At 41.8% G+C, this 72089-nt stretch overlaps 4 protein-coding genes and 2 long non-coding RNA genes across 6 annotated transcripts in view; all 6 read right to left on the bottom strand.

Annotated features, from left to right (window-relative positions):
• Nucleotides 1–2680, bottom strand: part of LOC135543337 (rho GTPase-activating protein 20-like) — a 16386-nt gene extending 13706 nt beyond the window's left edge. Inside the window, exon 1 of the mRNA XM_064970519.1 lies at nt 2252–2680. Within this exon, the coding sequence (XP_064826591.1) occupies nt 2252–2347 (96 nt within the window). The 5' untranslated portion in view covers nt 2348–2680. The remainder of the gene's footprint in view (nt 1–2251) is intronic.
• A 4082-nt stretch (nt 2681–6762) lies between these two features.
• On the bottom strand, nt 6763–9693 carry LOC135543335 (uncharacterized). The gene is made up of 2 exons (XR_010456202.1): nt 9429–9693; nt 6763–7955 (listed from the first exon to the last, which is right to left on the bottom strand). It is a non-coding gene; the product is annotated as an uncharacterized LOC135543335 (long non-coding RNA).
• Nucleotides 9694–16710: 7017 nt separating this feature from the next.
• Nucleotides 16711–23576, bottom strand: LOC135543336 (uncharacterized). Its single transcript, XR_010456203.1, has 2 exons — nt 23111–23576; nt 16711–18919 (listed from the first exon to the last, which is right to left on the bottom strand). It is a non-coding gene; the product is annotated as an uncharacterized LOC135543336 (long non-coding RNA).
• Nucleotides 23577–25664: 2088 nt separating this feature from the next.
• On the bottom strand, nt 25665–34633 carry LOC135543333 (zinc finger protein 420-like). The gene is made up of 2 exons (XM_064970517.1): nt 34347–34633; nt 25665–27863 (listed from the first exon to the last, which is right to left on the bottom strand). Exons 1-2 carry the CDS (start codon nt 34534–34536, stop codon nt 27034–27036), a joined length of 1020 nt encoding a protein of 339 aa, XP_064826589.1. The 5' UTR covers nt 34537–34633; the 3' UTR covers nt 25665–27033.
• A 7484-nt stretch (nt 34634–42117) lies between these two features.
• Nucleotides 42118–46382, bottom strand: LOC135543334 (zinc finger protein 566-like). The gene is made up of 2 exons (XM_064970518.1): nt 46051–46382; nt 42118–44480 (listed from the first exon to the last, which is right to left on the bottom strand). The coding sequence occupies exons 1-2, from the start codon at nt 46238–46240 to the stop codon at nt 43720–43722; spliced, it is 951 nt and encodes a 316-aa protein (XP_064826590.1). The 5' UTR covers nt 46241–46382; the 3' UTR covers nt 42118–43719.
• Nucleotides 46383–55014: 8632 nt separating this feature from the next.
• LOC135543332 (zinc finger and SCAN domain-containing protein 12-like) lies at nt 55015–63246 on the bottom strand. Its single transcript, XM_064970516.1, has 2 exons — nt 62886–63246; nt 55015–56898 (listed from the first exon to the last, which is right to left on the bottom strand). Exons 1-2 carry the CDS (start codon nt 63076–63078, stop codon nt 56066–56068), a joined length of 1026 nt encoding a protein of 341 aa, XP_064826588.1. The 5' UTR covers nt 63079–63246; the 3' UTR covers nt 55015–56065.
• Nucleotides 63247–72089: the final 8843 nt, after the last annotated feature.

Below are 72089 nucleotides of genomic sequence, written 5' to 3'. Positions count from 1 at the left end.
ATTATGTTACAGCCTTATTCTAAATTGATGAAATTATTTGTTCCCTCCTCATCTAAACACAATATCCCATAATGACAAAGAGAAAACAGGTTTTAGAATTTTTTGCAAAAACAGAAATACCTTATTTACTTAAGTATTCAGACCCTTTGATAGGAGACTCGAAATTGAGCTCAGATGCAGATCATTCATAAGATGTTTCTACAACTTGATTAGAGTCCAACTGTGGTAAATTCAATTGAATGGACATGATTTGGAAAGGCACACACCTGTTAATATAAGGTCCCACAAACCAAGCCATGAGGTCGAAGGAATTGTCCGTAGAGCTCCGAGACAGGATTGTGTCGAGGCTCAGATCTGGGGAAGGGTACCAAAACATTTCTGTAGCTTTGAAGGTCCCCAAGAACACAGTGGCCTCCATCATTCTTAAATGGAAGAAGTTGGGAACCATCAAGACTCATTCTAGAGCTGGCCGCCCCGCCAAACTGAGCAATCGGGGGAGAAGGGCCGTGGTCAGGGAGGTGACCAAAAACCTGATGGTCACTCTGACAGAGCTCCTCTGTGGAGATGGGAGAACCTTCCAGAAGGACAACTATCTCTGCAGCACTCCGCCAATCAGGCCTTTATGGTAGAGTAGCCAGACGGATGCCACTCCTCAGCAAAAGGCACATGACAGCCCACTTGGAGTTTGCCAAAAGGCACCTAAAGACACTCAGACCATGAGAAACAAGATTCTTTGGTCTAATGAAACCAATATTGAACTCTTTGGCCTGAATGCCAAGCGTCACGTCTGGAGGAAACCTGGCGCCATCCCTACCGTAAGGGTGGCAGAATCATGCTGTGGGGATGTGTTTCAGCAGCAGGGACTGGGAGACTAGTCAGGATCGAGGGAGAGATGAATGGAGTAAATACAGAATAGATCCTTGGTGAAAACCTGCTCCAAAGTGCTCAGGACTTCAGACTGGGCGAAGGTTCACATTCCAACAGCACAACGACCCTAAGCACACAGCCAAGACAACGCAAGAGTGGCTTCGGGACAAGTCTCTGAATGTCCTTGAGTGGCCAGCCAGAGTCCGGACTTGAACCCAATCTAGCATTTCTGGAGAGACCTGAAAATATCTGTGCAGCAACGCTCCCCATCCAACCTGACAGAGCTTGACAGGATCTCCAGAGAAGAATGGGAGAAAGTCCTCAAATACAGGTGTACCAAGCTTGTATTGTCATACCCAAGAAGACTGGAGGATGTAATCACTGCCAAAGTGGCTTGAATAAACTACTGAGTCAAGGGTCTGAATACTTCTGTAAAGGTCATATCTCCGGTTTATATTTTTTATACATTTGCAAACATTTCTAAAAACCTGTTTTTGGTTTGTCATTATGGGGAATTTTGTGTAGAGTGATGAGGGGGAAAAAACAAAACAATTTATTCAATTTTAGAATAAGGCTGTAACGTAACAAAACGTGGAAAAAGTCAAGGGGTCTGAATACTTTCTGAATGCACTGTAGGTCTTGTGACTGGACAGATAGTTTTAATAACTATAAATTACTGAAGCAGTCACTGTATTAATGGCAGGCTTGCGTATAGCTGCTATTTCCACACAAAGCAGAGCAGTGGGTAAAGCCTATTGCAAAGGGCTGCCAGTCCCCACGCAGCCAGACACTATAGTGGTGCCAGAGACTGGAATACCCAGCTACAGATCACCACAGGTTTTACACAAACACCACAACTACTGATTCAGAAGACTGCGGAGGGGGAATCTATACATTCCAACTGTTGAGCATTGTCCTATAATAACCTACAGTTCGCTATATGATAAAAGCCTAAGGTTTCAAACGAAGGTGTCATATTTGATATACTGCATAAGATCTATGGTTTCAGAGCATTGCAACGCTTTTGAAATGTCACCAATTCACATATACGCATGGATATGCAACAAGTAGTGCTGTTTTCAGAAAATAACTGAGTTGCATGGGCCTAATTCCTGGATCTGTCTATGGATATTCAGATTAGTATCTACAACCGGGGTTCGGTTTAACGGCGATTTACTCCCTCCTCTTGCGAACACCGAGTCCGAACATAGCACCGGCAATCCCCGTGTGAGTCAGTGCGCTACGGGGCACAGAGCGCGCAACAACACAATTGCAATAAGCTACTTTACCAAAAAAAGTATTTTCACTGTTTTGAAACGCATAACAAATCACACACATGATGAGTGCGTAAAAACACATGATTTGGCCTATCACGTTAATTTACCCTCTTGTGTTCATGTTGCGTGCTGGTCTTGGACTCGCCGGTGAGTGACGTCCTGCGGCTCAGCTCGTTCTGTTGCTGTGGTGACATGGTTTCCATCCAGGTGGAGTTCCGCGGGACAAGGGGAGCTGCAACCGCGCTCTACTGTCCCAAAGCTATCCAAAGACGAAGTAAAGAAAGAAACTCCATAAAAGTCCTTATTCGTTAGAAGCATTCCACCCATGCGTCGCTGTGCATGTGCGAAAGAAAGGTAAATTCTCCTGTCGACACCTTGCAGTCCAACCAAAGTCGTATAAACTACGCACAGGAACTGTATACGGTATTATGCCCGTCGTGGTTGAAAATGAGAGTTCAGTTGCCTGGTGTTGAAAACGAACTGTCTAAGCCATGCACATCTTCACAATTTATAGGTCCTCTAAGCACGCACCTCACTCAGGCTCTCCACACACTGAAACAAATTGGCTGTGTCAATTCTTTACACACGAGCTCGTGAGCCCTGTGGAGTCGGCGCCTCGGTGGCCCCTGGGTCCTACTGCAGACCGCGTCTGGTAGAGAAGAGTTATTTTTAAGAAAAATATCTCAGGGAAAATGGACAAGGTAACATTTCAATGAGAGTGGGACTATGTTACAAGCTTGATAAAAAAAATCGTATGTGCTTGTTATATTCCTCCAAGACTTGAGGTGAGCTTTGAAGTTTAGACTTGTTAGACTTGAAAAACGCTATTCTTATTATCATGATCAGCAGGAATTAGACATGATAGACATTCATTAACAGGTGGTCAGTGTAATAGACAAGAGGGCGCTGTGCCCACTGTCATAATAAGAGTAGGAGATAAGAAATGGGACCCAAAACTTTGTAGAACTTGGAACTCGGTTTCAAAAAAAGAAAGAATGTAATAAAATCCATTTTACTGCAGCATCAGACAGAAGTGGAGCACAAACTGGGCTAAAGTGAGAAGAACCAGGGCAGTGTGTGCTCCCCAAACCAATCACAATCATAGCCCCATTTAAAGTGGTTCAGAAAATCAGATGATTAGATGAATGAGGGTGATAATGAAATGCCTTGGGCTGTTGGGCAGACAGAACATTGAGAAAGTACAACATACCCTCATTATTGTCTCTCTGAAACTTCAACTTTCTCCTTTAATCTTGAGGGCCGGTTTCCTGGAACCTAATTAGTCCTCATTAAAAATACGTTTGAAATTGAAAAGAGAAAAAGTAACATCCCTCCTAACTTCTCTTGACATCCCCTATTTTTCAGGCACACACAGACACATTATGTTATTTCATTAGATAGAGGATTTGAGTGGCTTTTCGCCTGTGCTCTGTAGGGTTCCATTAGAAAGGAACGTCTGGTCTCCCTGCACAGCCAAAACATGTGGCGAAGAGCCCTCAGAGCCTCCAACTACAATCACTAACACTACATTCCTATATTTCTCTCCCACTCTGCCTATCCCTCTCTCCCTCAACTCCCCACACTCTTTCTGTTCATGCCTCTTTCCCTTCTGCAAACAGCCCTTTACTTCCCCATCCGTCCCTCCACCTCTTTCTGTGTTTCTCTTCCTTCATCTCCTCCTCCCTCTCTCCATGTTCATCCCAGCACAGCATTTCTCCCTCCAGTGGTTGGCCCGACCCTCGTCCCATCGATTTAATCAGCTTCCCGAATGAGCCAATGTTCCAGACAGAAAAAGGCAGAGAGGTGTGTGTCTGTTCGCTATGCAAGGTCCTGAGGACATCACCTCTCCTCTTCACCTGCAGCAACTAGCAACACAGGGTCACGTAAAACATGGCTGAAAACTGAGAACTACAATTGACTGAATATTACAAATGCAAAAAGTTGGCGCCATCCAATTACATTAAGTACTATATTCTCATTGTCATATTCGCTCTTCCAAACCAATGTAACAAACATGGTTAGAATACATCTACAGTTACTCCTATCACTGGATGTGCCTTCCTGCCCTCCGTAGCCTGTATGAGCTGCAGACGTCAGAGGCAGGAGATGTTTATTGCCAATAAATGAGAGACTGATGTGTGAGATAAATATTTATGAAGTGTGTAGATTCCCTCCCTTCAGTCCAACAGTAGACAAACTCTCTCTCTCTCTCTCTCTCTCTCTCTCTCTCTCTCTCTCTCTCTCTCTCTCTCTCTCTCTCTCTCTCTCTCTCTCTCTCTCTCTCTCTCTCACACACACACACACACACACACATCTGTTTCTGGAAAGATTCCTCTGCTGTGTCAGCGCTGTAAAGGCAATACATTGTCTGTACAGATAATATACAGAGTGAAGTTGTTTGGACTTGGGGACTGGGCCAGAGATGTGAGCTGAATGACTTCGGTTTGAGCTCTGTTCTGGTTCTGGTTTAGAGTGGGTTCATAGAGATGTGATCAGATACGATCACATACAGTCTGTCCTTTGGTATCCACTCTGTTTGTCCCGTGGCAGCGATCGCCATCCTGATAGCCATAATCTAGTGGCTCACGTCTCTCTTTATAGCTGCCCAAGAATGGCCTGAAAAAGCTGTGGATACCCTCCATCATAGTCAGAGGACCCTGAACCGACCAATTGACCATTGTTCTACTGACAGTATTCCTCAATTGCCATTGATGCTGAAAGACTGTCAGATAAAACTGAGACATTGAATTGTCATCAGGATCGTGTTTCAATACATCCACAAAGGTTCATTCTCATCAGGACTAAGACTTTTTATGGCAACTTTTGATTACGTTTGTTGTATGCAACAATTGTAGTACTTTTTTCTGTAGTGTTTCAGATAGGTCTACATGTTATTCCTTTGTAATGTGTATCACGTCTGCTAGCTATATTTGTATGATCACCCTCCTAGTGATCATATCTAGGGTCTATTGTTTTCTGCTAGCAGGCCTATGTCATCTATTACAGTCTCTGGCCCCTTTGAAAACTAGATGATAGACCTCAGGGAATTTTTCTCCTACATATTTCCACTCTGAAAACTAGTAATAAAAGAGTCCTATACCCTCCAGCACCTCTCTCTGTTTTCTTGACCCATTTCTCTCTGAAATTAATCTGACATTTCCACCATTGGCACACGAACAATGCCGGCTTACATAAATCTAATTTAAAACAATGTTTCTGGCCACAACGTTCAGAGGCCTTCCTTTCCGTTGGACTTCATTTCGGTTGGCCTTCCTTTCAGACACCTTCATTTAGTTTGTACTGGTGGGAGCCTGAGGAGCGATTATCACAGCCTATGATAACAAACACAGACCCAGATCTGCCCTGGAAACACAGGGAACAGAGGAAACTACCGGTCCTGACAAAAGTCACCCAGACAAATGTTAAGCGGCAAGTACTAGTTCAAATTCATTTCTTATTGATTGATAAATGACTGGAGATTATTAGGAGGCATTGACCAAATAGGGCCAAATCAAACCACCCCACAGCTGGTCGAGGATTAGTTTAGAAGTGGGACTACCCATTTGTTATCCTCAGAAATATTTTCATTATATTTCATGATTCGTCAACTTTGTGGTTGATTCTTTATTGTTTTTGTAAGACGGGCGGGCGGCAGCGACACTGTCCCCCTAATCCTACAGGCAAATATTTGGGTACATTTTTGTGGATCTAGTAATATCTATCCGAATAAATCGCTACAACATTCTTTTGCCAAGTGTTGAGACAGTCGTCTTGGTGTCAGGTCAGCAGCAGTTCAAGTTTGCCATTGTAGTGGAATTACTGACAGTCACTACCACAGGAGGAATAACCACAACCCCAAAATGTGTTGCGAGCCCTGCAAGTAGAGAGCAGTATGCACAGGCAAAAAGTATCATTGTAGCTATCCTGCTATCATCTACCTGACTTTTTACTCCAGTTACTTTAGTCAACGGAGAACCCTTCTCTCACAAAACAACGACCTGCAGAAGAATTGCAAAGGAGTGGAAAAAGGAGAAGTCAAAGGAGTGGAAAAGGGGAGGGGTCAGACTTATGACTACTGAGATGTACCCAAACACTCAGTTAAAGCTGGGCCTGATTCTCACAACAATGTTCTTCAGGGCCCTCTGGGGTCAGGCTCGGGGATGGGGGAAGGAGACACAGTTGTGGAGGGCGTGGTCAGGTCAGTTGGAATGTTGAGGATTCTCCATGACGCTGGTGTTCCTTAGGAATGTGGCCTGTCAAATATCACACTGACATTTAAACACTCACAGTTTTCACAGGAAGCCACTGTCAGTATAAGGTAATGGTTCCCAAAGTCCTTTACAGCCTGACCTTTACCCAACAAAGGTCTTTGTGACCCAATAATTAAACAAAGGCACAGATTTACTTTCAGCCATGTCCTACGAGACACCAGTCAGGAGGTAAAATTGACACAGGGCCTGTATGGACAAAGCGTCTGAGAGTTTAGGAATGCTGTTCCAGGATAGGGTTGGGGGTAAGAGGCAAGGAATAGAGCTAATAGAGGATGTATTAAACCTTCCTGATATGAACCAGCACAAAAATCATGTTCAACAGTGAAAAATAAGGTTTCACAATGACATCCATTGAAAAAAACAACTTTATTAAAACAAAGTTTATTTGCTGTATTGAGTCAATACAGATGTGATGGGCTACTTCAATATTCTAACATGCAGCCATCAGTACAGATAGAAGATATCCTGTATGTCATTGTTAAACAATTGAATAATAACTCCTGTTGTTTAGAAATCCAAGTGTGTGCTCTGTGCTAGATACAGTGGTGAGGACTTCCTGAAGCCAGCAGTGTCCTGGGGGGTAGGTCCCTGAAAGTGAGAGCTAGATTCAACTTAAAAAGCTGACACTGAGTGATGCTTCCCCCTCCATACACACAACTCAATTTGCTTTTTTGTCTAGTGCCAGAAAATAGAACATTAATTTAAAGTTGGATGTAACAAGAAATCCACAATGATAAAGTATAATTTGTTGTTCTCACTTGAGATTCACTTGCTGCACTCATTGCAGTGATATTATGTATCCCTTTTGTTTGAGTGTTCATATGCAACTTCAAGCTTCCTTTATAACTAAAGCATTTGTCACATTCTTTGCAAGGATGAAGTTTCTCCCCTGTGTGAACGCTCTGATGATGTCTTAAATGGCTTAATTCCATGTAACTTTTCCTGCAATCAGGACAGCTGTATGGTCTCTGTCCTCTATGAACTCTCATATGCAATGTCAATTCTATTTTCTGGTTGAAAGCTTTGACACTGTCTTCACACTGAAAAGATCTCTCCCCTGTGTGTATCCTTGTATGTCTGTCCAAGTCACCTTTCTGGATGAAGCTTTTGCCACATTGTTTGCACAGATAAGATTTCTCTCCTGTGTGTATCCTTGAATGGATGGTCAAGTGTCCCTTACGTGTGAAGCTGTTGCCACATTGTTTACACTGATATAGTTTCTCCACTGCAGCAGAGCAGTCTGGATGAACTGAGTGGGGCTGATCACTGGTTGGTTGTGGTACTCTGTAGTTCTCTCCATCAGGATCTGTTTTGATCTCTTCAGTTATGATGATAGGTAGAGCGCTCCTCTCTCCATCATCCACAGTTTGGTTTTGGTAAAGATGTGAGGGCTGAGGTGGGTCCTCCTGACTGAATCTGAGCTCCTATTGTTCCTCTTTAATCTGTGTGGGTACTGGGTCCTCCTGCCCCAGACTGGGGCTCCACTCCTGCTCACAGTTCTGCTGCTCAGGGGGAACGGCTGGAGTGAGTTGCTGGAAGTCTGGAGGGAAACATATATATTCAATCAATATTTTGAATGACTAAAAATAGTGATTTTGTTTGAAGGCCTCTTTGTGCTTAAAAACAAGATGATTTGTTGAATGGTCTTCTACACTAGCTACAGCAAGAGAGCAATGTTGGCCAACTAAAGTTATGTTCAGGGTGCGCTATCCCAATATTAGACTTGTCATTCATTATTTCATGAATTAGTGACGAGGTCTTTGGGCATTTCATAGTGACATTCGAGATAACTCATGGTCCAATGACCACTAGCAGCATGTGTCCCAAGTCCAAAGCTACAGTGCCTTCAGAAAGTATTCGCACTCCTTGACAGATTTTGTTGTGTTACAGCCTGAATTTATAATAGATTAAATTGAGATTGTGTCATTGGTCTACACAATGCCCATAATGTCAAAGTGGAATTATGTTTTGAGAAAAATGTACAACCTAAATAAAAATGAAAAACTGAAATGTTTTGAGTCAATTAGTATTCAACCTCTTTGTTACGGCAAGGCTAAATAAGTTCAAGAGTGAAATTTGCTAAACTGTTATATGGAATTGTTTTAAGATGGTCAAACTATATGGATCATTTAGCGATTTGATTTTTAATTTTAGAACCGCTTTAGGTATCAAAAAAATATATACAATTATTTGATAAAATATTGATTTTGGCCTTTACTACTAAAGCCCATTGAAACGTATTGAATAACAGAAATTGCAGAAACAGAATCGCCGTTTGCGTCGCTGACCAATGAACAAAGAACTATTAAATCCAGTTTTTATATGCTACTTCCCTCCCCAAATCAAAATCTAATATGGACGCCAATGTTTTTCGCTTTGTCATTATGGGGTATTGTGTGTAGATCGATGAGGACTAAGAATAATGTTAGAATAAGGCAAAAACATAACAACATGTGGAAAACGTCAAGGGGTCTGAATACTTCCAGAATGCACTGTAAATGTGTTTAGCTAATCGGGACTAGAGTGTAGATAGCTTCAGACGAGGGACAAATGGCTCTAATCGGGACTAGGATGTCGATAGCTTCAGACTCGGGACACGTGGGTCTACTACAGGTACAGTCATTGGACCATGAGTTATCTAATGCAGTAGTTATGGAATACCCTCCAGACCTCAACCAGCATATCCAACCCACTTGTTTACAGCTGCAGTAGGGTTGGACAGGCTTCCTACGGAGCCGGCGCGAGATATGTCTCGAAAAATGTACTCCGAATTGTCATCCCTCCACCCGGTCTTCATCTATGTAGGAAAACTGTCAGACCCTAGTGCAGCTGTAAGCAAACAGGTTGCAACTGCTGGCAATTTAAACCTCGTTTTATTAGTTAATTAAATAATTGATCAAATGTATAATATTGGGCTGAGAGTGCGCATATCACAACGTGCCACCTGAACTATCTAGTCTAATGACGTTAAATATACAAATCTCGTATCACAACTGTAGCTCGCTATACACACCAACTCTGTGTAACTTTATCTCTGGTTTGATAATCATGGCCAACAGCCTCCGTAGACCCTCGTTCTCCTCTGCTGAACAGCAGATTAGTTCCTGAAACTCTGCTACGGTCTTCTCTACGGCCCCGAATATCTCCACAGCAGCCGCCAACAAACGCTCGGCGACGAACACATTTAACAACTGTAGTTTTGACATATTGACGATCAAAGACATTTTGAAACTTCTGTCTGATTTGGCCTAGCAGATCTAATCTAGAACATATGTAAACAACAATGGACGGTGTGCTATTTACAAAACGCGATCGGTGAAAAACAGACTGCACTACAATAGCGCCACCTGCTGTCTTGGAGCATTTAATGGAAAACCAGTTACGAGATCCTACCCCCAACCACAAATTGAGCTAAAATATCTTCTTTTTCGTCTCTATCAGACTACTCTGAATTGCTAGTTTAGATTTCTAACTGTTGTCAGTCAGTATATTCTGTAATAACGAGAGGTTTTTTTTCATGCCTTTGCATTGTCTCTTAGTGCCTTCTATTTAAACCATCATGTCCAAGGAGACACCAGTTGGGAGGTCAAAGTTGACCCTAACCAGTAACACAGGGTTAGGGCCAGGGGTTGTATTCACAAAGGTCCCAATTCTGGGGGTTAGAAATACAGGGCTTGAAAACAAAAGTGTCAATGTATGTCAATGACTAGAATGACCTCTTAAATCCGCAAATCTGGATCCCTGCACAGTCTCATTGAAGATCTTGGCCCATTTTCTATCCTCTTTGGACTTAAACCCAATTATGATAAGTGTACCTTATGTTAAAATACACATTTTTACATTACCTTGTAGTTTACCTATAAAATGGCCTGTTGGTGAAGTAGACATACTTGATATTCATATCCTTAAAGATATCAATTCATTTACCACAATAAAGTTTAATTGAAAGTTAGCAAAAATAGACAATATTCTGCAACCATGGAGAGGTATACCTGTATATTTATGGACAAATCACATTGATTAACTCAAGTCCAATCTCCATTTTACGGACTAATTTATGGCGCAGCCTACTCCAGATGACATGTTGTTTTTAAATCATATGAGCCAAAAATATTGCTAATTAAAGGTGCCTATTTATATAATGAACATGAGTTTGGGTGACTGAAATAATGAAACATGGCCGCTGGAAGATTCTGCATTTCTCCCAGCTCTGCTGTCCAATATTTTGCTCCTCTCCGCTCATACAGGAGTAATAAAGGCCTAGTGCACTAATTTGGTGAAACAAAACAAATGCTGTATACATTTTTTTATATTAATAATCTTTAAAATTGTGACTGTCAGAGGGTGCTGCAGCACCTACAGCACCGCTACTCTCACGAAAAGCTTCACTCATACGTAAATTATACTTAAACCCAAACTTTTTCTACAGTAGATTATTTTTTTTACCTTCATTTTACTAGGCAAGTCAGTTGAGAACAAATTCTTATTTTCAATGACGGCCTAGGAACAGTGGGTTAACTGCCTGTTCAGGGGCAGAACAACAGATTTTGTACCTTGTCAGCTCAGGGATTTGAACTTGCAACCTTTCGGTTACTAGTCCAATGCTCTAACCACTAGGCTACGCTGCCGTAAGAAAAGCTCAACCTTTGTTCAAAATTACCTTTTTGCGTTTATACAGATTACAACTTCTCATTTTCGATTAATTGAAAAGGAAACTTTGTTCAAAGTATCGCCCTTTCAGTTAAATGCAACTAAATGTAATCTACATAATCCCCAAAAGTAATTATTTATCATGAGAGGGCCACAGACTATAAATAGTCATCCTGCATACTCCAAGAAAGGTTCAATCTCCCCATTCTGGTAAAAATAGTTATATATTTCTGAGGTGTAGTCACTTTTAAGGACACAAGCTCATGTAAAGAGTACAAATATGATACAAATATGACATATTTGATATGATGCATTTCCTATTCAAAAAAACGTTATGAATAAGGCTCGAGATGACTTACAGTGTGCTTTCTAAATATAGTATAATCAAACTATAAGATTTCACCTTCGTTCCAACTGTAAAATACATATCTGTGTGTCTAGTGTTAGAGAAAATATGTATATTTTCTAAAGGTTTCTCTTGATCAAAACGTTTGCCCTCATCGCTGTGAACGGCACACAGAGCTATAGCTTGGCTTCCTGAACTAGTTAGGAGCTTGCCTATCATTTCCTATGAATCTTGTCAGAAATGTTTGTTTGTCATAGACTATGTTTAAAATATATGAATAATTTTAGATCAATGGCTATAAATCGATCTCTGAATGTGCTACAGTGATACAGACATACAGTGCTACAATGATACAGTGATGAGCCACCCCTGTAATGATTGCAGGCATGTGCTTTGTCAGTGGATGTGGTGTAGGGTTCAGCCAGGAGTTGATGGACAGTCAGCTGTGAAAATGATATGGTAGGAGGGACATTCCAGCTTCAAGGAGTTTCCATGCTCACATCCTACGTCACACAGGCTCAGACAATATAACTCCACCATTCCTATTCATCCTGTGTCCGTGGGAACCAGGGCTATCGCTCATTGCAAGCCATTTCAATCTACAGTGTCCACAGATGGATTTGTAAGTGAAAATGTTGGTCGGAACCAGTACCAGAACCACGCAGGTCCCCTAAACAGGGGTCTTTACATCCCTTGAGGTTTTAAACAAGTTATACACAGCTGGTTACAATGTCAGTTTTATCCTCCAGAAAAGATAGAACAAATATTACGACAAATATTATGGTTAAACTCAAATATACTGATTGATAAAAATGTAAAAAATCTTTATTGAACTTTTTTTTCTTGTTTTATATTTATTCAGGATATTATGAATAGGAATGGTGGAGTTATGTCACACATGCAAATATAAAAAAAAAGATGGGAATGTTTGCTTCATCCAAAGTTACAATCGACTGATTGTAGCATTACTGCAAAAATGGAGGAGGTGTCACGTTCTGACCTAGTTCTTTTATTTTGTCTTTGTTTTAGTATGGTCAGGATGTGAGTTGGGTGGGTTGTCTATGTTAGCTTTTCTATGATTTGCTATTTCTATGTTTGGCCTGGTATGGTTCTCAATCATTTACATTTACATTTAAGTAATTTAGCAGACGCTCTTATCCAGAGCGACTTACAAATTGGTGACCTTCTGACATCCAGTGGAACAGCCACTTTACAATAGTGCATCTAAATCATTTAAGGGGGGGGGGAGAAGGATTACTTTATCCTATCCTAGGTATTCCTTGAAGAGGTGGGGTTTCAGGTGTCTCCGGAAGGTGGTGATTGACTCCGCTGTCCTGGCGTCGTGAGGGAGTTTGTTCCACCATTGGGGGCCAGAGCAGCGAACAGTTTTGACTGGGCTGAGCGGGAACTGTGGTAGGGAGGCTAGCAGGCCAGAGGTGGATGAACGCAGTGCCCTTGTTTGGGTGTAGGGCCTGATCAGAGCCGAGGCAAGCACCATGGTCTTGTAGCGGATGCGAGCTTCAACTGGAAGTCAGAGGCAGCTTTCAATCGTAGTCCCTGATTGAGAACCATATTTAGGTAGCCTGTTTTCTATTGTGTTTCGTGCGTGATTATTTTCCATGTTAGTACCACACGGGACTGTTTTGTTTGTTTCACGGTGTTATTTTGTATGTTGTAGTGTTCAGTTTGACTTATTAAAATGGACAATTACCATGCTGCAAATTGTCCGATCTCTCTTACTCCTCTTACTCCTCGTCAAAAGAAGAGGACAATCGTTACAGGAGGCATGTGGAACGGGGAGAAAGTAGGGAACATGTTTGTCAGCAATATCTTAAAGACCAAAATTTGGTGAAAAAGATTGGCATAAATAGACTAAATTTACCAGTTTCATTTGAAGACAAAAATGTTGACAGCTGCGCAATACAGATCGCAAAATAGCTGCGAAGAGATTGTCTATGTACTGATTCCATGGCACATCAGTGGCGGTTCGAGCTTGTATGGCTCCCTGGGCGAACCCCCCCTTCAGCCCCCCCTCCCCCAAAAACAAAAAAAGCACCATTCTGCACTAACTGTCATTTTTATTCAGACATTTGGAACAACACAAATAAATAATATTTAGTATAGTTTTATCTATAAAGGATAACTTTTTAAATGTTTCTTATTTTTGAAATTCAATGAAGAGGAGGGTCCTCCCCTTCCTCCTCTGAGAAGCCCCCATTGATTTTTCTGGTATCGCCCCAATGTAGCTTGTTTCTGGTCACATGCTCAGGAATGTCTGAACAATTAACATCCATTTAAAATTAATCTTACAAATAGCAATGTTGGGTGATTTGGAATGACATAGTCAATCAATCAACAACAACATAACACTCACAGGAAAGGTCTTAATCTTTAGCTCACAATCTGTGTATACTATGCAAAATTAATGTAAAACATCACAGCACAGTTGAAAAACGGTACTTGGAAATCAAAAGAGGGTGGTCTATGGAGATAAGTGGGATGGACTGAGAGTACAGCTCTCAGTCCATGATCTGTAATGGTTATTACTGAAAACACTATGTCATGTAAATTCTTACATAGGGACACCCGAAGTCAATCTCAAATGAATCATTGTTTATTGTCAGTGCACTGGAGAGGTTCCAACAAACTTAATGAACCATAGTGAACGTCTGTCAGAAGCTCTAACGGGGCAGTCCCGTTTAGTTCCCTTATAGACTGGTTACAGGCACGTTATATAGGCATAGTTCATAGGGTTGGTTCTGGCATGTGTTTGGCACTGTCTCGTATCTTATAATAATAATACCTTTATTTTACTAGGCAAGTCAGTTAAGAACAAATTCTTATTTTCAATGACGGCCTAGGAACGCTCTAACCACTAGGCTACCCTGCCGCCCCATCTTAACTAGTCAAAAGGGGGAGGTCATAACGCCCCCTTTAGCCTTACCAAGCACAGGCAGGAAGCAAGGATTGTTTATGACACCAAAGACAAGATGCACAAAGTAAGATTTCTACATAACTACATAATGTGTACCGGAAATGTCTGATTACTATTTATTTAAAATGTAATGTGTGTACACTACCGGTCAAAGGTTTCAGAACACCTACTCATTCAAGGGTTTTTCTTTATTTGGACTATTTTCTACATTGTAGAACAATAGTGAAGACATCAAAAACATGAAATAACACATATGGAATTATGTAGTAACCAAAAAAGTATTAAACAAATCAAAATATATTTTATATTTGAGATTCTTCAAATAGCCACCCTTTGCCTTGATTACAGCTTTGTGCACTCTTGGAAAACTTTCAAACTAAAGGACCATTCTTGGCAGTGAAAAAACACATTTGAATAAATGTAGATTTTGACACTCTTTTGTAGGTGTCTTAACCAGCCATAAAATAACACAATATGTCACAACAGGTGTAAATATGGGCCATGGCAGTGTTATGACTATATTATGGACATGTTATGACAAGTTATGTCAGCTGTTATGACATATTCTGACATGAATATGACCGTGTCATAATGCATTAAGATGCTAGGTGTCTAGTAAAGTGTTACCAAAAAAATGGATGCAGGCTAATTCAATCTTTATGGAGCTGGGGCACAGACTGAGCCGTAACAGTTTGAACTAAACCCATGGCGCAATATTTAGAATGTTGTCGACAGACTAGAATACATCGAGAGAACGGGTTTAGAAAATAGGGATATGGATTTAAAAAATATATATATTTAGATGGCTTTCTTTCATTTATCCCAATTTTCTGAACTGTTTCTGAACTCATTCTCTCAATGTATTCTAGTCTGTCGACTAAATTTGAATTGAAGGGACACTGTATTTAAAGGGATCACGGCTTAAGATAAATGACCTGAAAACCTTGTTGAATTAAAACTCAATGAGAACATCTGTTGGCCAGCGGTTTTCAGTTGTTGAATTACATTTATTCAGAGCACACAAAAGAATCACGCCTGCAAAGCCCATTATGCACCTTCATATGGTAAGTCTGAATACCAACTACTGAGAAGGGTGTAAAAAAGGCATCGTTTTCTAAATCGGATCCAAAGCGTCTGAGTGGGAGTACTGATCTAGTTTTGCTTCTTCAATTATAATGAATGTATAGGGGCAATGGGGCAATCTGATCCTAGATCAGCACTCATTTGAGATGCTTTATGTAAATTATAATGAATGGGCAGGGGCGAACTGATCCTAGATCGGCCCTCATCTCAGACGCTTTATGAAAACGGTTCAGGATATAGGGTTGGGGATAACATGGTTGATGATATTACTAGATATTATCTAGCATGTCCTGCGTTGCATATAATCTGACTAAGCATACAAGCATACAAGTATCTAAGTATCTGACTGAGCGGTGGTAGGCAGAAGAAGGCGCGTAAACATTCATTCAAACAGCACTTTCGTGCGTTTTGCTAGCAGCTCTTTGTTGTGCATCAAGCATTGTGCTGTTTATGACTTCAAGCCTATCAACTCCCGAGATGAGGCTGGTGTAACCGAAGTGAAATGGCTAGCTAGTTAGCGCGCGCTAATAGCGTTTCAAACGTCACTCGCTCTGAGCTTTCTACCCTTGCTCTGCATGGGTAACGCTGCTTCGATGGTGGCTGTTGTCGTTGTGTTGCTGGTTCGAGCCCAGGGAAGAGCAAGGAGAGGGACGGAAGCTATACTGTTACACTGGCAATACTAAAGTGCCTATAAGAACATCCAATAGTCAAAGGTTAATGAAATACAAATGGTATAGAGGGAAATAGTCCTATAATTCCTATAATAACTACAACCTAAAACTTCTTACCTGGGAATATTGAAGACTCATGCTAAAAGGAACCACCAGCTTTCATATGTTCTCATGTTCTGAGCAAGGAACTGAAACATTAGCTTTCTTACATGGCACATATTGCACTTTTACTTTCTTCTCCAACACTTGTTTTTGCATTATTTAAACCAAATTGAACATGTTTAATTATTTACTTGAGGCTAAATTGATTTTATTGATGTATTATATTAAGTTAAAATAAGTCTTCATTCAGTATTGTTGTAATTGTCATTATTACAAATCAATAAAAAAAAATAAAAAAAATTGCCTGATTAATCGGTATCGGCTTTTTTGGTCCTCCAATAATCAGTATCGGCGTTTAAAAATCATAATCGGTCGACCTCCAGTTGGTACAGATACAAGATATTTGGGCCACTATCTTCTATGTCATTGTTAAACAATTGAATAAGAACTCCTATTGTTTAGAAATCCAAATGTGCGCTCTGTGCTAGATACAGTGGTGAGGGCTTCCTTTTTCTTTAGTTGTAGACAAAGAAAGGAAAATTGTTTCTTTATTTGTAATTAATTTCATTTTTTAAATCTTTGCACAAAACAACCAAAGCATTAAAAACAAAAAACACAAATACATAGACATTTTTCCTCAAATGATATGGTGAGGGCTTCCTGAAGCCAGCAGTGTCCTCCTTCACTTTTTACACATTGTTACATTGCAGACTTATTCTAAAATTGATTAAATAATAAAAAATTCTCAGCAATCTACACACAATACCCCATAATGACAAAGCAAAAACAGTATAGAAAATGTTTGCAAATGTATTAAAAATAGCACAAGTATTCAGACCCTTTGCTATGAGACTGGGAATTGATATCAGGTGCATCCTGTTTCCAATGATCATCCTTGATGTTTCTACAACTTCTACAATTCAATTGATAGGACATGATTTGGAAAGGTACACACATGTCTATATAAGGTCCCACAGTTGACAGTGCATGTCAAAGCAAAAACCAAGCCATGAGGTTGAAGGAATTGTCTGTAGAGCTCTGACAGGATTGTGTCAAAGCACAGATCTGGGGATGGGTAGCAAAACATTTCTGCTCCATTGAAGGTCCTCAACAACACAGTGGCCTCCAGCATTCTTAAATGGAAGAAGTTTGGAACCACCAAAACTCTTCCGAGAGCTGGCTACCCAGCCAAACTGAACAATCGGGGGAGGAGACCAAGAACCTGATGGTCACTCTGACAGAGCTCCAGAGTCACTCTGTGGAGATGGGAGAACCTTCCAGAAGGACAAACATCTCTGCAGCACTCCACCAATCAGGCTTTTATGGTAGAGTGGCCAGACGGATGCGACGCCTCAGCAAAAGGCACATGACAGCCCGCTTGGAGTTTGCCAAAAGGCACCAAAAAGACTCTCAGACCATGAGAAACAAGATTCTCTGGTCTGATGAAACCAAGATTGAAATCTTTGACCTGAATGCCAAGCGTCACATCTGGAGGAAACCTGGCACCATCCCTACGGTGTAGCATGGTGGTGGCAGAATAATGCTGTGGGGATGTTTTTCAGTTGCAGGGACCGGGAGACTAGTCAGGATCGAGGCAAAGCTGAATGGAGCAAAGCACAGAGATCCATTTGCTAAAATTTCTAAAAAAAATGTTTTTGCTTTGTCATTATGGGGTATTGTGTGTAGATTGATGAGAGAAAAAAAACTATTTAATCAATTTTAGAATAAGGCTGTAACATAACAAAATGGATAAAGTCAAGGGGTCTGAATACTTTCCGAATGCACTGTAGGTCTCTGAAATTGAGAGCTAGTTTCAGCTAAGAAGCCTAATACTGACTGATTTTCACAACTCAATTTGTTTTGTCGTCAAGTGCCAGAAAACAGAACATAACATTAATTTACAAGTTGGATGTGAGAAGTAATCCACAATGACAAAGTATCATTTGTTGTTTTCACTTTCACTTGAGGCTGAAGCTTTTGCTGTACTCACTGCAGTAATATAATGTATGCCCTTTAATGTCAGTGTTCATATGTGATGTATGGCTGTTTATAACCAAAGCTTTTGCCACATTATTTGCACTGGTCAGATTTCTCCCGTGGGAACACACTGATGAAGTCTTAAATAGCTTTCCATTGATACAGATTCTCTCCTCTGTGTATCCTTGTATGGCTGGTCAAGTTGCTCTTATGGTTAAACCTTTTGCCACATTGTTTGCACTGATAGGGATTCTCTCCTGTGTGTACCCTTGTATGGATGGTCAAGTTGCTCTTCTGGTTAAACCTTTTGCCACATTGTTTGCACAGAAAAGGTTTCTCTCCTGTGTGTATCTTTAAATGCAAGGTCAAGTTTCCCTTACGTGTAAAGCTTTTGCCACATTGTTGACACCAATATGGTTTTTCCAGTGTAGCAGAGCAGTCTGGATGAACTGAGAGGGGCTGATCACTGGTTGGTTGTGGTACTCTGTAGCCCTCTCCATCAGGTTCTGTTTTAATCTCTTCAGTTATGATGATAGGCAGAGCGCTCCTCTCTCCATCATCCACAGTTTGGTTTTGGTAAAGACGTGAGGGCTGAGGTGGGTCCTCCTGACTGAGTCTGAACTCCTGATGTTCCTCTTTAATCTGTGTGGGTTCTGGGTCCTCCTGCCCCAGACTGGGGCTCCACTCCTGCTCACACTTCTGCTGCTCAGGGGGAACAGAGGGAGTGAGTTGCTGGAAGTCTGGAGGGAAACATATATATTCAATCAATATTGACTTATATCTTAATACAAAATCTGTACTTTTACTTGGAAGGCCAGTCTGTGCAAAAAAAAAACAAGATGATTTGTTGTCTAGTCTACACTGGTGGGAAACATGAACATGAGCTCCCTGAATTCCCTGTAAGGGTGAAGGAGGCAGAGATTTCCAGGATAAGAGCTGTCCAGTGTCTCTTATGCTGAGGCAGCCAAAAGAGTGAAAGAAAGTGCTAGTGGGTCGGTTGCCATGATGGAGACACCGTAGTCTAGTCCTGTGGGTGCCGTTCGCCAGGTGCAGGGTCCAGACACCCTCGCCTTGAAAAAGGTGGACTTTGGCATTTATCGCTATGGTTATAAACTGCACTGCCGGAGTGGATAAGAACTCAAGATTGATTGATATCATATCTGCAGCTGAACACCTCTTGGGATTGAAGGATGTCATGGACGATGGGCTACACAGAGTAATGGCTGGAGCAGTTCCGTCCTGTCAGGTCCCCAGTAGGGTTCTGAGTGCATTTTGGATGACTGACACTGTCTGCCCTACAATCCCACTTTAGAAGACTGGTCTTGCTTTGTTCATAACCAAATTGGAAGATGCTATTTACCACATACAACAGGGAAAAAAACGTCCCTTCAACTGGTAAATACTAGTGGGAAACTCATCTATCATCCCAAACTCCGACTTATCCCACATGCTGAAACCTGACGTCACACATTAAGATAATTATCTCGGGAATGGCATTTTTGGCCAGTAAATGCAACAAAACATTATTTATAAAAAGCAATCTATGAATATGGTTTTTGAACACAATTTGTTTGTGAGCATGATAACTGTACTTTTAGTTTATGGTTGAAGCAGCTTGTTTGCCATTGGCCAATCTGCATTTCTCAACGAGTTTAAAGCATGTGGATGCATCCAACTCGTATTTAAGACTTTACAACGGGTAAATAACACTTTCCCACTTGGTTATGAACGCAGCATCTATACCAGAGAAGGTATAGAAACCGAGACACCTCATAGGCTCATATTATCTGGTTGGCGCGTAAGTAGACCAGCCTCATTTATAACGTTGCGTAAATTTCACACCAATTAAATGCGTGCGCCATTTCTGAAAAGTTTGCGCACATACAAAAATATTCAGATTGATCAACTTGGCGCACGCCATACATACGCATGTTTACAGTTATAAAATCAGACGCGTCCTGAAACTGCACTCATGAACGAGCATTAAAACTCCGCCTGAAAAACGCCTATCGTTCACCCTTTATGGTCAGAATAACACCCTTATTTGCTGTATACTTTTAAAGTATTTGAATTAGGTCGAGGCATGTTTCTAAAGGATATAGAAATAGTGAACTTGATCAAATGTCTTTGGAGGAGATGGCACAATGTTAAACTTGCTGTAGGCGTAGGCTGACAGACATACAGTTTAGGAAAGACAGCAATTGCAAATGGCGGTGGACCTGTAAACAGATCGTTTGAATTTAATAGGGCCTGTTTTGCATTAACTTTATCTCGAACCTATGCTGCACTGCCCGCGAATTACAGTGTCTACTCACAGTGGTATCCATACACCTCAATGCACAATATCAACTGTTTGTTCACCTGTTAAAAAAAATCTACTTTGTTATAAACCACACTTCCTTTCTGATGTATAGAGCAAAATACTTGAAATAATAGCGTATATAATAGGCCCAATTAAATGAGAGACGCGCATGGTAATTTGTTGTATATAGGCCATTGCTACTTCGGGAATATGAACCCAGCATGCCCAGAAAATGTGAAGAATGTATTCTACAATGGTTATGAAAAGTTGTGTATAAATCAAATTGTCTACTGAATAAATGTTCAATTAGAGTATTCAGACGTAAACTATAGAAGTAACCGACACCTTAACAACCTGCGCTCCAGATCAGATGGCATACTGCAAAATACCGCAAAATACTGTAGCTGCTGTGAAGTGGGTCCAATTAAACTAGAGACGGAACGAAAGGTATCACTGCTGTAGGCTACCTCTTGAGTATGAAACCATTGCAAAAAGGAGAGGAATTTATTATGCAATGAAATAAATAATAGCCTAGGAAATATACCTATTTCTAATTATTTTAAAATGCAAAAGAATAACAAATGATACTTTCTCTCCTCACTAATGGTAAATTATTGCATCTTGATATTAACCTGTTTGTTATGAATAAGCCGTCCATCATATGCCCCTTTTGCACAAAATACTAATCTACTTGCAATGCAATACTTCAACCACTAGAAACTGTGCGTGTGCATGGTCTAAAGTTTGCGGGAATGTGAGCACATTTTCACATCAACTTCAGTTTTTATAAATGCCAACTTTTATGTGGAAACTGATGCACACGTTTTGGGGTATATTTTACACGTACCCGCGGTTTATAAATGAGGCCCCAGATCCAGCTGCTATCGCAATGGTGACTATGAAAGAGCCATAGGATCTGACCGAATCGGACAGACAAAAAGGTTATGAAACACAACAATTGCAAATTGCTGTGGACCTGTAAACAGATCGTTTGAATTGAATCAGGCCTGTTTTGCGTTGACTTTTTCTCAAACCTATGGTGCACTGCCCACGAATTCTAAAACAGTGTCTACTCAGAGTGGTAGCCATTTATGCAGTCACTTCATCCCTGCACACATGTACAAATGACCTCGACTAACCTGTACCGCTGCACACTGACTCGGTACCGGTACCCCCTGTATATAGCCTCGTTATTGTTATTTTATTGTGTTGCTTTTTATTATTGTTTTACTTGAGTTGATTTGGGAAATATGTTCTTAACTCTTCTTGAACTGCACCGTTGGTTAAGGGCTTGTAAGCATTTCATGTTAAGGTCTACACTTGTTGTATTCGGTGTGTGACAAATAAAGTTTGATTTGATACACACTTCAATGCAAAAGATAAACTGTATGTTCAGCTGATATCACATTGGTGACTATGAGACAGCCATAGGATCTGACTGAATATTACTGATTCTCTCCACACACAGTAACTGGAGTAAATTTGGGGCGATATGAGAAGCTCAAATTTGAGTTTTTCCCAAATCTGTGGAAAAACTACTTTGTTTGAAAGCGCCTGTGGCAGTTCATCTGCCTGGGTTGCGTTCAGTTCATAAAAACTTAAAATAACACACTCCTCCCTGGTCGCTAGGCGGTATTACATGATACATATGGGTGTGAACTTGAGGGGATTCGATGCATGCTCCTGGTGTACCGGGTTAGCGTTGACTGCATTTGTTTTAGAACCGGGCTGCCTCCCGGTCGTGAGCCAGGTGCAATATTATGAAATAACTATCAATACTATGAAATAACACACATGGAATCATGTAGTAACCAAAAAAAAGTGTTAAACAAATCAAAATATATTTTAGGTTCTTCAAAGCTGTCATCAAGGCAAAGGGAGTCCTCTTTGAAGAATGTCAAATATAAAATACATATTTTTATTTGTTTAACACTTTTTTTGGTTACTACATGATTCCATGTGTGTTATTTCATAGTTTGATGTCTTAATTATTATTCTACAATGTAAAAAATAAAGAAAAACCCTTGAATGCGTAGGTGTCTCCAAACTTTTGACTGGTACTGTATATTTTATGGAGAAGAGATGTTGAATGTTCCTGAATGATGCGCCATGCTCTATTTTTGACAATATGCCGAGCAGCGCAGATTACAATTCGATTTGAGTAGGGCGTGCCTCCCTCGCCAGCCGTTCAACCCGGGCAGGTTAATCGAGTCTGAAATCGCAAAAAGTCGTCCATCACCACATGGTAACTGCCCTCTGGGCCACGATAATCACAACTTTTTCAAATAGTCGTTCCGCTTCCGTTAAATTCAACGTTGCACCCCTTTCTGTCGTACTGAACGCAACCCTGGTCTACACTACAGCACGTGATTCAAAGAAGCAACGTTGGCAAACCAGGGGTGTATTCATTAATTCTGTTGCAAAACGTTTCTTAGACGGAAGCAAACGAAACGGGGAGGGATCTACCTGAATTTGTTTAATAGAAAATCTTATTTTGCATCTGTTTGCACTAATGATTACTCCCCAAGATTTGCGGTCAGGGTGAGAATTGCACAACGTGCCACATAAATGGTCTTATCATTATTCTACAAGTAAAATGTTATAACTCGAACGTTAACTCGCTACAGACCTGTTCTGTATAACTGTATCTCTGATTTGATAATCATGTCCATCTCCCTCCGTAGACGCTCGTTCTCCTCTGCTGAACGGAAGATTTCTTCCCGATACTCTGCTATAGTCTTCTCTACGGCCCCGAATATCTCCACAGCAGCAGCCGACAAACGCTCGGTGACGAACACATTCAGCAACTGTAGTTTGGACATATTGGCGAGGGCAATAAAAGTCTAGCTGTTTGTTTTATCAAAGAAATGTTGAAACGTCTGTCTGCTTCAGCCTAGCGGGTTTACGCTACCTAGTAGATACCTTTGTAAACAATGTGCTGTGTTTTCTATTCATCAACCGCTGACGGTGTAAGACTGCATTACATTAGCGCCACCTGATGTCTTGGAGCACGTCAAACCACGTCCGGAGGCCGTCAATGAACGGGGGTAAATTTGAGCTGGATTTGCCCTCCAGGCAAGCAACTAGAGCATGTCGTCTATACGGAGAACAGGCGTGTGTGCTCTGTTGTAGACAGCCGTGAAGACTTCCTGTAGCCAGCAGTGTCCTGGAGAGTAGGTCCCTGAGTCAGAGCTAGATTCAGTTTACAGATCTGATAGACTAATGCTTTTCCCTCTCCACACATTACACAATTTGTTCTGTTATCAATTGCCAGAAAACATAATATAAAACCTATTCACAAGTTGGATGTGTCAAGAAATTCACAATGACAAAGTATGAATGTATTGTTTTAACTTCAGATTCACTTCAGGTTAAGCTTTTATGTAACCCCTTTTGTGAGTGATCATATAAGACTCCTTTCAAACTAAAGCATTTGCCACATGATTTGCACTGGTAAGAGATCTCCCATGTGAAACACGCTGATGACATCTTAGATACACTATATATACATGAGTATGTGGACACCCCTTCAAATGAGTGGATTTGGCTGTTTCAGCCACACCCATTGCTGACAGGTGTATAAAATTGAGCACAAAGCCATGCAATCTCCATAGTCACACATTGGCAGTAGAATGACCTTACTGAAGAGCTCAGGATGCCACCTTTCAACAAAAAAAATCTGCCCTGCTAGAGCTGCCCCGGTCTATTGAAAGTGCTGTTATTGTGAAGTGGAAACATAGGAGCAACAAAGACTCGGACGCCAAGTGGTAGGCAACACAAGCTCACAGAACGGGACCGCCGAGTGGTAGGCCACACAAGCTCACAGAACGGGACCGCCGAGTGGTAGGCAACACAAGCTCACAGAACGGGACCGCCGAGTGGATGACCACACAAGCTCACAGAACGGCACCGACGAGTGGTAGGCAACACAAGCTCACAGAACGGGACCGCCGAGGGGTAGGCCACACAAGCTCACAGAACGGGACCGCCGAGTGGTAGGCCACACAAGCTCACAGAACGGGACCGCTGAGTGGTAGGCAACACAAGCTCACAGAACGGGACCGCCGAGGGGTAGGCCACACAAGCTCACAGAACGGGACCGCCGAGGGGTAGGCCACACAAGCTCACAGAACGGGACCGCCGAGGGGTAGGCCACACAAGCTCACAGAACGGGACCGCCGAGTGCTGAAGCGCGTAACGCATACAAATAGTCTGTCCTCGGTTGCAACACTGACTACCGAGTTCCAAACTGCCTCTGGAGCATCATGAAATGGGTTTCCATGGCTGAGCAGTCACACACAAGCCTAAGATCACCATGCGCAATGCCAAGCTTCGGCTGGAGTGGTGTAAAGCTCCCCGCCGTTGGAGTTTGGACCAGTGGAAATGTGTTCTCTGGAGTGATGAATCACACTTCACCATCTGGAAGTCTGATGGACAAATCTGGGTTTGGCGGATGCCAGGAGAACGATGCCTGCCCCAATGTATAGTGCCAACTGTAAAGTTTTGAGGAGGAATAATGGTCTGGGGCTGTATTTCATGATTCGGGCTAGGCCCCTTAGTTCCAGTGAAGAGAGAACTTTACAGCATACAATGACATTCTAGATGATTCTGTGCTTCCAAATTTGTGGCAACAGTTTGGGGAGGGCCCTTTCCTGTTTCAGCATGACAATGCCCCTGTGCATGAAGTGAGGTCCATACATAAATGGTTTGTCGAGATCGGTGTGGAAGAACTTGACTGGTCTGCACAGAGCCCAGACATCAACCCCATCGAGCACCTTTGGGATGAATCGGAATGCCGACTGTGAGCCAGCTTAATCGCCGACCTCACTAATCCTTGTGGCTGAATGGAAGCAAGTCCCCACAGCAATGTTCCAACATATAGTGGAAAGCCTTCCTAGAAGAGTTGAGGCTTTTATAACAGCAAGGGGCGACCAATTCCAAATGAATGCCCATGATTTTGGAATGAGATGTTTGATGAGCATGTGTCCACATACTTTTGGTCATGTAGTTTACGTTAATGCGATGTAACTTTTCTTGCATACAGGACAGCTACTATATATGGTCTCTCTCCTATATGAAGTCTCATATGCAATGTCAATTCTATCTTGTTGTTGAAGGCTTTCTCAGTCTTTGCACTGACATGGTATCTCCCGTATGTGTATCTTTGAATGGAATGTCAAGTGTCCCTTACATGTGAAGCTGTTGCCACATTGTTTACACTGATAGACATTTTTGTGAGAAGACCGAGGTCACATGGTCTGACAAACATCGCTCTAGCTCTGCCACCGTTAGCCACAAATGCAGAAGTGCAACATAGGCGGATTGCGAAGCATCCAATGCAAAAAATAAAACATCTCTAGCTTAAACTGACAGATTTTTGATTATGTTACTTAGATTGACACACCAATGTCAATGGACTCTAGGGGGTTACAGTGGAAGTAGTTTGTTTCCTGGATTACGTCAAAACAGATGTGATAGGCTACATCAATATTCTAACATACAGCTGTCGGTACAGATGTGATAGTGGCACAAACGTCCCGTATGTCATTGTTAAACAATTGAACAAGAACTCCTGTTGTTTAGAAAGATGAGATTAGAAAACGTTTTGGTCCATTAAGTTTGCACAGAATGGGAAAGTGTCTTTGACGCTCTGGCTTACATTAAATGGATGAAAACATACACATTACATGAAGCATTTACATGTCAGTTCATCTTATTTAGAATTGTCACTGAGGAGGGCATTTCTCCAGCCATTCTTCCGTGCGAGTGGCACCTTTCATCTCCAAGCAGACGGCAGCATTTGGAAGGATAATGCAGTGGGCGGGTGTGGTCATTGAAGACCTGGAGTGCTTTCCTTGTAATGTTCTGTGTGTACAGTTCTGGCAGTTGTGGTCTGTTTTGCTGCTGACTATTTTGCTGACCTGACTGACAACTTTTGCCAGTTTACTCCTGTCCCTGAACGAGAGGATCCCAATTCCCATACCAGGTGGAGATGAAGGTGAGAACACTCTCGATCAGGGATCTTTACACCATGGTCAGTGTGTGTTTGCTTGCATTATTCTGCATCTTACCACCAAGGCATTGTTCTTTAGTCTTGGTGAAATGGACGTCACTGAAGCTATTGTCAAAACATGTCACAAGGTCAAAACTGGGAGAAACTTGAGCTGGATTTGCCATCCAGAGCCATGTCGTCCGCATACAGGTATTTGATGAAGGTGAGGTCACTGTTTTTGCATACAGTTGTTATTTGTGTATACGGAGAACAGGAGTGTGTTCTGTGCTAGATACAGCTGTGAGGACTTCCTGAAGCCAGCAGTGTCCTGGAGGGTAGGTCCCTGAAACCGAGCGCTAGATTCAGTTTACCAATCTGATACTGACTGGTGATTTCCCCTCAACAAACATTATTCAATTTGTTATGTTGTCAATTGCCAGAAAACAGAACATCATTATTTAGAAGTTGGAAGTATTAAGAAATTCACAATGACAATGGATTAATTTGTTGTTTTCATTTCAGATTAACTTCAGGCTATTATTGCACTCAGTGCAGTAATATCATATATGCCCTTTAGAATGAGTGCTCATATGTGATGTTAGGCGATGTTTATAACCAAAGCATTTGTAACATTCTTTGCACTGGTAAGGTTTCTCCCCTGTGTGAACACGCTGATGACGTCTTAAATAGCTTAATGCGATGTAACCTTTCCTGCATACAGGACAGATATATGGTCTCTCTCCTGTATGAGCTCTCATATGCAATGTCAATTCTATCTTCTGGTTGAAGGCTTTGCCACAGTCTTTGCACTGATATGGTCTTTCCCCTGTATGTATCCTTGAATGGACTGTCAAGCTTCCCTTCTGGCTAAACCTTTTGCCACATTGTTTGCACTGATATGGATTCTCTCCTGTGTGTACCCTTGTATGTCTGTCCAATTCACCTTTCTGGATGAAGCTTTTGCCACATTGTTTGCACAGATAAGATTTCACTCCTATGTGTATCCTTGAATGGATGGTCAAGTGTCCATTACATGTGAAGCTTTTGCCACATTGTTTACACTGATATGGCTTCTCCACTGCAGCAGAGCAGTCTGGATGAACTGAGTGGGGCTGATCACTGGTTGGTTGTGGTACTCTGTAGCCCTCTCCATCAGGTTCTGTTTTGAATTCTTCAGTTATGATGATAGGTAGAGTGCTCCTCTCTCCATCATCCACAGTTTTGTTTTGGTAAAGATGTGAGGGCTGAGGTGAGTCCTCCTGACTGAGTCTGAGCTCCTGTTGTTCTTTAATCTGTGTGGGTTCTGGGTCCTCCTGCTCTAGACTGGGGCTCCACTCCTGCTCACAGTTCTGCTGCTCAGGGGGAACGGCAGGAGACAGTAGCTGGAAGTCTGGAGGGGAAAAAATATATTCAATCAATATAGACTTAATACAGTGCCTTGCAAAAGTATTCGGCCCCCTTGAACTTTGCGACCTTTTGCCACATTTCAGGCTTCAAACATAAAGATATAAAACTGTATTTTTTGTGAAGAATCAACAACAAGTGGGACACAATCATGAAGTGGAACGACATTTATTGGATATTTCAAACTTTTTTAACAAATCAAAAACTGAAAAATTGGGCGTGCAAAATTATTCAGCCCCCTTAAGTTAATACTTTGTAGCGCCACCTTTTGCTGCGATTACAGCTGTAAGTCGCCTAGGGTATGTCTCTATCAGTTTTGCACATCGAGAGACTGAAATTTTTTCCCATTCCTCCTTGCAAAACAGCTCGAGCTCAGTGAGGTTGGATGGAGAGCATTTGTGAACAGCAGTTTTCAGTTCTTTCCACAGATTCTCAATTGGATTCAGGTCCGGACTTTGACTTGGCCATTCTAACACCTGGATATGTTTATTTTTTAACCATTCCATTGTAGATTTTGCTTTATGTTTTGGATCATTGTCTTGTTGGAAGACAAATCTCCGTCCCAGTCTCAGGTCTTTTGCAGACTCCTTCCAGAATGGTCCTGTATTTGGCTCCATCCATCTTCCCATCAATTTTAACCATCTTCCCTGTCCCTGCTGAAGAAAAGCAGGCCCAAACCATGATGCTGCCACCACCATGTTTGACAGTGGGTATGGTGTGTTCAGGGTGATGAGCTGTGTTGCTTTTGGTCAAACATAACGTTTTGCATTGTTTCCAAAAAGTTCAATTTTGGTTTCATCTGACCAGAGCACATTCTTCCACATGTTTGGTGTGTCTCCCAGGTGGCTTGTGGCAAACTTTAAATTACACTTTTTATGGATATCTTTAAGAAATGGCTTTCTTCTTGCCACTCTTCCATAAAGGCCAGATTTGTGCAATATACGACTGATTGTTGTCCTATGGACAGAGTCTCCCACCTCAGCTGTAGATCTCTGCAGTTCATCCAGAGTGATCATGGGCCTCTTGGCTGCATCTCTGATCAGTCTTCTCCTTGTATGAGCTGAAAGTTTAGAGGGACGGCCAGGTCTTGGTAGATTTGCAGTGGTCTGATACTCCTTCCATTTCAATATTATCGCTTGCACAGTGCTCCTTGGGATGTTTAAAGCTTGGGAAATCTTTTTGTATCCAAATCCGGCTTTAAACTTCTTCACAACATTATCTCGGACCTGCCTGGTGTGTTCCTTGTTCTTCATGATGCTCGCTGCGCTTTTAACGGACCTCTGAGACTATCACAGTGCAGGTGCATTTATATGGAGACTTGATTACACACAGGTGGATTGTATTTATCATCATTAGTCATTTAGGTCAACATTGGATCATTCAAAGATCCTCACTGAACTTCTGGAGAGAGTTTGCTGCACTGAAAGTAAAGGGGCTGAATAATTTTGCACGCCCAATTTTTCAGTTTTTGATTTGTTAAAAAAGTTTGAAATATCCAATAAATGTCATTCCACTTCATGATTGTGTCCCACTTGTTGTTGATTCTTCACAAAAAAATACAGTTTTATATCTTTATGTTTGAAGCCTGAAATGTGGCAAAAGGTCGCAAAGTTCAAGGGGGCCGAATACTTTCGCAAGGCACTGTATATCTGTCATTTTGTTAGGAAGGCCTTTCTGTGCTCAAAAATAAAACTAGTTTGTTGATTAGTCTACACTACAGCATGGAAAAAGCTATACTGACTCTCCTTGACCTACAAAAAATACACTGCTCAAAAAAATAAAGGGAACACTTAAACAACACAATGTAACTCCAAGTCAATCACACTTCTGTGAAATCAGACTGTCCACTTAGGAAGCAACACTGATTGACAATAAATTTCACATGCTGTTGTGCAAATGGAATAGACAACAGGTGGAAATTATAGGCATTTAGCAAGACACCCCCAATAAAGGAGTGGTTCTGCAGGTAGGGAACACAGACCACTTCTCAGTTCTTATGCTTCCTGGCTGATGTTTTGGTCACTTTTGAATGTTGGCGGTGCTTTCACTCTAGTGGTAGTATGAGACGGAGTCTACAACCCACACAAGTGGCTCCGGTAGTGCAGCTCATCCAGGATGGCACATCAATGCGAGATGTGGAAAGAAGGTTTGCTGTGTCTGTCAGCGTAGTGTCCAGAGCATGGAGGCGCTACCAGGAGACAGGCCAGCACATCAGGAGATGTGGAGGAGGCCGTAGGAGGGCAACAACCCAGCAGCAGGACCGCTACCTCTGCCTTTGTGCAAGGAGGAGCAGGAGGAGCACTGCCAGAGCCCTGCAAAATGACCTCCAGCAGGCCACAAATGTGCACGTGTCTGCTCAAAAGGTCAGAAACAGACTCCATGAGGGTGGTATGAGGGCCCGACGGCCACAGGTGGGGGTTGTGCTCACAGCCCAACACCGTGCAGGACGTTTGGCATTTGCCAGAGAACACCAAGATTGGCAAATTCGCCACTGGCGCCCTGTGCTCTTCACAGATGAAAGCAGGTTTACACTGAGCACATGTGACAGACGTGACAGAGTCTGGAGATGCCGTGGAGAACGTTCTGCTGCCTGCAACATCCTCCAGCATGACCGGTTTGGTGGTGGGTCAGTCATGATGTGGGGTGGCATTTCTTTGGGGGGCCGCACAGCCCTCCATGTGCTCGCCAGAGGTAGCCTGACTGCCATTAGGTACCGAGATGAGATCCTCAGACCCCTTGTGAGACCATATGCTGGTGCGGTTGGCCCTGGGTTCCTCCTAATGCAAGACAATGCTGGACCTCATATGGCTGGAGTGTGTCAGCAGTTCCTGCAAGAGGAAGGCATTGATGCTATGGACTGGCCCGCCCGTTCCCCAGACCTGAATCCAATTGAGCACATCTGGGACATCATGACTCGCTCCATCCACCAACGCCACGTTGCACCACAGACTGTCCAGGAGTTGGCGGATGCTTTAGTCTAGGTCTGGGAGGAGATCCCTCAGGAAACCATCCGCCACCTCATCAGGAGCATGCCCAGGCATTGTAGGGAGGTCATACAGGCACGTGGAGACCACACACACTACTGAGCCTAATTTTGACTTGTTTTAAGGACATTACATCAAAGTTGGAATAGTCTGTAGTGTGGTTTTCCACTTTAATTTTCAGTGTGACTCCAAATCCAGACCTCCATGGGTTGATACATTTGATTTCCATTGATAATTTGTGTGATTTTGTTGTCAGCACATTCAACTATGTAAAGAAAAAAGTATTTAATAAGAATATTTCATTCATTCAGATCTAGGATGTGTTATTTTAGTGTTCCCTTTATTTTTTGAGCTGTGTATATTTAATTTCAGAATTTGTTCAAATTACATTAAGTTTATGGTTAGGATTAAGGTAAGGGTCAGTTTTAGATTTTGGTTACAGGACAGGAGTGTCCTTATACCCGGTACCCCAGCACGTGACTTAACAAAGCAATGTTGGCGAACCAGGAGTTGCGTTCAAGGGTGTGCATAGCCAGAGAGGAAGAGGGTTTCCACTAATTACCACAGCCACAAAGTCAAAATTTTAATTCTTGATCTTAATTTAAGGTGTGGTTAAGGTTAGGTTTAACATTTTAAGATACATTTTTGAAATAGGCGGAATTTATGGCTTTGTGGCTGTGGTAACTAGTAACGACCAAGGAAGAGACAAAGATCTTAGGCATGGGAGAGGCTATACGGACACGCCTGGTGCACAAAATTCATGATGCATGTCGCGCAGCAAGAGTTGAGTGGAGACAAACAGATTCTTTTCAGTCAATCATTGTAACTAGCTCTCTGATGTTTTCGTAAAGGGTCGCTAAACAAACTATGGGAACTCCTTCACGTGATCTGACTGAGCTGATTTAATGTGATGAATTTGAAACTTGTCTGCTAAAGTAGGAACTTGTGAGATTGTTCAGATTCATTCCGGTTTTATCGGAGTAACCAATCACAGATAACCACAAGGAGAATAAGGTGAGGAAACAGTCCATGTCAGTCAGGCCCATCTTTTTAAAGAATCACAATTTATTTAAATCTCTAGTTTTGTAAAATAAGTAGTTTATTTATTTAAATCTCAAGTTTAGTGAAATAAGTAGTTTTGTTGTGATCACAAGAAAATCTTAACACAGGTAAAGAGTGCCACAGTCAGGCAGAAAAATCTGAATGCTCTTAGTTTCCCTGTCTGATGTGTCTGCTACTGAGAAATACTGTAACAGTACATCATTTGATGACATTCACTGCTATCAACCTTTCTCCAATATATCCGCATAGTTTACACAGACCCACCGCAGACCTTTGACAAATACATCCCCGTGTGAAAAGGCCTCCCATGGTCTGTTTTTGTCAACGAGCTCAATGTATTCCAAACACTGGTGGTAACCAGATGATCCCAATAATTCAGGTAGTAAACGTTGGTACAGTACAGTGCATTCAGAAAGTATTCAGACCCCTTGACTTTTTCCACATTGTTACGTTACAGCCTTATTCTAAGATGGATTCAATTGTTTTTTCCCCCTCATCAATCTACACACAATACCCCATAATGACCCCCGCAAAAAAAGGAAATATCACATTTACATAAGTATTCAGACCCTTTACTCAGTACTTTGAGGTGCTTTTTGGCAGCGAATACAGCCTTGAGTCTTGTTGGGTATGAAGCTAGAAACTTGGCACACCTGTATTTGGGGACTTTCTCCCATTCTTCTCTGCAGATCCTCTCAAGATCTGTCAGGTTGGATGGGGAGCTTCGCTGCACAGCTATTTTCAGGTCTCCAGAGATGTTCAAGTTCGGGCTCTGGCCAGACCACTCAAGGACATTCAGAGACTTGTCCCAAAGCCATTCCTGCGTTATCTTGGCTGTGTGCTTAGGGTCGTTGTCCTGTTGGAAGGTGAACCTTCGCCCCCAGTCTGAGGTCCTGAGCACTCTGGAGCAGGTTTTCATCAAGGATCTCTCTGTACTTTGCTCCGTTCATCTTCCCTCAATCCTGACAAGTCTTCCTGTCGCTGAAAAAACATCCCCACAGTATGATGCTACCACCACCATGCTTCACCGTAGGGATGGTGCCAGGTTTCCTCTAGATGTAACACTTGGCATTCAGGCCAAAGACAATCCTTTAGGTGCCTTTTGGCAAACTCCAAGTGCGCTGTCATGTGCCTTTTACTGATGAGTGGCTTCCGTCTGGCCACTCTACCATAAAGCCCTAATTGGTGGAGTGCTGCAGTGAATAGTTGTCCTTCTGGAAGATTCTCCCATCTCCACAGAGGAACTCTGGAGCTCTGTCAGAGTGATCATCGGGTTCTTGGTCACCTCCCTGACCAAGGCTCTTCTCCCCTGATTGCTCAGTTTAGCCAGGTGGCCAGCTCTAGGAAGAGACTTGGTGGTTCCAAACTTCTTCCATTTAAGAATGATGGAGGTCACTGTGTTCTTGGGGACCTTAAAATGCTGCAGAAATGTTTTGGTACCCTTCCCCAGATCTGTGCTCCGACACAATCCTGTCTCAGAGCTCTACGGGCAATACCTTCGACCTCATGGCTTGGTTTTTGCTCTGACATGCACTGTCAACTGTGGGACCTTATGTAGACAGCCTTTACAAATCATATCCAATCAATTGAATTTACCGCAAGTGGACTCCAATCAAGTTGTTGAAAGATCTCAAGGATGATCAATGGAAACAGGATGCACCTGAGCTTAATTTCGAGTCTAATACCAAAGGGTCTGAATAATTATGTAAATAAGTAAATAAAACATGTATAACCTGTTTTCGCTGTGTCATTATGGGGTATTGTGTGTAGATTTATGGGGGTAAAATTAAATTGTATCCATTTTAGAAAAAGACTGTAATGTAACAAAATGTGGAAGGGTTTTGAATGCTTTCCGAATCCACTGTATATTCCATTTACTAGTCAAAGATATTTCACTTATGTTAAAGACGAAATTAACTGCAACACACTGGTCTCAAATATTTGAGCATTACTAAGCTACACTGAACCATGGCGGACCCAATGTATGGCTTTTTTTCCATATTCAAATGTGTTCCAGTGCAACATACCTAGTTTTCAAACACTGGTACGTGGCTTACGGAGCGCTCTTTGAAATAAGCATTTGTAACGCCGTATTCCAATGGATCGAGTTCTTAATTCGTTACGTCAGCTAATTGGCAGGTCACGGTGATAACTTGTATTATTGGTCACCATTCTAGATATTTCTCCCTTGCCCATCGAAATAAATGCGGTCGTTGACAACTAGCCATCATAAACTAGTCTCACCAGGACGACCGACTGAACCGAATCCATTCGTCTCCACTCGACATACGTCATCAATTTGGGCACAAGGCATGTCCGTATAGGTTATCCCCTTCGGCATAACACACCGTGCCACATGCATCTAGTCTATTAACTAGTCTACATGTCAAATCTCGTTACAACAACTGCATTACGCTACAAACCTCTGTGTAACGTTATTTCTGGTTTGCTAACCATGTCCAACAGCCTCCGTAGACGCTCATTCGCCTCTGCTGAACGGCAGATTTCTTCCTGATACTCCGCTATAATCTTCTCCACGACCACGAATATCTCCACAGCAGCTGCTGATAAACGCTCGGCGACGAATACATTCAACAACTGTAGTTTGGACATATTGGCAATGGTTATGAAAGTCTAGCTGTTTGTTTTATCAAATAAATGTTGGTTGAAACCTCTCTCTCTCTGATTCTGCGTACCGGCTGATAGCGACCTTGTTGTCGTTTCACTAAAGTTGGTCGGTGAAAAAAAGACTTCATTACAATAGCGCCACCTGTCGTATTGGAGCATTTCATGGAAAACCGTTGTTGTCAGTCAGTATATTACAAAATATTTTATGTTAAGGTACGAGATCTTTGAGCCACATTACCTGGACCAAGTTTTGACCTGTTTCAATATCGGTTCCAACCAGACAAAACGCGACTTTGTTTTCATACCTTTGCCTTGTCTTTTAGTACCTTCTAATTAAAGCACCTGGGCTCCCGAGTGGCACAGCGGTCTAAGGCACTACATCTCAGTGCCACTACAGACCCTGGTTCGATTCCAGGCTGTATCACAACCGGCCGTGATTGGCAGTCCTATTTGGCAGTGCACAATTGGCCCAGTGTTGGAAGGGGTAGGCCGTCATTGTAAATAAGAATTTGTTCTTAACTGACTTACCTAGTTAAATAAAGGTCAAATAAAAAGCTGCAATGTGTCACTTTTTGTCAGAGGAAGAAAAAATGGTCAAAGACTCCAGTCACCCCAGTTACGCACGGCAAGCGGTAGCGGAGCGTCAAGTCTAGGACCAAAAGACTCCAGTTACGCACGGCAAGCGGTAGCGGAGCGCCAAGTCTAGGACCAAAAGACTCCAGTTACGCACGGCAAGCGGTAGCGGAGCGCCAAGTCTAGGACCATAAGACTCCTGAACAGCTTCTACCCCGAAGCCATAAGACTCCTGAACAGCTTCTACCCCCAAGCCATAAGACTCCTGAACAGCTTCTACCCCCAAGCCATAAGACTCCTGAACAGCTTCTAACCCCAAGCCATAAGACTCCTGAACAGCTTCTACCCCCAAGCCATAAGACTCCTGAACAGCTTCTACCCCCAAGCCATAAGACTCCTGAACAGCTTCTAACCCCAAGCCATAAGACTCCTGAACAGCTTCTACCCCCAAGCCATAAGACTCCTGAACAGCTTCTAACCCCAAGCCATAAGACTCCTGAACAGCTTCTACCCCCAAGCCATAAGACTCCTGAACAGCTTCTAACCCCAAGCCATAAGACTCCCGAACGGCTAATCAAATGGTCACCAAATACCCCCCCCCCCCCCCCCCTTAGTTTTTACACTGCTCCTACTCGCTGTTTATTATCTATGCATAGACACTTTACAAATTACCTCGACTAACCTGCACATTGACTTGGTACCGGTACCCCATGTATGTAGCCTAGTTATTGTAATGTATATTTCTTGATACTTTTTGATTTGATTCTATTTTTTTAACTTCAGTTTCTTGAACTGCATTGTTGGTTAAGGGCTTGTAGGTAAGCATTTAATGGTAAGACCTACAGCTTTTGTATTCGGCGCATGTGACAAATAACATTTGATTTGATATCTAACTTTTTGGGCGACCTGACCAAATTCACTTAGAAATGTTAGTTATCGGTCTGTCATTCTCATTGAAAGCAAATATTTTACTTTCAGTTTTGTACAACAGCTTCAGATAGCCGAAATTACAATGTTTTTGGTTATGGAAAATATATTTCAGACGTTTAGATGATACAGTGACTCTCTACACCATACTTGCTTGTTTCGTCACAAACTTAAATTAGGCGAACTGTTACAATTTTAGCAACCAATAAATGGCGGAGCGATTTCTGCAAAGTGCACCCACAAAGTTTCTAACATCTTGAACACACCTACAGCGTCATTGGGCAAAATGATACGCAGCATCATCTGGATATGTGTGCAATAAAAACTCAACTTTCACCTTCTGCTACACTTTCCTTCAAGCCATCATACAATTTATCATACAACATACAATTTGATGCATACGTTCGATAAATCCAATTTATGCACCACGCAGAACGCCGAGTTCCACTGGAAATGAATGTAGTTGTGGTGTACCAACATGCCAAGCCACTGTTGGTGCGATCGGGGCGTAAAACCCAGAGGCGCAACATCTTGAGACTTCCAGGATCCTTAAACAGGATCCTGGAAGTCTCAAGATGTTGCGCCTCTGGGTTTTACACCCCGAACCCCAGACCAAGCCGGGGTTTGGGGTTTGAGAAGTCAATGAGAGAAGTGAAAAAATCTTCCATAGCTGTTTCTTAGGGATCCAAAACAGTACATCATATAACATTGTTACACCACTACATATCTACAATACAAAATGTATAATACCACCGTACAACAATATTGCGGCGAACGTGTGTGTTGAGTGCTTGTGCTAGTGTGTGTATGCATGTGTGTCTGTTCATGGGCATCTCTTGTGGCGTACAGCAGGTCAGCCACCAGGGGGAGACTCGTCGAGGCCTGGTGACAGACGGAGTATACATCACGAGGCGATGGCTCCATCTGCTGGACGTGCCAGGTCTCGACCGGATCTCCGGCCAGGATTAATTGGGGCTGATTTGGGATTGGTGAGTAATCAAGGGCTGATTGCTCACCAGCTGTACACATCCCATAAAGCTGCCAGAAGGGCAGCACACAGGACAGACTGGGGGAGGAAAGGACTCCTGTATAGCTGATGGTACCAGAGGTAACAGGAAGGAGTTCACTTTTGACCCCCACAGGATACAGCAAGACCTGGAGCCCAGAAGACGGTATCCTGGAGAGGGTCTCTTGGGGAAAAACTATTTTCTTTTGGACTATTATTTTAAAAAACACCTTTGAAACTGAGCTAATCCTACTCTGTCCGTGTCTGATCTGTGTAAACATTTTGACCCAACCCCCTGGTCTGCCACACTCATCACAGTCCCCGTTTTTCCATAAGGTTTATTTTTACCTGTTTTTTAAATCTGATTCTGCTGCTACCTGATGTGGGATAGAATTCCATGTAGTCATGGCTCTATGTAGTACAATGCGCCCCTATAGTCTGTTCTGGACTTGGGGATTGTGAAGAGACCTTTGGCATGTCTTGTGGGATATGCATGGGTGTCTGAGCTGTGCAAGTAGTTGAAACAGACAGTTCAGTGCATTCAGCTTGTCAACACTTCTTACAAAACAAGTATTGATGAAGTCAATCTCCTCCACTTTCAGTCATGAGAGACTTACATCCATATTATTAATGTTAGCTCTCAATATACATTTAAGGGCCAGCCATGCTGCCCTGTTCTGAGACAACTTTCCCAGGTCCCCCTTTGTGGCACATGACCACACGACTGAACAGTAGACAAGGTGCGACAAAACTAGAGCCTGTAGGACCTGCCTTGTTGATAGTGTTAAAAAGGCAGAGCAGTGCTTTGTTATGGACAGACTTCTCCCCATCTTAGCTACTGTTGTATCAACATTTTTTGACCACGTATACAATCCAGGGTTACTCCAAGTGGGCTAGTCATCTCAACTTGCTCAATTTAGGTTTAGGGTTTAGTGAAGGATTTGTCCCAAATACAATGCTTTTAGTTTTTGAAATATTTAGGACAAATGTATTCCTTGCTTTACTCAAAGCCATTGGCAAGTAATTAGTAAAGATTGAAATAAGGGGCCTAGACAGCTGCCCTGGGGAATTCCTGATTCTATGATTATGTTGGAGAGGCTTCCATTAAAGAACACTCTCTGTGTTCTGTTAGACAGGTAACTCTTTATCCAAAATATAACAGGGGATGTAAAGCCATGACTAGGGCTGTGGTGGTCATGAAATGTCATCGGTCTCATGGTAATTGACCGTTAATTCACATAAACACATTTAGCATCTCCTGGCTTCCACAGGAGATACATTTAATACATTGTAATGCTGCATGATGCAACAATGATGATTTGAAAAAGTTGCTTGAAAGGCATTAGCTCTGCTTTGTTTTTTGTGTGCAGGCTGTACACACTACTGTACATCAGTCACTCATTCACAATTTGACAAGCACTTGATAATGCCTACAATTTCCCGCCGGCATTCCCTTTGTGTGGCTGTAATGCACCCTAAAAAAAATCCACCCATCAGACTATTCTTGATTTAATCTTGTCTATGTGTGAAATGTATTTTGATTTAGAATGGACCATTAACAGAATTTTGATCCTCCTTTTTTCAGTAGAGGCCATCACTCTGTTTTCTCACGCAATTGCATAGCCTATTGAAATGTTGCGCAACATGAGCTCATGGGCTCTCATGAAGGGTTGGATTAGATTTTCGAATACATTTGCATTGGTGTCAGTGATTAGAGAGACAATAGAGTGTTGAGTACCAGGCAGTTAGTAAGTTTGGTAGACTACTAATGACCATCAGCAGCATCAGAGCTTGGAGAAGCCTAATTACCGTGACTAAACGGTCATGTGGAATTTGACTGCCTTCGTGACTCGGCAATATCAGTGGGTTTTGTGACGAATGAGCCATCTGTTTTAATGAATGATGGAGCCAAGTTTGCCTTTTTGTCCAAAATTTAATTTAAGGTGCTCCAAAGCTTTTTACTATCATTCTTTATATACTTTTGTCTGTGTTTCATAGTATAGTTTCTTCTTTTAATTCCATTTAGTAATATGATTTCTCAATTTGCAGTATGTTTGCCAATTGGTTGTGCAGCCAGATTTATTTGCCATATACTTTTGCCTCATCGCTCTCAAACCTACAATTTTTTAATTCTTCACTCAAACTCCAGGCATTTAACAGTTTTTACAGTCATTTTCTTAATACGATATGCTTATTAGTAACTGGCATAAGCAATTTTATAAATGTGTCAAGTGGAGCGTCTGGTTGCTCCCCGTTACACACCGCAGACCAGCAAATATTCTTTACATCATCAACATAAGAATCACTACACATTGTATGACCTCATACACCACTATGCACAGCCTTTGAAATGTTGATTTTCCTAGATATGGCTACTTTATTGTGATCACTACATCTGATGGATTTGAATACTGCTTTAAAGCAAATTTCTACAGCATTAGTAAAGATGTGATTAATATATGTTGACAATTTCATTCCTGTGCTGTTTGTAACTACCCTGGTAGGTTGACTGATAATCTGAACCTGGCTGCAAACACTGGTTACAGTTTGATGCTTTTTCTTGAGTGAGCAGCTTAATGAAAGCCAGTGAATATTTAAATCACCCAGAAAATATACCTCCTGTTGATATCACATAAATTATCAAGCATTTCACACACATTATCCAGATACTATTAGCATTTGGTGGTCTATAACAGCTTCCCACAAGAATGGGCTTTAGGTTAAGTAGATGAACCTGTAGCCATATTACTTCAACAGTATTTAACGTGAGATCCTCTCTAAGCTTTAAAGAAATGTGGTTCAGAATATAAACAGCAACACCTCCACCATTGGCATTTTGTCTTTTCTGTAAATGTTATAACCATGTATTTCTACCACTGTATCAAATGTGTTGTTTAAGTGAGTTTCAGAGATATGAATTCCATCTGTTACGAGTAAGTTATTGATTTCATGAACCATGTTTCTTAGGTTACATATGTTAATATGGGCTCATTATGTTTGAGCTGAGTGGACTTCCTACTAGAGCACACCGCCTCAGTGCTAGCAGTAGAACTCTGGTTCATAGGCACATGATTACTATATACACTGCTCAAAAAAATAAAGGGAACACTAAAATAACACATCCTAGATCTGAATGAATTAAATATTCGTATTAAATACTTTTTTCTTTACATAGTTGAATGTGCTGACAACAAAATCACACAAATTATCAATGGAAATCAAATGTATCAACCCATGGAAGTCTGGATTTGGAGTCACACTCAAAATTAAAGTGGAAAACCACACTACAGGCTGATCCAACTTTGATGTAATGTCCTTAAAACAAGTCAAAATGAGGCTCAGTAGTGTGTGTGGCCTCCACGTGCCTGTATGACCTCCCTACAACGCCTGGGCATGCTCCTGATGAGGTGGTGGATGGTCTCCTGAGGGATCTCCTCCAAGACCTGGACTAAAGCATCCGCCAACTCCTGGACAGTCTGTGGTGCAATGTGGCATTGGTGGATAGAGCGAGACATGCTGTCCCAGATGTGCTCAACTGGATTCAGGTCTGGGGAACGGGCGGGCCAGTCCATAGCATCAATGCCTTCCTCTTGCAGGAACTGCTGACACACTCCAGCCACATGAGGTCTAGCATTGTCTTGCATTAGGAGGAACCCAGGGCCAACCGCACCAGCATATGGTCCAACAAGGGGTCTGAGGATCTCATCTCGGTACCTAATGGCAGTCAGGCTACCTCTGGCGAGCACATGGAGGGCTGTGCGGCCCCCCAAAGAAATGCCACCCCACACCATGACTGACCCACCGCCAAACCGGTCATGCTGGAGGATGTTGCAGGCAGCAGAACGTTCTCCACGGCATCTCCAGACTCTGTCACATGTGCTCAGTGTGAACCTGCTTTCATCTGTGAAGAGCACAGTGCGCCAATGGCGAATTTGCCAATCTTGGTGTTCTCTGGCAAATGCCAAACGTCCTGCACTGTGTTGGGCTGTAAGCACAACCCCCACCTGTGGACGTTGATCCCTCATGGAGTCTGTTTCTGACCGTTTGAGCAGACACATGCACATTTGTGGCCTGCTGGAGGTCATTTTGCAGGGCTCTGGCAGTGCTCCTCCTGCTCCTCCTTGCACAAAGGCGGAGGTAGCGGTCCTGCTGCTGGGTTGTTGCCCTCCTACGGCCTCCTTCACATCTCCTGATGTACTGGCCTGTCTCCTGGTAGCGCCTCCATGCTCTGGACACTACACTGACAGACACAGCAAACCTTCTTGCCACATCTCGCATTGATGTGCCATCCTGGATGAGCTACACTACCTGAGCCACTTATGTGGGTTGTAGACTCCGTCTCATGCTACCGCTAGAGTGAAAGCACCACCAGCATTCAAAAGTGACCAAAACATCAGCCAGGAAGCATAGGAACTGAGAAGTGGTCTGTGGTCCCCACCTGCAGAACTACTACTTTATTGGGGGTGTCTTGCGAAATGCCTATAATTTCCACCTGTTGTCTATTCCATTTGCACAACAGCATGTGAAATTTTTGTCAATCAGTGTTGCTTCCTAAGTGGACAGTTTGATTTCACAGAAGTGTGATTGACTTGGAGTTACATTGTGTTGCTTAAGTGTTCCCTTTATTTTTTTGAGCAGTGTACAATAACTGTAGGATCAACAGAGGCATTCAGGGCAGTTAGAGGGACATAAATTAGGTTACTTACATTGTGTCTGCCAACGCCACTGGGATAATGTACATTTAATGCAGCATTATGACAACTCAGCGACAAAATGGTAGGGATTAACTGAGCTGGGCTTGGGTCATCGATAAGACATTGTCTCAACGCATCCTTGAAATGCGTGGACAGAGTCCAGGAGCCAAGATGATTCGGATGGACTACATCATTCCTGTTGAGCATTTTCTGTTTTTAATTTTCTCTAAGTCTAAAAGTCACAAACTAGATTTGAGTCATTGTAATAAGTAATTGAAAATGCTATTACTCCACCCTTGTGAATGTAACAAACTGACATGCTTTCATTTGTCAAAAACAACTTTATTTCAAAAGAATGCCTTTGATTTGACGGCCTGCACATGTGCAGTTCGCGGCGGGGCGACCGTAAGACCCAATGACGTTTCTGCACATTCACTTAGCTAGCCAATGTCGCCATTGCATTGCCTACAAGTGTGATCGGGATTTCTACTGGAGAAGCAGTTTCTACCCATCTTCATACTGTAATGTCTTTGGTGCACCAACTGGGAGGAGGTCAATGTTGCCCTTAAACAGTAACACAGGGTCAGGGGTTGTGTTCTCAAAGTAGGAGTGCTGATCTAGGATAAGTTTAACCTTTTCAATTATAATGAATGGACAGGAGTGATCTGATCCTAGATTAGCACTCTTCCAAAATGCTTTATGAAAACAGGCCCAGATACATTCCCATCTGCCTAATGTGTCAGGATAGGGTTGGGGTAGGAGGCAGGAAATAGAGCTGAGAGGCAGGTTTAATACATCCTCTAATATGAATGACATCCATTTAAAAAGAAAAGTCCTTTATTACAACAAATTATTTGCTGCATTATATAGATTGTCAAAGGTGTAATAGGCTATTTCAATATTCTAACATCAGTACAGATAGAAGATAGTGGCCCAAATATACTGTATGTTATTGTTAAACAATTGAATAAGAACTCGTTGTTCAGAAATCCAAATGTGTGTTTTGTGCTAGATACAGCAGTGAGGGAGTTTGATTAGGCTGAACCGTGGTGCACTGGGCTATGGCCTGTCATGTGATTGGCTCACGCCCGTGAGGCAGCATGGTCTCAAACTGATCCAATCACTTTTCACCTGGTGCAAACTCCGTCCACCCGGGCCAGCATAATCAAATTCCCTCATTGTAACGGCGAATAGGCATCCAAAAAAAGTGTGCACCAAAATGAGCTTACAAATCAGATAGAGTGATGCTTTACACTCCACACGCACATCGTTACTTTCCTCAGCTACAAAACCACATAATGTTGTTCAAACAGAAGGGGGAAGTAACAAAGTCACTGACAACCAAAACGAAACAGGCAGGGTTTTACGAGGGGTTCTGAAAGACACTCGTTGGGGTATCCACTGAAAGTTGACTAGTCACAACAACTGGAACGTAAATGACACCCACCATGAGCACCCACTAAATTTGCCCAAGAATTTGCCAACACAAGAAAAACCCACACCAAACTTAAGACAGGAAGCAAACCAAAATGTTGAGCAAAACAAATACAGGGAAGATCAGACAAATGAACATTTTTCTATAAATGAAATAGGGAGAGCTAACTAAAAGGGTGTTGACCGAACGTCCACATTTCAAGGCAACTGAAGCACTGGGCCAGCCACTCTTAAATAGCACAAGGGCCAGCACAGGTGTAACACATACTGACTAACGAGGTGACACAAATCAGTGCGTCCAACGTGCTATACATACAACCTGAAAACATAAATTGAAAAAACAAAACCTTTAACACATAACTACATTTGTTTTGTTGTCAAGTGGCAGGAAATATAACAAATTATTTACAAGTTGGATGTAACAAGAAATTCACATGTGAGTAATCGTTTGTTGTTCTCACTTCAGGCTGAAGCTTTTGTGTGAGTGCTCATATGAGACTTCAAGCTTCCTTTAATACCAAAGCATTTGTCACATTATTTGCACTGGTAAGGTTTCTCCCATGTGTGAACACGCTGATGAATTCTTAAATAGCTTAATGCGATGTAACCTTTCTTGCATACAGGACAGATATATGGTCTCTCTCCTGTATGAGCTCTCATATGCAATGTCAATTCTATCTTCTGGTTGAAGGCTTTGTCACAGTCTTTACACTGATATGGTCTCTCCCCTGTATGTATCCTTGAATGAACGGTCAAGTGTCCCTTCTGGTTAAACCTTTTGCCACATTGTTTGCACTGATATGGATTCTCTCCTGTGTGTACCCTTGTATGGATGGTCAAGTTGCTCTTCTGGTTAAACCTTTTGCCACATTGTTTGCACTGATAGGGGTTCTCTCCTGTGTGTGTCCTTGAATGAATGGTCAAGTGTCCCTTACGTGTGAAGCTGTTGCTACATTGTTTACACTGATATGGCTTCTCCACTGCAGCAGAGTAGTCTGGATGAACTGTAAGTGGCTGATCACTGGTTGGTTGTGCTACTCTGTAGTCCTCTCCATCAGGTTCTGTTTTAATCTCTTCAGTTATGATAATAGGTAGAGCGCTCCTCTCTCCATCATCCACAGTTTGGTTTTGGTAAAGACGTGAGGGCTGAGGTGGGTCCTCCTGACTGAGTCTGAACTCCTGATGTTCCTCTTTAATCTGTGTGGGTTCTGGGTCCTCCTGCCCCAGACTGGGGCTCCACTCCTGCTCACACTTCTGCTGCACAGGGGGAACGGCAGGAGACAGCACCTGGAAGTCTGGAGGTTAAAAAAACATTCAGTCAATATTGTCTTCTTAATACAATGCCTGTCATTTTGTTTGGAAGACCTCTCTGCACTCAAATAAAACTAGTTTGTTGACTAGTCTCCACTACAGCACAGAAAATGCTATACTGACACTCCTGACCTACAAAAATATTTAATTTCATAATTAGTTCAAATTTGGTTACGGTAAGGGTCAGTGTTAGATTTTGGTTCGTTGTTTACCGGACAGTGGTAGGGCTGGGCAGTATACCGTATATTACTATATAATGGTATTGATGCACGGACTGGTTTGGGTTTTTACTTTACCTTCTATAACGGTATTTGAATGTTTGGTCTCATGCCGCTTTCTACACAGACCTAGCCCCACCCCCTTTCACTCAAGGAGTGCATTTGTTGTTGCTCAACCACTGGACACTTGCATTCAGTCTGCATGTTCAATGCAGCACATGCAACATTGTTGATAACTACGATGCTGTTTCAACTTTTCTTCTTAATATAAATCCAAACGTTCTACAATTACACTATTAGTTTGTGTTTCTTACATCTACAGACTGCTAGTTTGTCTTAGCACGTTGTGGCTAAGTTGTGTTAGCTGCCAATCGCTAGTTATCTGGCTGGCTAGCTAGCTAGCTAGCTAATAAATGTACCGAGTCAGAGCAAACTTAACTAGCTATACAGCCTGATACCAGTGATGGTGTAGGCCTAAACCAGCATGTTGTTTGTGCAACATCTTCTAAATCAAAGAGGAATAGGCAAAGCTTAAATATGTTAGCTACATGAAGTAGCTAAGAGAGAGATTATAGGGTACCCAAGGAAACACTGACCATCACTTTGGTTCCTACCCCGCCACTAACTCCTCCCTGGTATTTTTGTTTGTGTCATGTCAAACACTGTATTCAAAGTGTCCACTTATCTTCTAGCTATAGAATTAGAATAATAATTATTTTTCCCTGATTCCAACAGTTCACCCAAGTGTTGATCTAAATCGCAAGTTTATTATTTTTATTTGGCATTTATTCAACTAGGCAAGTCAGTTAAGAACAAATTCTTATTTTCAATGACGGCCTAGGAACAGTGGGTTAACTGCCTTGTTCAGGGGCAGAACAACAGATTTTTTTACTTTGTCAACTCTGGGATTCGATCTTGCAACATGTGCTACTAGTCCAACGCTCAAACCACTAGGCTACCTCACTTTTTTTTGCCCATATCGTGCAGCCCTACGTGACAGTGTGGAAATAATCTTAAATGAGTGCAGGAAATTATTTTGAGTTGAAGTTTAATTGAACAGTAGAAAACAATTAGAATGAGTAAGACCCATTGAAATAAGTAGCTCCATGGAAAGTAGTTGAGCAGCATGATAAGAACCCAAAGAAAAAACACCAATAAAAACCGTCGAACCCATAGCAGAGCGCTTTTGACGTACCCACTTCATTATACTCGCCCTTAATCCAGTTGCCATATTGGGATGAAGCTACACCCTTCACCTCCCCATTGGCATATCACAACGTGCCACATTAATCTTGTCTACAAATCAAATCTCGTACAACTGTATTTCACTACAAACCTGCTACGTGTGAGATTCTCTCTGGTTTGGTAGCCATGTCCAACAGCCTCCGTAGACGCTCGATCTCCTCTGCTGAACGGCAGATTTCTTCCTGATACTCCGTAATAATCTTCTCTACGACCCCGAATATCTCCACAGCAGCCGCGGATAAACGCTCGGTGACGAAAACATTCAACTCTAGTTTCGACATATTGGAAATGGTTATGAAAGTGTAGCTGTTCGTTTTATCAAATGAATATTGGCTGAAACCTTTCTCTAAGAATCTGTTTAGTGACCTTTGAACAACAATTTCTATTTGAAAAAAAAAAGAAATTGATAGTGTTCTCCTTTCACAAAAGCTGGTCGGTAGAAGAAAATACTGCAGTACATTAGCGCCACCTGCTGTTTTGGAGCATTTAATGGAAAACCAGTTATTGGATCCAACCCATTACCTGGACAAAGGGAATTGTAGTTCTTTATGAAAGCCACATTAGTAGCTAATTAGTGTTTCATTTTGTGGAGTGAAATATATATATATTAGTACCAGTCAAAAGTTTGGACACACCTACTCATTCAAGGGTTTTTCTTTATTTTGACTATTTTCTACATTGTAGAATAATAGTGAAGACATGGAATCATGTAGTAACCAAAAAAGTTTTAAACAAATCAAAATATATTTGAAATTATTCAAAGTAGCCACACTGTGCCTTGATGACAGCTTTGCACACTCTTGGCATCACCAGGCCCAGCAAATCAGAATTTGTTTTTCCCCACAAAAGGGCTTTATTACAGACAGAAATACTTCTCAGGTTCATCAAATCTAATTTATTTGTCACATACACATGGTTAGCAGATGTTAATGCGAGTGTAGCGAAATGCATGTGCTTCTCGTTCCGACAATGCAGTAATAACCAACGAGTAATCTAACTAACAATTCCAAAACTACTACCTTATACACACAAGTGTGAAGGGATAAAGAATATGTACATAAAGATATATGAATGAGTGATGGTACAGAGCGGCATAGGCAAGATGCAGTAGATGGTATTGAGTACAGTATATACATATGAGATGAGTATGTAAACAAAGTGGCATAGTTTAAAGTGGCTAGTGATACATGTATTACATAAAGATGCAGTAGATGATATAGAGTACAGTATATACGTAGACAGATGAGATGAATAATGTAGGGGTGGCGGGTCTCAGATGATCCCACAGGTGAAGAAGCTGGATGTGGATGTCTTTGGCTGGAGTGGTTTCACATGTTCTGTGATTGTGAGGCTGGTTGGGTGTACTGCCAAATTCTCTAAATAGATGTTGGAGTCAGCTTATGGTAGAGAAATTAACATTGAATTCTCTGGCAACAGCTCTGGTGGACATTCCTGTAGTCAACATGCCAATTGCACGCTCTCTCAACTTAAGACATCTGTGGCGTTGTGTGACAAACTGCACATTTTAGTGGTCTTTTATTTTCCCCAGCACAAGGTGCACCTGTGTAATGATCATGCTGTTTAATCAGCTTCTTTATATGCTACACCTGTCAGGTGGATGGATTATCTTGGGAAAGGAGAAATGCTCACGAACAGGGATGTAAACAAATTTGTGCACAACATTTGAGGGAAATAACCTTTCAATGATCTTTAATTTCAGCCAATGAAACATGGGACCAACACTTTACATGTTGCATTTATATTTTTTTCAGTATAGATAACCACAGACTGTAGTTGCATGTACAATGCACATTACCCTCCTTACAAGTAAAAAAAAACGAGCATATAATAGCATAATGAATGTTGTGACCTCTTTATTGAAAATGTTTCTTTATAAACATTGCATGCCACAGATTTAGGACCTGAATGTAGAAATCTTAGTCTGCTGGCCAGTGCCCAAAATCCTTATGTTATATCCCTGCATGTCAGTACTATTCAGACAATCCCTCTATCACTGTTGGTCCCATTCAGTGACCTCATGGTGGAAGGTTTTAACTTTCCTCTTGAGAATTAGAATCTGAAGTAGTTGTATAGCTCATTGCAATACTTCACCTCTTCTGGCAAATAGTAATTTCGACTGCCCTGATCATCTAGTTGAGCGTTCCAGATAATTCCTTCATCTCAGCAGACATCCTTTAAACATCACAGATATAAATTCCCACTGTGCCCATGATGAAATGCAACTGTGAATTGTGCTGTACTACTGAATGAAACAGGAAATGCACTCAGACCAGCCTTTGTGATTGAACTTACGTTGACTACATTATTTAGTTGGCTGCTTTGAGCAAAACTTGTACGGAATACAGAAAGTATTCAGACCCCTTGACTTTTTCCACATTTTGTTACGTTACAGCCATATTCTAAAATGGATTAAATGGTCCCCCCCCCCTCAATCTACACACAATAGCCCATAATGACAAAGCAAAAACAGGTTTGTACATTTTTTTGAAATATCACATTTACTTAACTATTCAGACCCATTATTCAGTACTTTGCTGAAGCACCTTTGGCAGCGATTGCAGCCCATCTCCACAGAGGAACTCTGGAGCAGGGTACAAAACATGGATTTAATATCTTTCTGAGTTTTCTTGTTTTTGTAGAACCACCTACAAATGGAATCGAGAACTAAGAAATTATCGGCAATAACAGTTTAGTTAAAAAAATCTATGGTGGAGGTTTGTGTGGGGCTTTCCTGTAATGGACACCAAACACCTTGAGGTGAGGAGGATGATTATTTAAGATACTGTTTTTGGAAGATGGGCAGGAACTCTGCTGTCCTTGCTTCAGGGAGAAGATGGGCAGGGACTCTGCTGTCCTAGCTTCAGGGAGAAGATGGGCAGGGACTCTGCTGTCCTTGCTTCAGGGAGAAGATGGGCAGGGACTCTGCTGTCCTTGCTTCAGGGAGAAGATGGGCAGGAACTCTGCTGTCCTTGCTTCAGGGAGAAGATGGGCAGGGACTCTGCTGTCCTAGCTTCAGGGAGAAGATGGGCAGGAACTCTGCTGTCCTAGCTTCAGGGAGAAGATGGGCAGGGACTCTGCTGTCCTAGCTTCAGGGAGAAGCCAATGGGGTGCCAGGACAGAGAAGAACTTGGGCTGGGAGGGCCAAGAGACCTGAGGTGTCAGAACAGAGTGCTCGGGTTGGGGTGTAGGGTTCTGAGCATAGCCTGAAGGTAGGTAAGGGAAGTTCCTCTTGTTGTTCCGTAGGCAAGCACCATGGTCTTGTAGTGGATGGGAGCTTTGATTGGAATCCAGTGGGGTGTGCGGAGGAGTGGGGTGACATGAGAGAACTTGGGAAGGTTGAAAACCAGGCGGGGAGGAGGATTCTGGATAATTTCGGGGGTTTGATGGCACGAGTGGGGAGCCCAGCCAGTAGCGAGTCGTAGTAGTCCAGACGGGAGAGGGCGAGTTCCTGGATTAGGACCTGCACCGCTTCCTGTATGAGGTAGGATCATATTCTACGGATGTTGAAGAGCATGAACCTGCAGGAGAGTGTCACTGCTTCGTTGTTCACAGAGAACAGCAGGGTGTTGTCCAGGGTCACGCCAAGGTTCTTTACACTCTGGGAGGGTGACACTGGAGTTGTCAACTGTGATGGAGAGGTCTTTGAGTGGGCAGGCCTTCCCGGAGGAAGAGCAGTTTCGTCTTGTTGAGCTTGAGGTGGTGGGCCGACATCCATGTTGAGATATCTGCCAGGCACGCAGAGATGCATGTCGCCACATGGGTGTCAGAAGGGGGTAAGGAGAAAAGTAGTTGAGTGTCATCTGCATAGCTTTGATAGGAGAGACCATGTGAGGATATGATGGAACCGAGTAATTTGGTGTAGAGTGACAAAATTACAAACTCTGTTATGCACATCATTTGTATACGCCTTAAACCTGTACATTTCCACTGTCCATTTCTATCATGTAAGAAGAAGCCAGTGTTTTTCCTCCCTTGTTTCTGACTAACTTAGTCACGTGGCCAAAGACAAAAGGGCTGTCTGAGAGTGACCAGTTTTTTGGTCCATCCTGTTCTTTTCCCATCTTTCAAGGGCACAGCTGTGTGGAGATATGAAGAGAACAGAGGCTAGCTTGAGCAGCAGCAACAATTCTATCAGCAGAAAGGAGTAACAAAACTGGCATTATCACTTGTTTGTACGCTATGCTCCCACCATGATCTCACACACCTGCTAAAATGCCACATAGACAAAAGGTTGTATTTTCCTATAAAGGCTGAGAAACAACTGTTGTTGACTGTTGCATCTGCTCCATTATTGCAAATCTTATAATAAAATAAGTTGTTTTGAGGAATCTACAGTCTCTGTTTTCCTTTCTGGTTAGAATTTCCACGACAATAGAGAGAATAGGAGAGGGCCTAGAACTGAGCCCTGGTGGACACCAGTACACTCAGTGAGAGTACGTGGTGCAGACACAGATCCTCTCCATGTCACCTGGTAAGAGCGGCCTGCCAGGTAGGATGCAATCCAAGGGTGTGCGAAGCCTGAGACACCCAGCCCTGAGAGGGTGGGGAGGAGGATCTGATGGTTCACGGTGTCGAAGGCAGTGGAGAGAGAGTCAGCTTTGGCAGTGCGGAGAGCCTCCATGACAGAGAAGCACAGTCTCGGTTAAGTGACCCGTCTTGAAGCCTGACTGGTTGGGGTCAAAAAGATCATTCTGAGAGCGATAACAAGAAAGTTGATCAGAGACCGCATGCTCAAGTGTTATGGAAAGAAAAGAAAGAAGAGATACAGGTCTATAGTTTTTGACGTCAGATGAGTCGAGTGTTGGTTTCTTGAGGAGGTCAGCAACTCAGGCCATTTTGCAGTCAGAAGGGACGCAGCCAGTGGTCAGGGATGAGTTGATGAGGGAAGTGAGGAATGGGAGTTCTCCAGAGATGGTCTGAAGATGTGGTCGAGCGGACAGATTCAGGCGGCCAGACCTCACAAGTCGCAGGATGTCATCTGGTTCGAGAGGGGAAAAAGAGGTCAAGGCATAGGGCAGGGAGTGAGACCAATAGCCTGAGTGAATGAGTAGCGGATGTCGTCAACCTTTTTTTCCATAGTGGCTGACAAAGTCGTCCGTAGAGAGGAAGGGGGAGGGAGGAAGGGAGGAGAAGGTGAAAAATAGCTTCCAAGGGTTAGAGACAGAAGCTTAAAATTTAGAGTGGTAGAATGTGGCTTTAGCAGTGGATACAGAGGAAGAGAAGGTAGGTCCTCCGGAAGTTTAGTTTTCCTACAATTTTGCTAAGCTGGCCACGGAGCAGGAGGGCAGGGCCGACACGACCAGGAGGAAAAGGGACAGTGTGAGTCATAGGATGCGGAAAGGGAGGAGAGTGGGGTCGAAGAGGCAGAATCAGGAGGGAGAAGGATTTAGCAGAAGGGAGAGATAGGATAGAAGAGGAGAGCGTAGTGGGATAGAGAGTGAGACGATTGCAATGGTGCATGCCAATTTGGGTAGGGTCTGAGTGGTTAGGGTTGGAGAACATACTCTGTTTTCATATCCCGAAAGAAAGAAATTCTCACTACAATACATTTTAATAGAAAGTTAGTAAAAATAGATAAGATCTTGCTACCATGGAAAGGAAAATACCTGCGTATTTGTGGAAAAGTCCCGTGATTAACTCTTTAGTCATGTTCCAGTTTACTTATGGCCTTGCCTACACCTAGTGACTTGTTTAAATTATATGAGCAAAAAATATTCCATTTTATTTGGAACGATAAACCAGACAAAATTTAAACGGGCCTATTTATATAATGAATATGAATTCGGAGGGTAGAAATGATTAAATATTAAAGCATTAGACGTCTCACTAAAGGCTTCATACAAAGTTATACTTAAATCCGTACTGGTTCTCTAGCAGATGAGTAAGAATGTCTCAGCCCATGTTCAAGAAGGGCCTTTTCCCCTTTATTCAGATTACAACCTCTCACTTTCGGTTATTTCAAAATTAAATCTCCAAAATATCACTTTTTAAAACAAGCTGTAGAATTTGGTTGCAATTTCAGTTTAATCCACCAGAAAAAGACAGAACAAATATTACAATAAATAATGGTTCAACTCATATACTAATTGGTTAAAAAAACATGATTTTGGATTTTAAAAATTTACAACTGTATAATCTTTGTAAATGATATCATAGACAGGACTGGTGGAGTTGTCACACATGCAGCCAACACAAATATATGGAAATGTCTGCTCCACCCAAAATTACAACCAACTAATTGTAGCATTAGTGCAAAAATGGAAGAGGCAAGTGGAAGGGGGAGGAAGAAAGACCGTAATTGGTTAAAGAAAATTGTGATAAAGTATAGCAGTTTCAGTTAAGGACCCAAAAATTGACAGCTGTGCCATATAGATGGCAAAATAGTTGGGAAGAGATTTTTGATGTACTGATTCCATGGCACATGAACAGATACACTAAATGACGGCGGATTCAAAAGTGTTTTTCATTTTTAATTATACAAAATTCTTGCAAACAATAGAATGTTATATATACCAGTTATATACAGTACCAGTCAAACATTTGGACACACCTTTTTATTATTTTCTACATTGTAGAATAATAGTGAAGACAAACTATGAAATAACACATATGGAATCATGTAGTAACCAAAAAAGTGTTAAACAAATCAAAATATATTTGAGATTCTTCAAAGTAGCCATCCTTTGCCTTGATGACATCCCTCCACACTCTTGGCATTCTCTCAACCAGCTTCATGAGGGAGTCACATGGAATGCATTTCAATGAACAGGTGTGCCTAGTTAATTTGTGGAATTTCTTTCCTTCTTAATGCGTTTGAGACAATCGGTTGTGTTGTGACAAGGTAGGGGAGGAATACAGAAGACAGCCCTATTTGGTAAAATACCAAATCCATATTATGGCAAGAACAGCTCAAATAAGCAAAGAGAAACAACAGTCCATTACTTTAAGAAGTGAAGGTCAGTCAATGCGGAAAATGTCAAAAACTTTTAAAGTTCAAGTGCAGTCGCAAAAACCATCAAGCGCTATGATGAAACGGTCTCTCATGAGGACCTCCACAGGAAAGGAAGACCCAGAGTTAACTCTGCTGTAGTATGATGAAACTGGCTCTCATGAGGACCTCCACAGGAAAGGAAGACCCAGAGTTACCTCTTCTGCGGAGGATAAGTTACCATTAGAGTTACCAGCCTCAGAAATTGCAGCCCAAATAAATGCTTCAGAGTTCAAGCAACAGAAACATCTCAACATCAACTGTTCAGAGGAGACTGCGTGAATCAGGCCTTCATGGTTGAATTTCTGCAAAGAAACCACTACTAAAGGACACCAATAAGAAGAAGAGACTTGCTTGGACCAAGTAACACGAGCAATGGACATTAAACAGGTGGAAATCTGTCCTTTGGTCTGGCAAATAGAAATCAAAACTGGATGATGTTCAGAGATAGATGGGATGGGTTGAGTGGAGTTGAAGGGCGGGACTAAAAATAAACATTGTCCGTAAAATGTGTATAGTTTCAGAACGTATGTAAAACAGCACAGTTGGAAAACATGTGGCAAATAGAAATCAACATTGGATGATGTTCAGAGATATATGGGAGGGGTTGAGGGTAGCTGAAGGAAGGGACTAAAAACAAACAAAAGATAACTATTATAAAATATACTGTGTCCGTAAAATGTATATAGTCTATATATAAGATGGAAGTAGAAGCCTAAGTGTTGTTGTTCATTAATTTACTACAATTAGGGGAGGGATGGTAGGGTTAGAGGAAAATAATAAAAATAAATATATTTAAAAATATATATATATACATACAGTGCCTTGCGAAAGTATTCGGCCCCCTTGAACTTTGCGACCTTTTGCCACATTTCAGGCTTCAAACATAAAGATATAAAACTGTATTTTTTTGTGAAGAATCAACAACAAGTGGGACACAATCATGAAGTGGAACGACATTTATTGGATATTTCAAACTTTTTTAACAAATCAAAATCTGAAAAATTGGGCGTGCAAGATTATTCAGCCCCTTTACTTTCAGTGCAGCAAACTCTCTCCAGAAGTTCAGTGAGGATCTCTGAATGATCCAATGTTGACCTAAATGACTAATGATGATAAATACAATCCACCTGTGTGTAATCAAGTCTCCGTATAAATGCACCTGCACTGTGATAGTCTCAGAGGTCCGTTAAAAGCGCAGAGAGCGTCATGAAGAACAAGGAACACACCAGGCAGGTCCGAGATACTGTTGTGAAGAAGTTTAAAGCCGGATTTGGATACAAAAAGATTTCCCAAGCTTTAAACATCCCAAGGAGCACTGTGCAAGCGATAATATTGAAATGGAAGGAGTATTAGACCACTGCAAATCTACCAAAACCTGGCCGTCCCTCTAAACTTTCAGCTCATACAAGGAGAAGACTGATCAGAGATGCAGCCAAGAGGCCCATGATCACTCTGGATGAACTGCAGAGATCTACAGCTGAGGTGGGAGACTCTGTCCATAGGACAACAATCAGTCGTATATTGCACAAATCTGGCCTTTATGGAAGAGTGGCAAGAAGAAAGCAATTTCTTAAAGATATCCATAAAAAGTGTCGCTTAAAGTTTGCCACAAGCCACCTGGGAGACACACCAAACATGTGGAAGAAGGTGCTCTGGTCAGATTAAACCAAAATTGAACTTTTTGGCAACAATGCAAAACGTTATGTTTGGCGTAAAAGCAACACAGCTCATCACTCTGAACACACCATCCCCACTGTCAAACATGGTGGTGGCAGCATCATGGTTTGGGCCTGCTTTTCTTCAGCAGGGACAGGGAAGATGGTTAAAATTGATGGGAAGATGGATGGAGCCAAATACAGGACCATTCTGGAAGGAGTCTGCAAAAGACCTGAGACTGGGACGGAGATTTGTCTTCCAACAAGACAATGATCCAAAACATAAAGCAAAATCTACAATGGAATGGTTCAAAAATAAACATATCCAGGTGTTAGAATGGCCAAGTCAAAGTCCAGACCTGAAACCAATCGAGAATCTGTGGAAAGAACTGAAAACTGCTGTTCACAAATGCTCTCCATCCAACCTCACTGAGCTCGAGCTGTTTTGCAAGGAGGAATGGGAAAAAATGTCAGTCTCTCGATGTGCAAAACTGATAGAGACATACCCCAAGCGACTTACAGCTGTAATCACAGCAAAAGCTGGCGCTACAAAGTATTAACTTAAGGGGGCTGAATAATTTTGCACGCCCAATTTTTCAGTTTGTGATTTGTTAAAAAAGTTTGAAATATCCAATAAATGTCGTTCCACTTCATGATTGTGTCCCACTTGTTGTTGATTCTTCACAAAAAAATACAGTTTTATATCTTTATGTTTGAAGCCTGAAATGTGGCAAAAGGTCGCAAAGTTCAAGGGGGCCGAATACTTTCGCAAGGCACTGTATATATATATATATATATATATATATGAACACAAACATTTATGGGGGATTGGAAATTATGCAGACAATTACATTGAAAGCCACAATCTGTCTGCAATATTAAAGCAGATCTACCCCCCAGCAAAAAAAATTAAACATACAAGATATTTGCTGCATTATATAGTCAACAAAGACATAGGCTACTTCAATATTCTAACATGCAGACAAAAGTACAGATAGAAGATAGTGGCCCAAATATCCTGTATGTCCTTGTTAAACAATTGGATATGAACTCCTGTTGTTTAGGAATCCAAGTGTGTGCTCTGTCAGACACAGCTGTGACGTCTTCCTGAAGCCAGCAGTGCAGGAGTTTGATTAGGCTGAACCGCGGTGCACCGGACTATGGCCTGTCATGTGACCAGGCAAAAGTGGTGAGGGAGGAGTGGCTCATGCCTGTGAGGCAGCCTGGTTTCAAAAAGGATGCAATCACTTTTCAGCCGGGCCAGCATTGTCAAATTCCCTCATTGTCCGAGCCAGTAGGTATCCAAAAAAAGTGAGAGCAAATATGAGCTTATGAATCTGATACTGACTGATGTTTTATCAGAAAATAGAACATAACAAATTATTTACAAGTTGGATGTAACAAGAAATTCATGTGAGTAATCATTTGTTGTTCTCACTTCAGGCTGAAGATTTTGTGTGAGTGCTCATATGAGACTTCAAGCTCCCTTTATAACCAAAGCATTTGCCACATTCTTTGCACTGGTAAGGTTTCTCCCCGGTGTGAACACGCTGATGAAGTCTTAAATAGCTTAATGCCATGTAACTTTTCTTGCATACAGGACAATTATATGGTCTCTCCCCTGTGTGAACTCTCATATGCAATATCAATTCCATCTTCTGGTTGAAGGATTTGTCACAGTCTTTGCACTGATAAGGTTTCTCCCCTGTATGTATCCTTGAATGGATGGTCAAGCTTCCTTTCTGGTTAAACATTTTGCCACATTGTTTGCACTGGTATGGATTATCTCCTGTGTGTACCCTTGTATGTCTGTCCAAGTCGCCTTTCTGGATGAAGCTTTTGTCACATTGTTTGCACAGATAAGATTTCTCTCCTGTGTGTATCTTTGAATGGATGGTCAAGTGTCCCTTACGTGTGAAGCTTTTGTCACATTGTTGACACCGATATGGTTTCTCCACTGCAGCAGAGCAGTCTGGATGAACTGAAAGGGGCAGATCACTGGTTGGTTCTGCTACTCTGTAGTCCTCTCCATCAGGTTCTGTTTTGATCTCTTCAGTTATGATGATAGGTAGAATACCCCTCTCTCCGTCATCCACAGTTTGGTTTTGGTAAAGATGTGAGGGCTGAGGTGAGTCCTCCAGACTGAGTCTGTGCTCCTGTTGTTCCTCTTTAATCTGTGTGGGTTCTGGGTCCTCCTGCCCCAGACTGGGGCTCCACTCCTGCTTACAGTCCTGCTGCTCCGGGTGAACGGCAGGAGTCAGTACCTGGAAGTCTGGAGGGAAAAAATATATCTTCAACAGGTGCACTATGCAGAAATCTTGGTTGCTAAAATTCTAATAGTTTTCCTTTTTTCAGTTTAAATGACAAAACAAGCAAGTATAGTGTAGTGAATCATTGTACCATCTAAACAGCTGTGAAATATATTTTCCATAACCAAAAATATTGTATTTTCAGTTGTTTGAAGCTTGCGTAAAAAAATAAACTTAAGAATGGGAAGCAGATAATTAATGTGCATAGCACATATAGAACAGATCTACCACTTCTTAGACTTGCTTTCAATTAGAATGACAGATCCATAACTACATTTCTATGTGAATTTGGTCAGTTGGCCAAAAAATGACATATTCCAGCTTTAATAAAGTATCAGAAATGTTGTTTGGAAGCCCTCTGTGCTCAAAAATCAGAAGATTTCGTCGACTAGTCAATAATAAACAGCACAGAAAAGACTCCTGATCTGCAAAATGTATTTGATTTCAGAATGAGTTTAAGTTCAGTGTTAAGGTTAATGGTTTGGGTTAAGGTAAGGGTCAGTTTTAGATTTTGATTAGTCGTTTACGGGTCAGGGATGTCCTTAGAACCGCTCCCCCAGCACGTGATTTATACAAAGCAATGTTGGTGAACCAGAGTTTCGTTCCGAGGAAAGCCAGAAAGGAAGGATTTCCACAGCTACAAAGTCAAAATTGGCTGAAATGTGCTTTTTGATATATATTTTTTAGTTAACCTTTCTTAAGATTAGGCATAAAGTTAGCAGTGTGGTTAAGTTTAAAATCACATTTTATGAAGAGACATTTTAGAAATAGGAGGGATTTATGACTTTGTGGCTGTGTTATCTAGTGACGACCGAGGAAGAGACGAAGCTCTTTAGCATGGGAGAGGCTATACGGACAAGCCTGGTGCCCAAAATTGATGACGTTTGTCGTGCAGAGAGTTGAGTAGGGATGAACGGATTCGGTTCAGTCAGTCGTCCTAATCAGCCCTCCTCAGCTAGCTAGTTCTATTTTGTAACGGGTCACCAAACAACCTATGCGAAACCACGCGGCGTGATTGAGATGCTCGATATCAAAGATGTTTACAGTCACGCCACATCCTTACTGTACCCACGTAACCTGTCGATAATTGTAAACTTGTTTGCCGAAGTTTGGACTTCATTCCATTGTTGATTTTTTTAAATGTAGACGTTACCACAGTTGTACATTTTCGGTGAAAATCACTTCAATAAATGTGCTTTCGCTGTCACTCTGGCCTGATATTGGCTAGACTATCTAGTTACCTCCCTCTCCCTACTGCAGGACAGCAGTGCTCGGCAATCAAGATTGAAGGACAGACTGTGCCCCGTTCTGTTGTTGCCGGGTTGCGGTGCAAACTCTCCCTGTTGAGCAGTAGACTCCATCGTGGTGACATCCAGATGGTTACTACCAAAATTACACATTATGTATCGTGCATGTTGCTGTCCTACTTTAAATATAATCAAGTGGGCTGGAACAAATGAACCAAGTAGCTACCGCCAGCGACATGTGATACAGCTGCACGGTGAAGCAACTTCTGCCCAGTGGGAATTACAGCAACTTTGCACTGTTCATCCACAACTGTGTAGTGAGATAAAGCCGTATTCCAACGGATCCAGTTAGGAGAGCTTATTTCAAGGAGCGCTCCATAAACCACCGCCCAGAGGGCAGAGATAGGCAAACTGGACTGGGACACGTTTTAATAAGTAAAACCTCAAACTGTATAGGACTCGGCGTTGTTTCCCTGTTACAAACTCAAATATATTTGACTTAAATCAGACGAAATTACCTGCAATACACTGGTCTCATATGTAAGAATAACACGGCTACACAGAACCACGGCGGACCCATTCTAAATTGAGAGGCGTTTCTTCCTATTAAAACGTGTCCTTCTGCAACATGCCGAGCAATGTCCTGGGGCGTGGCTAATGGAGCGCTCTTTGGAATAAGATCAACTAACGCAGTATTCCAATGGATCGAGTTTGTCGATACGTTAGCTAATTGGCATATCGGGGTGATATCCAGATGGTGACCAATACCACAAGTTATTTCTCCCTCGCCCATCGAAATAAACCTCAGTTTTTTACACGTTTAAACTAGCGCAATGCTGCTGTTGACAACTTGCCAGCATAAACTAGTATCACCAGAATGACTGACTGAACCGAATCCATTCGTCTCCACTCGACTCTCAACTGCGCGATATACGTCATCAATTTGGGAATAAGGCGTGTTCGTACAGCCTCTTCCTTTTAACATATCACAACGTGTCACATGAGCAGGGTTGCCATGCCCGTGGTTTTCCCCGACATTTGGGCTCCTTGGAACACGATTTTGCTGGTGAATTGTTCGCGGGTTGCAGGTTTTTGGCCTGCACTGCCGCCACCATCGCATTTCTTTAAAAAACACATATATATATATATATTTTTTTTACTGTGACCGGTTGCTGCTGACTATCAGGCAGTGAGGGAGGCTGTTGCTGAATGAGTGTTTGGGAGGGCCGGAAGGAGGTGTGACATAGCAGCAGTTCTTGAGTCTCGAGCGCTGCGCAAGTGGACATTTAAATGGCCGTTATGGAACTCCCTCTCATGGAAAAGTCCACAATAAAAAAATGATATTAAAATGTGTAGAATGACACATTGGAATATGTTGGCCATCAAGTAGAGTACTAATTTCCATGGCTTTGTAGGCCACTGTAGCCTCCTACCATTTGATACAAAAATAGTTGAAATGACGATATCATTGCAGTCATTGCAAATCAATTTGTGCCACTTGTGTAGCATATCTGGAGCTGGCAAACGGATTTAATAAATAGCCTATAACTTCAGGTTATTTTTGTTGTAGCCTTGTGTTATTATTCATTATTAATGCCCATGTTTAGTTAATTCAATTGGAAGTTATCAATTGTGATCTCATAGCTCTATCGCAATTGCGGATCAGCTTTTGTTAGAATGCATTACATTGACTTAACAGTCAGTCAGAATAGGCTACAGGTTAAAAAAATAAACACTGGCTGTTGTTGACAAGCATATTAGTTCATATCCAATTTCATATTTTATTCAGTGATTGAAATTACGACCCCATCCTTAGTAGCCTATTCCATCAGGCTATTGGGCAACAAGCACTTCTTACCCCAAAATTGCCTTACTATATGTTGAATAAATGAGTCTGTCGATTTGAACTTGGCAAGCTGCTAAATTCACTTTACATCTTGCCTATCAGGGGCTATACTATAGTCGCTATAGGCTACCTGCATCTAGCTAACCAAACCATGACAAAGTTTAATTACAATCATAAACCCAGATGTTAGTCAGTAGCCTATGCCTATTGAAATGACAATCCAATATCGCAAATAGGCCTTTTATAATGGTTTGTAGTCTGGCACAAGGGGTTGGGATGACAACAGTGGTGTAGTCTACTGCATACATATATCACTTATTATTGAGATCTACATAGCTCAATGATGTGAATCACACTGCTGCTCTCTCATTTTAGATATCTGCGCCTTATGGATCGTGATTGTTGTGGATGGCTTTTCACAACTCTAAATGTGTATTTGAACCCAATTCAATCAATTTAAGCTGCCTATCAATCATTGTTTTTGAAACCAGTGGACAGCCAGTGAAAAATGTGCTCTTGCAACAGCTGCATAGTGCGGATCCCAGCCTATGGAATACAAGTGGGGCTTTTATTGCTCAGTCAAATTCATGCTGGTAAAATAATAATAATCCATAGGCCTACTGGACACATGCTCAAACTTGCACACTTTTGATAGACTTAAAAGTGGCAATCTGTAGTTGCTACTTCCATTTTTTATTTATAAATTATATATACAGTACCAGTCAAAAGTTTGGACACACTTCCTCATTCCAGGGTTTTTCTTTATTTTTACTATTTTCTAAATTGTTGAATTATAGTGAAGACATCAAAACGATCAAATAACACATATGGAATCATGTTGTAACCATCAGATGACCTGGCCTCCACAATCACCAGACCTCAACCCAATTGAGATGGTTTGGGATGAGTTGGACTGCAGAGTGAAGGAAAGACAGCCAACAAGTGCTTAGCATATGTGGGAACTCCTTCAAAACTGTTGGAAAAGCATTCCAGGTGAAGCTGGTTGAGAGAATGCTAAGCATATGCAAAGCTGTCATCAAGGCAAAAGGTGGCTACTTTGAAGAATCTAAAATATAAAAATATTTTTTCATTTGTTTAACACTTTTTTGGTTACTACATGATTCCATATGTTATTTCATAGTTTTGATGTCTTCACTATTATTCTACAACGTAGAAAATAGTAAAAATTAAAACCCTTGAATGAGTAGGTGTGTCCAATATTTTTGACTTGTCCTGAATATAATATATATAGATCAATTGATTCTTGAAGAATATAACTTATACATGCCTCATGAGCTCAGTTCAACTGTCACATTCCATGAGAACCCAAAATATAAGCCTGTTTTACTCCAATGTTTCTAAAACATTGTAAATGTAAACAAACACTGTAAAGCCTCTTAACATGGTTAAAACAATAATGTTGATATCATGGATGGTCAGTCCTTTCATCCATAGCTGTCTATTAATCTGAGAGTGGTTATATTTCTCCAGGCCCATCCCTCAGTTTTTACCAAATCAGAGGTGGGGCGACCGTTTTGTTATTGTTTCATCTGGGGATTTGCCCTTTAAATAGCTGCATATTATCAAGATATCAATGTGTCACCAACAAAGGTAAACAATAGGCCTATAGCAAATGCAGCATATGGCATTCATTTTTCACATGCAAATAGATTTTTTCATTAGTGCTCAAAGCATGCCATTCCAAGAGCGCTACATTTATTTTCCCACTCGAATCAATTAGCCCAATCAGTCCTCTATGACAAGAAATCATAAGCTCAAGTAAAACAATTTGGCTAATATATCCTTCCATATTTCCAAGTCCTATTCTTGAAGATCAAGGTGTATAGCATTTATTGGAATGACTGGAATTCTGAAAGACTGGTTTTTAATGTAAAGTCATAATTTAATCGTATTATTATATGTAGTAGAAAGTGATGGGTTAGAAGAACCCGACATAACCAACCCTATAAAGTAAAATGTAACATCCATATATGGCCAGCTATGTAAACTTTAACATTGTTTTATTCTGCAATAGATGTGGCTCAACAGTTAAATAAAAGTTAAATAAAGTAAACATACATTTTTGTCTTCTTACAATGCCTCTTAAGGGAAACATGACGAAAATGAAATCATATTGCGTTACTGAGTTCGGGTAATCCAAAAGTTAAGTTACTGATTACATTTTGGAAAGGTAACTAGTAACTAATGGATTACATTTAGAAAGTAACCTATCCAACCCTGCTGGCACGTAAGGACACAACTGGCAGAAAATAGCCTGAAATTCGTCCAAGTGTGTCTTGCAGCAGAGATTGTGATCCTCTGTCCAACTTCCATCACTCAAACTCTTCTGTCGGATTTATCTAAAGTTATACACATGCGCAAATGGGATTGATTTACAATAATAGCAGTCAAACGAGTTAAATCGACATCCATTGATGCAAAATGATCTGGCGAGTTTAATAAGGGCGATTTATCTTTCCTTTTGCGACATGTTAAAATTCCTCGATTACATCACGTTAGCTCAGAATAATGATTATTTTCATGGAAAACGAATTTTGATTCTTACGACGTGACGTGAATATTTCTTCTTAATTCGCTCGATAATGTTATGGCAAAAGGGTTTATTGGATAAACGTGGCAAGTCCTTTTTTACTGCACCCCCCCCCCCCCCAATTGGGGCTAGTTTTCAGGCCTTGTGGCAGGTTTTGAGTAGTCATTGTCTATAAATGTTAGCTAGACCTGGCAACCCTGCACACGAATGACTCCATGATTAAATAAAGGTTAAAAAAAATCGAAAATAAACATGAATCTAGTCTATTAGTCAAATCTCGTTACAACAACAGAATGTTGTACGAACCTGCTCTGTGTAACTTTATCTCTGGTTTGCTAACCAAATCCAACAGCCTGCGTAAACGCTCGTTCTCCTCCGCTGAACGGCAGATTTCTTCCTGATACTCTGCTACGGTCTTCTCCACGGCTCCGAATATCTCCACAGCAGCCGCCGACAAACGCTCGGTGACAAACACATTCAACATCTGTAGTTTTGACATATTAGCAATGGTTATGAAAGTAGCTTTTCGCTTTATCAAATAAATGTTGGTTGAAACCGCTCTCTGATTCTGCTTAGCGTTCTTCGTCTTCTTCTTCTTCGATGAGGTTTAACGGCGGTTGGCATCCAATAAATGTTGCATTACCGCCACCAACTAGACTGGGGTATAAATCCTTTATACTTTACATGAAAAAAGTAAAATACGGCACCATCTAACCCTACACTCATTACAACCCCACCACCCTATTCCACTATTTAAACCTATGTAGTCATACCTCAGGCCAACAACCTGGAAGGACGGGACACCTAGTTTAGTGGCTGGTAGCAACCTTTGGACAACAATGGACCAGTGGAGGCTCCTCAGAGGAGGAAGGGGAGGACCATCATCCTCAGTCAATTTAAATAGTAAAACATTAAAAGTTATCCTTTTTAGATAAAACTATACTAAATATATTCATGTCACCAAATAATGTATTAAAAGACACTTCCGCATTGAAGGTCTACAGTAGCCTCAACAGCACTGTAGGGTATCACCATGGTGTAGCTGGAGGACAGCTAGCTCCCGTCCTCCTCTGGGTACATTGACTTCAATACAAAACCGAGGTGGCTCATGGTTCTCACCCCCTTCCATAGACTTATACAGTAATTATGACAACTTCCGGAGGACGTCCACCAACCTATCAGAGCTCTTGCAGGATGAACTGACATGTTGTCCACCCAATCAAAGGATCAGATAATTAATCTAGTATTGAAAGTATAAGCTACAGCTAGTTAGCACTGCAGTGCATAATATGTGGTGAGTAGTTCATTCAAAGAGAGAGAAAGACAATAGTTGAAAAGTTTTTAACAATTTCATTTCTTCCAAAATGAAGGAGAAGCAAGAGGGAGACTGTCATTTCCTTTGTTTCACTTGCTTAGCTAGCAAATGCAGCAAGCTAGTTTAGCCTACTAAAACAGAGGGATGTTATGTTAGCTTGCTGGCTATGACTATCCAACACAACATTGGAGCTCTTCCAAGTCAAGGTAAGCTTTTGGTTTTACTCATTTATTACCACTGGGCCCCACCGGTGTAAGTGCTAAACTGCTTACTGACTGTACACTGTAACATTACTGCATGATTGTAGCGAGTTTACTAACCTGTTATTTATATTAGCTACGTTTACTATGACATTACTTCAGCTAATATGGTGACAGCGATGTAGGCTGTGTGTAGTGGGTTATGATATGGTTTGGCTTGGAGAGGTTTTTTCACATGGTCACATACAGCGGATGTGTTGTGCATTGAAATCCACAAGCGAAGGGAAAAGGTGAGAGAAGGAGAGCGCATAGATGCGAGAAGGTATATAATGTGGCTGCTATGAAAGTGAACTGTGTTTCAGTGTGATCAGGGGTGTATTCATTCTGATGATTCTGTTGAAAAATGTTTCTTAAACAGATGCAGATGGAATGAAACAGGAATAAACATACCTGAATTTGTCCAATAGAAACTCTCGTTTGCAACTGTTGGACTAATAATTACACCTTAGATAAGCTAGATGCAGGCAAGAGTGTACAAGGCAGTATTGAATGTGTCACTGTCTGTCACCTAAAGTGTTTCTCCTTGTGACAAACTGACATGTTTTCATTTTCATCAAAAACAACTTTATATGGAAGGAGTGCCTTTATTTGACGGCCAGCACATGTAATTCGGCACGAGACGACCCGATGACGTGTTTCTGCACATGAGCTTAGCTAGCCAACGTCGCCTAGAAGTGTGATCAGGGATTTCTATTTGGGCAGTTTATGCCCATCTTCATACTGTACTGTCTGTGGTGCACCTTTAAATCATCATGTCCCAGGAGACACCAACTGGGAGGAGGTAAATGTTAACCCAAACCAGTAACACAGGGTTTTATTCACAGAGTGTCTTAGAGTAGGAGTGCTGATCTAGGATCAGTTTTGCATTTTAAATTACAGTGGTGATCTGACCCTAGATCAGCACTCACCTGAGCCTTTATGAATATTGGCTCAGATAGTTTCCCATCTGCCTAATGGTTCAGGATGGGGTTGGGGTAAGAAGCAGGGAATTGAGGATGTATTAAACCTTCCTGATAAACCAGCACAAAAATCATGTTCAACAGAGAAAAATAGGGTTTCACTATGACATCCATTGAAAAAACAACTTTATTTAAACAAATGATTTGCTGCATTATATAGATTGTCAACAAAAATGTAATAGGCTTCTTCAATATTCTAACATGCAGCCATCAGTACAGATAGAATATATCATGTATGTCATTGTTAAACAATTGAATAAGAACTCCTGTTGTTTAGAAATCCAAGTGTGTGCTATGTGCTAGATACAGTGGTGAGGACTTCCTGAAGCCAGCAGTGTCCTGGAGGGTAGGTCCCTGAAACTGAGCCCTAGATTCAGTTTACCAATCTGATGCTGACTGGTGATTTCCCCTCAACACACATTACTCAGTTTGTTTTGTTGTCAATTGCCAGAAAACAGAAGATAATTATTCAGAAGTTGGACGTATTAAGAAATTCACAATGACAAAATGTTAATTTGTTGTTTTCATTTCAGGCTATTATTGCACTCAGTGAAGTAATATAATTTATGCCCTTTAGTATGAGTGCTCATATGTGATGTTAGACGATGTTTATAACCAAAGCATTTGTAACATTCTTTGCATTGGTAAGATTTCTGCCCAGTGTGAACACGCTGATGAAGTCTTAAATCGCTTAATGCGATGTAATCTTTCTTGCATACAGGACAGATATATGGTCTCTCTCCTGTATGAGCTCTCATATCTCACTCATTGGGGTATCCACTGAAAGTTGACTAGTCACAACAACTGGAACGTAAATGACACCCACCATGAGCACCCACTAAATTTGCCCAAGAAGAGGCCAACACAAGAAAAACCCACACCAAACTTAAGACAGGAAGCAAACCAAAAAGTTGAGCAAAACAAATACAGGGAAGATCAGACAAATGAACATTTTTCTATAAATGAAATAGGGAGAGCTAACTAAAAGGGTGTTGACCGAACGTCCACATTTCAAGGCAATTGAAGCACTGGGCCAGCCACTCTTAAATAGCACAAGGGCCAGCACAGGTGTAACACATACTGACTAACGAGGTGACACAAATCAGTGCGTCCAACGTGCTATACATACAACCTGAAAACATAAATTGAAAAAACAAAACCTTTAACACATAACTACATTTGTTTTGTTGTCAAGTGGCAGGAAATATAATAATTATTTACAAGTTGGATGTAACAAGAAATTCACATGTGAGTAATCGTTTGTTGTTCTCACTTCAGGCTGAAGCTTTTGTGTGAGTGCTCATATGAGACTTCAAGCTTCCTTTAATACCAAAGCATTTGTCACATTATTTGCACTGGTAAGGTTTCTCCCCTGTGTGAACACGCTGATGAAGTCTTAAATAGCTTAATGCGATGTAACCTTTCTTGCATACAGGACAGATATATGGTCTCTCTCCTGTATGAGCTCTCATATGCAATGTCAATTCTATCTTCTGGTTGAAGGCTTTGTCAGTCTTTACACTGATATGGTCTCTCCCCTGTATGTATCCTTGAATGAACGGTCAAGTGTCCCTTCTGGTTAAACATTTTGCCACATTGTTTGCACTCATAGGGATTCTCTCCTGTGTGTATCCTTGTATGGATGGTCAAGTCGTGCTTCTGGATGAAGCTTTTGCCACATCATTGTTTGCACAGAAAAGGTTTCTCTCCTGTGTGTACACTTGTATGTCTGTTCAAATCATCCTTCTGGATGAAGCTTTTGCCACACTGTTTGCACAGATAAGGTTTCTCTCCTGTGTGTATTTTTAAATGCAAGGTTAAGTTTCCCTTAAGTGTAAAGTTTTTGCCACATTGTCTACACAGATAGAATGATATACATTCTCCACTGCAGCACAGTAGTCTGGATGAACTGAGAGGGGCTGATCACTGGTTGGTTGTGGTACTCTGAAGCCCTCTCCATCAGGTTATGTTAAATTGTTTTCCTCGTCAATCTACACACAATACCCCATAATGAAAAAGCAAAAAAAATATATATATATTTTAGCAAATGTATTAAACATAAAAGTATTCAGATCATTTGCTATGAGACTCGAAATTGAGCTCAGGTGCATCCTGTTTTTATTGATCATCCTTGAGATGTTTCTACAACTTGATTGGTGGTAAATTCAATTGATTGGACATGATTTGGAAAGGCACGCACCTGTCTACATAAGGTCCCACATTTGACAGTGTATGTCAGAGAAAAAACCAAGCCATGAGGTCACAGGAATTGTCTGTAGAGCACCGAGACAGGATTGTGTCGAGGCACAGATCTGGGGAAGGGTACCAAAACATTTCTGCAGCATTGAAGGTCCCCAAGAAACTAATGGCCTACATTCTTAAATGGAAGTAGTTTGGAACCACCAAGACTTTTCCTAGAGCTGGCCGCCCCACCAAACTGAGCAATTGTGGGAGAATGGCCTTGATCAGGGAGATGACCAAGAACCTGATGGTCACTCTGACAGAGTTCCAGAGTTCCTCTGTGGAGATGGTAAAACCTTCCAGAAGGACAACCATCTCTGCAGCACTCCACCATTCATGACTTTATGGTAGAGTGGCCAGACGGAAGCCACTACTCAGTAAAAAGGCACGACAGCCCGCTTGGAGTTTTCCAAAAGGCACCTAAAGACTCTCAGACCATGAGAAACAAGATTCTCTGGTCTGATGAAACCAAGATTGAACTATTTGGCCTGAATGCCAAGCGTCACGTCTAGAGGAAACCTCATCATCCCTACGGTGAAGCATGGCGGTGGCGGCATCATGCTGTGAGGATGTTTTTCAGCGGCAGGGACTGAGAGATTAGTCAGGATCAAGGCAAAGATGAATGGAGCAAAGTACAGAGAGATCCTTGATGAAAAACTGCTCCAGAGCGCTCAGGACCTCAGACTAGGGGAAAAGGCTCACCTTCCAACAGGACAACGACCCTAAGCACACAGCCAAGACAATGCAGGTGTGGCTTTGGGACAAGTCTCTGAATGTTCTCGAGTGGCCCAGCCAGAGCCCGGACTTGAACCCGATTGAACATCTCTGGAGAGACCTGAAAACAGCTGTGCAGCGACGCTTCCCATCCAACTTGACAGAGGATGAGAGGAACTGCATAGAAGACATCAGAGAAACTCCCCAAATGCATGTGTGCCAAGCTTGTAGTGCATACATACTAATGGTAAATTGTAATTATTTCGCCTCGATGGCATATTTATTGCCTTACCTCCCTAATCTTCTACATTTGCACACACTGTACATAGATTTTTCTATTGTATTAATGACTGTACGTTTGTTTATCCCATGTGTAACTGTGTTGTTTTTGTCGCACTGCTTTGCTTTATCTTGGCCAGGTCGCAGTTGTAAATGAGAACTTGTTCTCAACTGGCCTACCTGGTTAAATAAATATAAAACAAAAAATACCCAAGAAGACTCAAGGCTGTAATCGCTGCCAAAGGTGCTTCAACAAAGTACTGAATAAAGGGTCTTATTACTTATGTAAATGATATCAGTGACATGATCAACCTGTTTTTGTTTGTCATGGGGAATTGTGTGTAGATTGATGAGAAGAAAAAAACTATTGAATACATTTTAGAATTAAGGCTGTAACATAACAAAATGTGGAAAAAGTCAAGGTCTGACTACTTTCCGAATGCACTGTATTGTATTGGGCATTGAGAGGCTTTGAAGCCACTGGTAAGCCATGTGGAGTAACCTAAGTATGAGTCATAATACCCATAAAACCTAGTGGTCGAAGAAGGAAATGGTTCCAAACGTTTTTATACCATTTATCCCATAGGGGATTTTAAAAACATTAACGTGACGTTTTGATAACTGTGTAAATCTTTCTTGGACAAACTGACTTATCAATACATTTGACTGTATATACCCCCCCCCCAAAAAAACCCCACTATGCTCCTTTTTGCATTAATGTGTCTGTAATAGAATAAATGTGGCAGAAATTAATGTAGACATTAATAAATGCTTTTATATAGCTTCCCAAAGTGCCAAGATGGAGGCGCGGTGACTTCGACCCAGAACCACCTAGCAGTAATTTAGTGTGTGTGTGTGTATGTATATATATATATATATATATATATATATATACACTGCTCAAAAAAATAAAGGGAACACTTAAACAACACAATGTAACTCCAAGTCAATCACACTTCTGTGAAATCAAACTGTCCACTTAGGAAGCAACACTGATTGACAATAAATTTCACATGCTGTTGTGCAAATGGAATAGACAACAGGTTATAGGAAATTATAGGCAATTAGCAAGACACCCCAAATAAAGGAGTGGTTCTGCAGGTGGTGACCACTGACCACTTCTCAGTTCCTATGCTTCCTGGCTGATGTTTTGGTCACTTTGAATGCTGGCGGTGCTTTCACTCTAGTGGTAGCATGAGACGGAGTCTACAACCCACACAAGTGGCTCAGGTAGTGCAGCTCATCCAGGATGGCACATCAATGCGAGCTCTGGCAAGAAGGTTTGCTGTGTCTGTCAGCGTATTGTCCAGAGCATGGAGGCACTATCAGGAGACAGGCCAGTACATCAGGAGACGTGGAGGAGGGCAACAACCCAGCAGCAGGACCGCTACCTCTGCCTTTGTGCAAGGAGGAGCAGGAGGAGCACTGCCAGAGCCCTGCAAAATGACCTCCAGCAGGCCACAAATGTGCATGTGTCTGCTCAAACGGTCAGAAACAGACTCCATGAGGGTGGTACGAGGGCCCGACGCCCACAGGTGGGGGTTGTGCTTACAGCCCAACACCGTGCATGACGTTTGGTATTTGTCAGAGAACACCAAGATTGGCATATTAGCCACTGGCGGGTCAGTCATGGTGTGGGGTGGCTTTTCTTTGGGGGGCTGCACAGCCCTCCATGTGCTCGCCAGAGGTAGCCTGACTGCCATTAGGTACCGAGATGAGATCCTCAGACCACTTGTGAGACCATATGCTGGTGCGGTTGGCCCTGGGTTCCTCCTAATGCAAGACAATGCTAGACATCATGTGGCTGGAGTGTGTCAGCAGTTCCTGCAAGAGGAAGGCATTGATGCTATGGACTGGCCCGCCCGTTCCCGAGACCTGAATCCAATTGATCACATCTGGGACATCACGTCTCGCTCCATCCACCAACGCCACGTTGCACCACAGACTGTCCAGGAGTTGGTGGATGCTTTCGTCCAGGTCTGGGAGGAGATCCCTCAGGAGACCATCCGCCACCTCATCAGGAGCATGCCCAGGCATTGTAGGGAGGTCATACAGGCACGTGGAGGCCACACACACTACTGAGCTTCATTTTGACTTGTTTCAAGGACATTACATCAAAGTTGGATAAAAAGTAGCAGTTGTCACTTTTCAAGTTTGGGAAAAAGTGACTGGTAAATGATAACTCCCATTCGTATAAACTGGTAGCATAGTTAGCATATAGAAATAGGTGGTGGTAGTCAGTAGTTTTTAACTGTAATGCAGTTGATTGATGACGATGTCATGAACATGTATTGGGGTTGACATCTATACAGCAATATACTGTTAGAGTTGCGTAAATTCAAATCTGGTATCAGGATAAATATAACAATGAGTCACCGATTGTATACTATGTATTTTTTATTAGCCAAGTAATAAATGGCAAATGCATCTTTCGTATATACGGGCTCACTGTTATACCACGCAGGGCAGAACAGAGAACTGACAAGATGTATGTAAACAGTATTCTTTATACTGTGATAGTTCCAACCCATCTGTTGGCCTATCACAGTAGAGGCTGGGCGTGGTTTAAACTTGCCCAGCCTATTGCAGGCGCTCAGGCGGGTCCCCACCTCTTGGCGCTTCTTGGAGTTCTCCCTCCATAGATGTATAGATCCTTACTGTTCTGGTATCGCAGCCTCGTTACAACAGTTGCTCAGTTCCTGCTATTGTGTTGTCCCAATTTGTAAGTCGCTCTGGATAAGAGCGTCTGCTAAATGACTTAAATGTAATGTAAATGTTGTTCAGTATTTTTCCATCTCAGTTAAACCTCGTGATGACCACCCCTCCCTATCACAACTTTGTAAGATACAGCAAGTCACATCATGTGCTCAATATTGTTACATACAAACACAAGGACAAAGCATCTGCTGGGCTGTTATCTACAGTTTTGCAACATGCAGGTCACACCATGTTACTCAGTTCTTGTCACACACAAACAGGCAAGTAGCAAGCAGTTGTTTAATCTCATAATGATGTTCCAGTGCACAAATGCAGACACCTCACACAACCAACATCAGATGATATTTAATCATATATATACTGATGGCTATAATGTAAAACACAGGATCCAACAATACTCCGATCTTTACCTCAACATAGTGTGACATACACCTATAAGCAATGGCCTAAATGTAGGCTAATGTTGCTGGGGGGCAATGGGGAGATTCGGGATGGAGATGCAGGTGGAAAACGGTGCAGTCTTCTTACTTCATGCTATCCTGGCTGAGTCTGCGTATGTCAAGCACAGGGAAACGGACTCGAACTTCGTGGCTTCCATGGGAGGGGGCAGTCGTTCTACCCTGAATTCAAGAAAGCAATGTTGCGTTCAGAGTGCGCATATTACAAACTGCCACATATTCTCAAATCTTGTAACGTTAATCTACAAATTAAATATCTTCGTGATAACAACTGTAGCTCGCTACAAACCTGCTCCATGTCACTTAATCTCTGGTTGGAAAACCATGTCCAACAGCCTCCGTAGGCGCTCGATCTCCTCTGCTGAACGGCAGATGTCTTGCCGATACCCTGCTATAATCTTCTCCACGGCCACGAATATCTCCACAGCAGCTCCCGGCAAGCGCTCGGTGACGAACACATTAAACAACTGTAGTTTGGACATATTGGCGATGGTTATGAAAGTCTAGCTGTTCGTTTTATCAAAGAAATGTTGTTTGAAACCTCTGTCTGATTAGCCTAGGCTAGC

Source organism: Oncorhynchus masou, chromosome 7 (genome assembly GCF_036934945.1).
Source record: "Oncorhynchus masou masou isolate Uvic2021 chromosome 7, UVic_Omas_1.1, whole genome shotgun sequence".
Classification (NCBI taxonomy): Eukaryota; Metazoa; Chordata; class Actinopteri; order Salmoniformes; family Salmonidae; genus Oncorhynchus; species Oncorhynchus masou.
This window is presented reverse-complemented; position numbering and strand designations above follow the sequence as displayed.

Coding starts and splice junctions, on each gene's coding strand:
- LOC135543333 (XM_064970517.1), bottom strand. CDS start 34,536: ATGTCCAAACTACAGTTGTTGAATGTATTCGTCGCCGAGCGTTTATCA. Junction 27,864..34,346: donor AGAAATAACGTTACACAGAG/GTTTGTAGCGTA, acceptor TTTCCCCTCCAG/ACTTCCAGCTACTGTCTCCT.
- LOC135543332 (XM_064970516.1), bottom strand. CDS start 63,078: ATGTCAAAACTACAGATGTTGAATGTGTTTGTCACCGAGCGTTTGTCG. Junction 56,899..62,885: donor GATAAAGTTACACAGAGCAG/GTTCGTACAACA, acceptor TTTTCCCTCCAG/ACTTCCAGGTACTGACTCCT.
- LOC135543334 (XM_064970518.1), bottom strand. CDS start 46,240: ATGTCGAAACTAGAGTTGAATGTTTTCGTCACCGAGCGTTTATCCGCG. Junction 44,481..46,050: donor GAGAATCTCACACGTAGCAG/GTTTGTAGTGAA, acceptor TTTAACCTCCAG/ACTTCCAGGTGCTGTCTCCT.